The 72089-nt window shown below is 41.0% G+C and overlaps 2 protein-coding genes across 9 annotated transcripts; both read right to left on the reverse strand.

Moving 5' to 3' along the window:
• Positions 1 to 1335: 1335 nt before the first annotated feature.
• ATSUV3 (ATP-dependent RNA helicase) lies at positions 1336 to 40096 on the reverse strand. Of its 2 annotated transcripts, XR_003383014.4 has the most exons (17): positions 39894 to 40096; positions 34413 to 34533; positions 30878 to 30999; positions 30607 to 30797; positions 28607 to 28747; positions 24188 to 24310; positions 21149 to 21226; positions 14839 to 15007; positions 12734 to 12846; positions 10399 to 10479; positions 5906 to 5971; positions 3373 to 3437; positions 3183 to 3228; positions 2980 to 3096; positions 2484 to 2575; positions 1971 to 2393; positions 1336 to 1891 (listed from the first exon to the last, which is right to left on the reverse strand). XR_003383014.4 is itself a non-coding variant. In XM_008814843.5 (16 exons), the coding sequence occupies exons 1-16, from the start codon at positions 39955 to 39957 to the stop codon at positions 2267 to 2269; spliced, it is 1716 nt and encodes a 571-aa protein (XP_008813065.3). In that variant the 5' UTR covers positions 39958 to 40096; the 3' UTR covers positions 1926 to 2266. The 2 variants fall into 2 exon arrangements, 1 of the variants encoding a protein (XP_008813065.3); XM_008814843.5 differs by lacking the exon at positions 1336 to 1891 and having other exon boundaries at positions 1926 to 2393.
• A 5828-nt stretch (positions 40097 to 45924) lies between these two features.
• LOC103723803 (nucleobase-ascorbate transporter 6-like) lies at positions 45925 to 49031 on the reverse strand. 7 transcript variants are annotated; one of them, XM_088714292.2, is made up of 8 exons: positions 48488 to 49031; positions 48297 to 48384; positions 48181 to 48219; positions 47985 to 48100; positions 47722 to 47846; positions 47452 to 47569; positions 47144 to 47302; positions 46299 to 47057 (listed from the first exon to the last, which is right to left on the reverse strand). In XM_088714292.2, the coding sequence occupies exons 1-4, from the start codon at positions 48611 to 48613 to the stop codon at positions 48093 to 48095; spliced, it is 261 nt and encodes an 86-aa protein (XP_088570418.1). In that variant the 5' UTR covers positions 48614 to 49031; the 3' UTR covers positions 46299 to 47057; positions 47144 to 47302; positions 47452 to 47569; positions 47722 to 47846; positions 47985 to 48092. The 7 variants fall into 7 exon arrangements, 3 of the variants coding, with proteins under 3 accessions (XP_088570418.1, XP_088570417.1, XP_088570416.1); XM_088714291.2 differs by having other exon boundaries at positions 47722 to 47855; XM_088714290.2 differs by having other exon boundaries at positions 47722 to 48100.
• Positions 49032 to 72089: the final 23058 nt, after the last annotated feature.

Raw genomic sequence — 72089 nt, forward strand, 5'->3', positions numbered from 1 at the left:
GTCTGGTCTCCACTTCTGGTGGTTCTCATAACTGTCGCCAAACATTTTCCCACTATGCATGTACACAAGCACGATTACTTTATAATTTATGTACGCAAGCACAGTGACTCTATAATTATCAGTCTAATAATCATGCCTTATCAACATTTGACTTATTCTAACGTATCTTGTGTTGGCCATCTTTTCTCATTCAACCTACAATATAATTCTCTGTCCCTGGAAATCTAGGATTAGTATGATCATCTTAGTCTTCTATTGGCCATATTTCATGGTCAATACTTAACCTTTCAGCTTGCTTACAAGTTACAATAGTATGACCGAATTCTAGTTATTCAGCCTAGGTTTCCATCTAGTGTGATTTTATAGCTAAACTCTATGTAATCTTAGCAAGAGTCATGTGACTCTCTCCTGCTTTGATTCTATCAAACTTAATCCATATGACACTTGCTTCTAGCGACCAGCTAAGTTGTTGAGATGTGTAAACAATGCCCCCTATATTTCATTGGCCAAGGATCACTAGGCTACATCATTGCCTCCTTGATACTTGCATAATAAAAACCTGATGATTATGATTTTGATCTGCTGACCAAAGGCTACTCTTTTATCCAACTATTTGTCTTCAATAATTTGTTCATCTCTTTTAATTCCGCAGAGCCTCTCCCCTGGCATATCTGCTAATGTGGAATGCTTCTAGGTATGGAAATAGCCCGCGCACTGCGTGAAAGATCCTCCACATCTACAAAAATTCAGCATTATCTTTTGCATTGATAGAGATTTTGATTTATCTTCTAGTAAGACATACTTCTCTTTTGTAAATAGACCTAACATCTCCCTCTTTGGTACTCATTCTTCTTCTTCTTCCTTCCGACTATCGTCATACCTTCTCCCATTCTTCTTCCACTTATCATGATGAGCCTGACTATTGGTTAGTACAATCCATTCATCTTAACCAACCAACTTCGGACTAGTTTGCCGAATTAAAATACCATTAGAAATTAAAACATCATCACAAACGAACGAGCGATATTGCCGATTACTTTTCTTACTCCCGGCTCCACAACCCTGCTTGAGACGACGAGAAACAAGTTCACTGAAGAGCTAAGGATCCGTCTAGTACTGTTCCTATTTTTAAAAACCGAAGAAGAGATATTTTTTTTTAAATTTTTGGTAAATCAGAAATCTCAAATAACCCGAGTACGGAGACATCCATGAAAATAAAAGATAAGAACCCCACTTTAAGTCCTGGGAGAGTTGCGGAGGGGAGGTCCAACAATGGTCGCTGGAGTGGTCAACAAACACAGCTAGCCATCCAATCTGCATGATGAAAGCCTCTTATTGTCCAAAATTGCTTGCAAAATCTCCAGTGGCTTTGGAAGCAAACATCTGCTTCTGACAACAGGCGAAAATAAAAGTTCGTGCAAATGCTGTCTGCCACGTCCACCTCCATGTAGGATTTGATTAATTTGTAGAGAAATAAAAATGCAAAAACAGCAACAATACCAGACAGGCCCTAAGTTTACCTTACACCAAACTGCATACTCTCCAGGGGGCAGGGACACCTTTTTTCCCTTCTTCAAACCAATGTCTAGTATCTCACTGACAATTAGTATTATGGTTACGGTAATTTTGATCCAATGAAGTTGAGATGGAAACCAGATGACCAAGCTCCTGCCAGTGATGCTGGTACAGGGTGAATGAAGATTAATCATCCCTCATGATCTAGTTTAACTGCTTCAAAATAAATCTTATTGCGATCATGAAATAATGCATCACGATGCGATGGATTCGAATGCGTCTTCCCTCACTGTCCAATCATTGTACATGCCAATACCTTGATACATTGCTGTTTTTTTCTGCCATTATTCCGCAAGCCAGCTGAAAAAAGTGAAGGCTAAGAGCACAATATGTTCAGTGGTCAGCTGAGATGACATTAAATGAATCAATTGTATTAGAAATTGTAAATTACATACCTGTATACATTTAGAAAAATACCCCAAAAGTGAACATAGCTAATCTGTGGCTGCATTCAAATTTTACAAAACAATAAACTTAAGGATTTTGATGGCACAGCATGCTCAGCAGTTGAACCATATCCTTTACAGACTTCGATATCCATTGACATGAACCATGCTTCCGTTGACTGTTGATGGTGGAAAAAGAGAAGGGGCAGGAGTTGTGGGGGTCAGGAGTGATTGTAAATTCAGCTGCATTTCTAGCAACGGTGTGATCTTGGTCAAATGGCCCTTACAGAGATTCCATGTGGATTTCAGTAATGTAAAGGCCGTACAGTCAAGTGCATTGATATTTTTTGCTGCAGATAAAGGGGGCTGTGCCGATAGCTTCCTTTTCCTTGCCTCTGCCATCCGAGTCTCTCCAAAAACTCTTCAATCAATCTAAAAGTATTAGTCATTGTATGATCAGTATCAGTCAGTAACAATCAAGCAAAGGAAAAAAAACCTCACAAGGCTAGACAAACAACTTACAAGCTACAGATTGCCTTCTGAGAAGAAGCCAGTTCACGGTCTGGAAACGAATCTTCCATTCGGAAGCTCAGCCACACATAGAGATCAAGGACCTTCAGGTATGAGATCACAAGGCAGGTGATCAATTCTAATTACTGGTCATTAGAATTGCACTTGGAGCCATAATTTACTGAGGAATAATACAATTTTCTTTACTTTTTTTTTTGTTACTTTACCATTCCCACATAGCAGCTAATTTAGCATCTTCCGAACAAGGTAAAAAAATGGCTAAAAATATTCTTAATCAGAGATGAAGCGATTAACTCTCCACTGTTCACAAATAAACACAACAAAAATTTATGTTTGTATAACACATTTGAAGTATGCTCTAATTCTCAAGTATAACGCTTTTTGTTGCAGTAATTTCTTTAGTGTTTAATTTAAACCAATTGCTCAATTCAGGCAGTTTAAAACTCATTAATATTTGGGTCCCAAGGAAAACATGAGAAATACTAACCTTGTGAATGGATTCAAGCTCCTTGAGTGCATTCTGTGATTTAGGCACCTGAAGTGTTCCAGGTGTAAATATTTCTCTAAGTCTAACAAGGCCCTTCTTTGCATAGTTTTCTGCAAACTGATTCTCCCAACAATTTGGCCATGTCAGTATCAATTCCTCAAATTAACCAACTTTGTAAACTAATGGTATAAAATTATTTAGACCTGCGTCAAACCCTGGGCTGCAATATCATCGTTCATGTCAACTGGACTGCAAAACAAAGCATTGAAAGCTTGGTCATCAACTCTGAACATGATTGTCAAATTCAAGGTGTTGAAAGTAAAGCCATATATAACAAAAGAAATCAATCATTACTCCATTAAAACATGTTCCCATATACTGAAAAAGACTAACCTGAGGCAGAAAAGGTACTTATCATACAACCCAAGGGGGAACGTATCAACAACAGCGGCAACCTTCTGTTAAAAAAAAAAAGGCTAATTAATTAACTGAGTTGGCAGTTAATCTAGCCTTCTCTAAAGTTAAGCAAGCCCACAAACTGAAAAGGGGAGTTTACTTTTCCAATTTGGTTAATATAACCATGACAACAAGATTTAACCTATTAATTTTGGGTTTTGAGTAATGGTTATATTCCTGGGCATTCATTGTCATAAAGAGCTTCGCTAAGGAAATTTAGCAATCCTACTAAAATTTTCTGATTTTTTCTTCCCCATACCAATCTTAAGCCATAATATGATTTCACTCCATATCAAACAACCCTTATCCTTCACTGATTACAAGCACACCAGATCAATATGGTTCCTATCACCTTATCCTTTATTGATGTTACTATTCAACACCATACAACTATTCTCTCTAGTTTGCCAAATAAAATGTACAAAACAAACATATTCAGGAAATAGAGCAAGCAAGCTTTTAGATATTTCTAAGGAATACAGAAATATTATGGACCCCTAGTATACACAATTTTCAGTTTTCTATAACGAATGACATTATAAAGACAGGCATTAATGACCTGAACTTGTGAATGCAAAGTATGGGCCACATAACAATGGGGAAATAAAAAAAGGTAAAGAACATTTTTTGGATTGAAAGAGTTCGTGAAGCTCCTACACATGTGTACGCCATACCGTACCAAACCGGATAGTACGAGATGTATTGTACAATGTACCAGTACCGAATCAGTATGGTACGGTACATCAAATAGGCCTCGTACCGTACCGATAATGATAGCGTGGCACCAGTACAAGGCTTGGTACCTTGACGGCTTACCTTGCTCCTACCTATATTAAGGGGGATTTCATTTGAAACTTGGCCACAAGGGAGAGGGTTTCCAAATTAGATGATCCTTGGAACTGTCACAGTCCTCCAGTTACAGTATTTCCAGTCCCTTTGAACATCAAAATGTAAGCTTTGGCCAGTTTGACAAGCCTCTCCCTTGAGGCGACCAGCAAAGCATCTTGGAAATCCCTCTTAACACAAAGGATTGATGACCGAGTAAACTTTCTGTTGTGGCAGATTTGGAGAAAAATGAGTGAAAAGGTCCTTCAAAAGGTTGTGAAGTAACTCTTCGAGAAACTTTGATGATTTGTAGCTAGGATATAGTTGATTTTTAATGGAGGTTTATGGTATAAACACCAGTGTTACAGTTTCGATGTTAAGAAAAAAAGTGGAATTTTTCCTTCTGCTTCATATCCAAAATATGCATTGACCTTCCATTTGTAAATGCAGAAGTTCATAAATAGTCTGGAAGAAATTTCATAAACAAAATGCATATACCAAACTCTTAACTCTCAATAAAAATGAGAACTAGATGTGTCTAAACACCCAAAAATCTTGGCTTTGGAGAATCTACTTAGACAGGAGTTGCAGTCATCCCAATAGCACAATGGAATGTATGCAAGGGCAAGAACAACTTCATCATGCAGTTTTACAAAGCAAATCTTCATACATTGACAAAACAACTTCGTGCATATTTCCAAGGCCCATGCAAAAGTGAACCTGGGGACTGCAGAAATGCAAGTAAGCCCTTTCTTTAATAAATTGGCTCGAAGTGCAGTGTGATGGCTTATGATTCTGAACAATAGACAGCTGGTGGCCGGTGGAGCATATGAAATGGAAAAATCATCTACATGACTTGCAAGTGCACATCATTGCTGCCAACTTGCTTACAGCAGGAGCCATTGCTCAAATTGAAGGTATGGGTACCAAATACACAGCTTACTGATGATAAACCAGACTGTGAAGCTCTGATCAACAAATTGAATTTTAAAGATGAAGGATATGCTAGTGTTGGAAGCAGCATAGCTGACTGTAGAACCAACATATGTCTTTTTGATAATTTTTTTTAATCAAAGCAAGCAAACAAAAGAATGAAGCTAATGACTCAACTGCAATTTTTTCCTATGGAATTTTTTCCTATGAAGATAAAAGTTACCCAGGTTTTAAAAAATCATGGTCTGATGCAGGTTGGAATTAGATATGATCAGTTACACAGTATCAGAATCTAAGAGTTGAACTCTTGATTTCAAGGAACCACTGAATGATCATCTTCCTCAGCAACAACACAATTGCAAGGAATATTTACCCTACACCTATCATCCTCCAATGCTGTTCCTTTCTCATGGTCGGAGTATATTTTTATACTGTAAAAATCATAGAATTATAGAAATGATATAAATTTGTATGCAGGGCATAACAATGATCAGATAGCATGCTAATGGACTTCCTCACCACAACATGGTTTGCTGTTATAAATAAGATGATAGCAACTACTGCTAATCATATTACTTGTTTGATATGCCATTACTTAACACTGCACCCCCTTATAGTTTATAATGCAATTGACCTTTTGGTAACATTGCCCTGATTGACTAATTATGAACTTGACAAAAAGGTCAAAAGAAAGTACTCAAGGACTTTATACCAGCATGTGCTCACAGTCAGCAATGAAGTAATCTGGAGATAACTTGGCCTTCTCTAAGAATTGTTCCTGCACGAGAAAATGAGAGTTTAGAAATGAGAAGCATACAGCTGCATTCATATCGATAACCTGGTACCCTGAGTTATATAATATTAAATGATACATGTAAAATTAGAGGAAAATGAAAAATGCCATAAAAGCATTATTAATCCAAACTTTTTTTAGAAATTAACATAATATATATATGTATGCAACGTTAAACAAAAGAAGATTTAAACCAAGCTATACCACAGATTTAGTTTCAGCTGAATAATGTGTTCAAACATCTAATAGTGCATCAACTTCTAATTCACAGCAACAGCTACTTAATTTATGCCATGGAAAGTGATATCTAAGAGAATATGAAGGTAATTGCTCTTAATAGGTTGATGTGGGGGAAAATAAAACATCCAAGGAGGAAATTTGTGAAGCTTCAACAAGTGGCTAATATTGCAAGGGCCCCATGCCTGTTTTGGAATGGTATGGTACCAAGATGCTACTATCCCAACCAAGGTTCGCCGTACCGGTACCGAACCCCATACCGGTGCCGCACTAGTATAAATGTACCGAGTGTCGGTACGGTACGGTATGCGGGTGTACCGATACCGGTACCCATCGGTACAGGTACGGTACGCTCGGTATCGACCGGTACCGACCGATACAGCGAACCTTGATCCCAACCCTTAGGACAGTTTAGCATCCTAGTATCATATCAGAACGCCAGCTTTTTCTCCTTATTTATTTATTTTTTACTTCTATTTTTTTAACTTTTGCATCTTAAAATGAAATTTTATTGTATATTGATATGTTTGAGTTAATAATAGGATGTATGATAATAGTATTAGCAAGGTCTGCCGTACCGGTACCGCCCCAAACCGGTACCGGATCAGCATGGAATCCGGTACCAGGAGCTCATCGTTGGAGAACCGGTATGGGGCCGGTACGAGACCGGTACCGTACCGATCCGAGCTGCCACCGGTACGCCGGACCTTGAGTATTGGTATAGACCCCATGCTATGAATAAATTTTAAAATTACCAATAAATATAAGTAAAATATCAGTTATCACTTATCAATGTATTATGTAAAACATAATCATGAGTTTAAGGAAATCGGAGGGAGGGTAGGTTGGCTATGCACTCCTTTCTCCTCCCCATTCTTCTCTCTCTCTCTACCCATCTCTCTCTCTTTCTTGGTCTTTGGCTGCAGACCCTGTAACTAAATCTAAAAGCCCCCCCACTACTTTCATTCTCTTTTTCAATAAAAAAGAGGTGACCTATCAGGTTTTGGCATTTTGCCTAGTACCAGCCTAACTGGCCTTTATACTTACCATCGATTTTGGTTGGGACCATGGCACACCCCAACCATGGTCTGCCGAACCGCGCGGAACCGCTGGGTTTGGGCAGTTTCGAGCCGACCTGATGTGAAACCAGGTCGGTTTGCCTTGTTTATTCGGTTCCGCCCCCGAACCGGCCGGAATCGGTACCGAATCGGCCAGAATCGGTACCGAACCGGCCAGAATCGGGCCGAACTGATAAGAACTGATGCGAACCCGACCGAGATAGTCCGGAACCAGGTTGACTGTTTTGGGTGGTCTGATGCCCAATAATGGTTGTTGGAAAGACTACAACGTCGCTTGGTTAGAAGGATGGACTGATGTACCTCCTGACTATACTGATGATCCGGATATCTACGAGAGGCATCACCACTTGACCTTATTTTAGATATCGGAATGTATGTTGGATTTTAAATGTACGTAATTGATTGTAGTATTTTTTAATTTTTACGTCACTACTTGATTTGAGAATATTTTATCTTGTTCATTGTAGAATGCAACATCTCACTAATTATTTTATGATTTGTACCATTTTAAAGCACTAAAATGCATCATTTATGTTAAATCAAAATCATAAAAATATCAAAAAACATCAAAAAATATCAAAAAATATTAAAAAAAATCAAAAACATCAAGAAAATATCAAATTAGACCTAAAATCATTGAAAAAGTTTAAAAAGAGTGATAACCAATTAAATATTTTGAAAACTCTAAAAAAATTGGGATGCTGGTTCGTGAATTGGCATGCCCTATCCGTACCAGTTCGGCACAGTACCGAACCGTATCGTGCGCCGATCGATATGGATTTTGGTACCGGTTCGGCGGACTTTGATCCCAATCCATGAATAGACCAGTGTTGGTAGCTATCCTGAGTACTGGTTCCTTGTCATAATGGTATGGTAGTGATGGTACCAAACCATCCCACTAGTAACTAAAACCTTGATGATCTTTTTTATGAAAAAAGCCATGTAAAATGGAAATGATGATTGGACAGCGAAGGCCATATATATGACGATTCAATAGGGGAAACAGAAGAATAACAGTTTTTAGTGTCTTGATATGTAAATTGCAAAATACAGCATAAGATGTAGCCACAAGAGAATTACGACAAGCAACTGAGAAGTCTTGAAGCAGATCAAAAGACGATCATTGATTTGAGGAGATAAGATCCATGTTTCTTAGAGAATTGGTGATGAGGCTTGGGTTTATTTAATCCAATATATGATTTTGATGGTGATGGTTGGGAGCAAAGTCTGCGATACCGACCGTACCAATATACTGGTAGGCACCGGTACCGGTACAGTACCGGTATCGTACCGAACTGAGCCGGGTCAGTAGGGACACAGAGCGCGAGAGCGCGCTGGTTCAGGGACACTCGCGCGCGCTCTTGGGCACGGATTACTTCTTCTCGAGCCTTCTGGTGTCTTCTCCGCTCTCCTCCGCTCTTCTTCAGCGAGGAAGCCCTGACGAGGATGCTCTCTCCTCCGTTCTACTCTCGCGAGCAAGCCCCGACAAGGATCACCCCAACGAGGATGCTTTCTCCTTGGCTCTTCTCCTGTGAGCAAGCCCCGACGAGGATGCTCTGTCCTCCGCTCTTCTCCCGCGAGCAAGCCCCGACGAGGATGCTCTGTCCTCCGCTCTTCTCCCGCGAGCAAGCCCCGACGAGGCCTGGTACCTGTAAGTCTCCTCTTTCTCTTCTTCTCCTCTTCTTCTTCTTCTTCCTCCTCTCCTTTCTTCCTCTTTCTTCATTTTCTTTCCTGTTCTTCTTCCCCAATCGGTTCCCCGACCCCTTCTGGGTCGGAACCGATTTTATATGTCGTACCGTATCGGTGCCTGTCGGCACCAGTTCGGTACGGGTTGAACCGACCGGTTTCGGTCGGTTCAGCATACCATAGTTGGGAGATACTTCAGTTGAATTTCTTCCAGGAGGTGGTTGTTTGAATAAATCAGAAATATGCATGCAACCTGATTTTCATGATGAGTAATGAGAATAAAGTTTGAGAGTTACCTTTTGGCTTACTGACATAGTCCTTTTAAAAGAGGCTTAGGCTTCGTAAACCAAATTCTTGTAACTAAATTTGATATTGTGGAATATAATTTCTAAAAGGGATCTTTTTCTTGGAAGGGAGGAATAATTAACCATCTGATACAAAATGATAAATTTAATGAACTAAAAATAAGTAATAAAAATCATTTCGGGTTGGCATCACAAATTTGGCAAAGGTAGGGAAGAAGCTTTAGGACTGACCTCCTATACAAGTTCAATAGGGTAGGAAGATGTAGAAGGCTTCTTTATAATAAAACTCACTACCAGGTGAAATGTTGAAGAAAATCAAAGTACACAGGTAGTTTCAACTCTTGATATCTTATTTCTTTTCTTTCTCTTTTTCGAGGGGTATGACTCTCAATATCTTTAGTTTCAGATAAAGTCATTTTGAGATCTCATATCAGAATCACACTGGTCTGAAAAGGTAGGATGTAAAATAAGATTAGTACCAAAAGTAGCCTCTGATTTCAGAATCAAATATGAAAAATTGGCTATGGAGATTCCGCGCGGTCAGAGATTCATACAGACAGAAAGGGGCCCTTATTTCCAAGCAGGAAAGTCGTTTCGATCCAATCCATTCTTGGGGTCCGAAAAAGACAGATGAGCTACTGGATATGCGACTACTGATGCTGCTTCATTCGCTATCCCACGGTGCCGGATCGCATCAGTAGCTGGGAAATAAGAAAGACCTGCAGCATATCCATTAGCGGATCGAGATCGGGAAACGGAACCAAAAGGGCGGCTCAGACAAAGGTGCCACTTACAATCCTGCTGCTAAAGTAACTGCATGTCTAAATAAGCTGTTATACTGAACTTTCCACGGAGTTGTACTCTATATTTTAACTCTCTATTTCAGAAATACTACAGCCAACTGCAGGCATCTTAATTCAATTAAACCAATGAGTCTGAATGGTTAGAAAGAAATTTAGACAAATCTGTAATCAGGGAGTCTACATTTATCAACATATACTGTGATCAGTTGCTTGAAGATGAAATTATATCCTATACCTATGTATCACGCTATATAAAATCGAAGATATTGTGGAGATCTCAAGATGAATAAATTTTCACATACCAGTATGGGGTGGAAAGTAGTTGTTGAATGCAATCGTGAATACAGGGACAAAAGATCAAAAGTAGGAAACAGTCCAGCACGCTGCAAAATAAATAATATAAGCTTTGGTTAGGATCCTAGCAGAGATCAATGATTTGACTGCATAAGGGAAGGAAATTAATCTCTCAATGAGGTGAATACATGTGTCAAACTTCATAAATATTCCTTTATATAAACTAAATAATAAAAGAAGGAAAATATAAGAATAAACAACATAAAAGATATTTTTTGTGCTCAGATTTACCTTTCCAAAAGTTGATAAAAATCTAATGTTGCATTCCAGTTGAGCATAAGTCTAAAGCATACATATTAAAAAATGACCTATTTAGTTCAATCAGTATTATTATCAGACTATCAGTAAATCTCAACTTGCACGTTAATGTATCATAACACGTTGAGTTTGCATTTACACAGAACTTTGAGCATATATATGTACAGGACCATTCTTTCTCTTCCCTTAGAAGTGTAAATAATAAAAGCCTATTGCCCATGCTTGCCGTGTAAAGCATTACTAATCCCAAAATATTCATCTCACAAGTGCTTCCACGTCAAGTAAATCTCAAGCAATTGTTAAGAACCTTTCCTTGAGATTCAATAAAGGTTTCTTAAGGAAATAACTGTAAGCATATTATTAACCAACTACTGTAATAAGAAATATGACCATCAAACCTTATCCATTTCTACTTGAGGGGGCTTGTTTGATAGCTCCATGCCTCCATCACTGTTCCTCATGAGAACGAAATCTATATTTCTTCTAGTCTTCCAAATCAAGGTTTAACGTTCATGCTTGTAAACTATTAAAGCCATTGAATATTGTACAGTTGACACATTGTGCTGTTGTTTCATCAATTTAAACTGTATATTAACTTTGATCTCTTTGTACATAAATACAGTCATCAATATATCGCTTAACACGAACAAATACAACCAAGAAATAATTATTAAAAAAATTAGACGTGAGAACTCATTTTGATAGCAAGAAAACAATTCTAACAACAGGGTTGCAGATGGCAAATGATTGTCCTTGTAATAAAAATAAGAGCTATTGATTCATCCAAGAAAAGTTTGAAAAGGGTAAAACATAAAATTGCAATTGCCAAAGTTTATGAAAGACATAACAGGCACTGCTTAATAAGACATCCAATGGAACTACTAGGAGCATCTTTAAACTCAACTCAAACTAAACAGTTAAGGAGAAGATATATCTAGTTCCGATAACTGTCAGTTGGGACAAATGAAGTTTAAGACAACTAGTGGAGGGATGGTCACTTTTATACTGTAGTAGCTAAACTAAGTAATGTGGGAAAAAAGAAATGCAATATAGAATCCACTGCCTCCAAATTTTGGTGCCATTTGTTCCAAAGCTTTCTAACAATATTTAATGCATTCATCAGCGAGTCAATGCCAATGGAACAAGTGAATTTGGAGCTGGAATTATCTACATATTGACATTTAGTTTGTCAGCAAATATCAGAAAAATGACATTTGCTAAGCTGGGATCCATTTTAGAAAAAAAAACCTTCATAACTGGTTTTGACATTGTTTCAGATAATCAGGGTTTATTTTTTTGAATCAAATAAGCCAACAAGTATCAAATAATTTTATTTAAATAATTTTGTTGCTGAAATAAATTGAATTGCACAATGGAGATAAAAAAACATAAAAAGCTGCTGTAATCATACAAATCATAGCCATGAAGAAATAAAGGTTGAAGAAGTTAACTAATTCATATTTGACAACCATTTCCAACAGTAAATAACTTTGTTAAATACACACTTTTTTCATATTCCATTTGATAAAATATATCTTAATTCCCCAGATTTCTTACTGTTGTTGAGCCAAACTCTCCAATATATTTCAGATCCATAATAGTGCAATATTTTTAGCTGACTGAATCAAAAGTGAGGACATCATATAGCGATCACTTGGGTCGTGCCTTTCTTTCCAAACCTTGTAGTTGACTGTGTAGAAACTTTAAGTTCAATTTTGCAAACACAATTTATCAAAGATAATAATAGATAAAACTTCAGGTGCATTTTATTATAAAACATCCTGAATGCACATTTTCAAGTTGGGAGGAAGATGTGTTCTTCACTTAATATATAGCCAATAAAAGTTTATGTCAGCAATAATGATAATTTAAAGAATGCACAGTGGCATACATATTAACATCACAGCGACGTACATATTAACATCGCATATCTATGCATAAGTACATAAAGAAAGTTGACATTTGTGAATGTGCAGCTTAGTGGATGTATATTAAGTGGAAAAAGAACAAGGGCAAAGCAATCACCTCCAAAACAGGAGAGGGAGATTCCAGAGATGAATGAAGCAAAGGTAGATCTTCTGCATCTAAACAAGTCACTTCACCAATTGGAAATTTAGATCCATATCTCCCTGCCCTCCCTATAACAAGAAAACTTGGTAAGCGATCCATTGTATTGGGCATGTTTACGAAAAATATCAGGACTTACAATACATGTATGCATAAGTTCATTTAAACCTGTATCACACTAAGGCAAATAAACATTTCACCATGAGCAAGCTAATAACATGATATTGCATTTCCAGGCAGTAAGGCATATTAAACATGTAAATGTAACATGTTACTGGCTGTCTGTCTTCTTCTTTATGAGGACATTTCAATGCTCAATGGCAGCAGCAAGGCAGATTTGGTCATTTTCTTATGATTGCAGAATCCAACCTCATACCTCCATAATTCATGGTACCCTAATAAGTTTTGATTTCAGCATTCCTAGCATCTGCAGTCTCTATTGTTTCTTCCATCCTGTCACTCTTCAAGCCACGCTAAAATTCCTGGCCAACATGCAGCAGGAAATTGGATGCCTAGGCATTCCATCCTAGTAGGACATGCTGGGGCATCTAATCACCACCTGATAGGCACATTGACTGTAAGCAGGTTCAGCCCGAACCGACCTGTACCGGTCGGTTCAGCCCGAACCGGACCGGTACCGACTGGAACCGGTCCGGTTCCAGTGTGTAAAAACGGTTCCGACCCAATATGGGTCGGAACCGAATGTTTCGAGCACCATACCGGTGCGAACCGAGCCGGTTCGCACCGGTACATGCTCGAACCGGTGCGAACCGAGCCGGTTCGCACCGGTTCGGTGCTGGAAATGATGTGCCAGCGCTGTGGCACTATGATAGTGCCACAGCGCTGGCCAGAGGCACTTTCAGTTGTGGAGGACAGTATGGTACTAGTTATGAGACACAGCCGGAGGGAGATTTTCGATACACCGGTGAGTCTCAGTTTACACATGCTACACAAGATACGGACCACGGTAGGCCGTCTGATATAGGCCGGTCAGATACCATTGCATATCGAAGAAGAGCTCCTCGAGGTCGTTCAAGAGGCCAGAATGCAGCTGCAGATGACCTTCCATATGGAGTCGAATGCATTGATGTATCAAGTTCCGAGTCTTCCTATTATCCGCGGCCTCAGCCAGCCTATGGATATGGTGCATCGGAGTCATCTTCCGGTAGCTACTATCCTGCGAAGCCCGGAGGATCTTACGGATCGGATTTTAGTGCCGGCATATTCGGATGGGCCCCTTATCAAGACACCTCTCAGAGCCAGAGCTTCAGCGAGAGATCCGAGAGTTCTTATGATCCAACGCGCATTCCTCGAGGATTGAGCATACAAGACTACAATGCCGCTTGGTTAGAGGGATGGGTTGATCTGCCTCCATATTATGCTGATGATCCAGATATTGACGAGAAGCATCGCCATTCGACCCGATTTTAGATATTCGAGAGTGATTTAAACGTATGTAATTGATTGTATCTTAATTTGAAAATTTTTTATGTTCTTCATCTCATTATTTGAATCATTTGGAAGTAATAAGTTGCATCATCTAGTTTTAACCTTAAACCTAAACATAAAAACATCCAAAAAACTCCAAAAAAAAAAAAACGACGATGGGGTCGCTAAATGTACCCTATCGGTACGGTATCGGTTCGGCAACGGTACCGTACCGATACCGGAGCCGACCGGTACGTCGGTACGATCGGTACCGCGAACCTTGACTGTAAGGCTTTTACATTGTAACCTTATTGCATTCAAATATAGTGACCTTACAAATAAGGAAACAGCATTGCAAAATGTAGTCAAGAGGGGCTCCATAATGAAATATTGCTTTATTAATTTCAGGGGGGCATTTTAATTGGACATCCTATCCAACAAAATGTTTTAATCCTAATAGTTAAGACTTGATAGCAATAAGAAACCCAAATGATACGGTTAGCATCGAATGCAAGAAAATAAAAAATATGGATAACACTTTCTTAAAAGATTGAGTTATTGAGTGCCAAAGGAAAATAATTGAGCAGATTCCCAGAACTTACAGATTAACTGATGATTAGCAAAAAGTTCAATACCTGCAATCTGTTTGATTTCTGGTACTGTCAGTTCTCGGTTATAAACACCATCAAATTTTTTCAATGTTGAAAAGATGATTCTAGAAATATTCAGATTGAGACCCATGCCGATAGCGTCGCTGGCTACAAGAACATCAAACTCACTACTTTCATCATTAAACATTGTTGCCTGCAAGCTTAAAGAGCATATGCACTCAGCAGTGAACTTAACAGTAAAAGTAGTGTTGATAATTAAGCCAGCATACCATGCACAACATGATTATGTCATTGGATAAAGTATTGTGTATATAGTTATTACTTATTCCTGCTATCATACTTCAGTGAAGACTAACTTGGTCCAAAGTTTGAGCTTTTATGGTGAGATCCTTATAATTATTTTATTAGAGAAAAGGGAAGTTAGTATTATAAATTAACCAGTAGGTAACATCTTGTACTGTCTGATTATCAGCAACATCACCAGTGATATCATCAACAGTGATGTCAACATCACCATCCAAGTCTTTTCCCATTCATTATTTGGTCAAATATAGAGCAAAACTAACAATTTGTTTTTGCTTGTCTAAAATAACCATAAAACTTGATTTCCTGTAAAACCGGTTTTATGAGAAATAGGAAAAGATTTGTTTTACTCAGAACTTATTTTTCAAGTTTTATGACTTGCTAATATTGCAGACAAGGTTTTGCATAACATTATCGTATGCTGTAATTTATCCATCAGAATGGTAGAGTATCGATATAGTACATACAAAATTGACAGATTCTAAAAAATCAAAAAACAAAAAAAATCGGCACCGACTAGTACAGCCAGTACGCACTGGTATGGACTGGTGTAGACCAATATGGCTGATACATACCTGCACCACTATTTCAGCATCCTAGCACTTGTACCGATGCTAGAGTTGCATAGGAACGGTACAGTATTGATCATACCATCCTGTTTCAATGATTTTTAAAGCCATGATCAAACTAGTTTCATAGAAAGTAACTAAGAAGTTTTGTGAAACCCATCCATCCAGTGTTTTGAATAAAACATGTTTTACCAAAAGCTAACAACCGAACAACTCCTAGAGGTTGAAAAGGTCCCAAAACGATTTTGAGCATATTTATGACCAAAAAGGTTGTAACAAATAATTGCCTATATCAAGGTTTGTCAAACAGGTATTGAGACTTACACTGGCCAGTGATTAGTTCCGTACAGTACCGATACATATTGTACCAAGTAGGGGCATACTGAACCAAGGGAAAGAGAGGGAAAGGAAGAGAGGGAGGGAGAGGGTGGGGGAGGGAGAGGGTGGGGGAGAGAGGGAGGGAGGGAGGAAGGGGGGGACAAAGATAGGACTTACCTTGATGTTAGTCAGCATTGGTTGGCGCTGATTGGCATTGAAGAGGGGGAGAGAGTGCGAGGAGTGAAAGAGAGAGAAGAGAGCAAGGTTAGCCATATAGGTACTAGAACCTGTACCAATTGCTGGTGGTACAGTATAGTACGCCCTCATGTCATGCCGTTCCAGACTATATCAACAAAGCCAGAGCCGAAGAGGGAGGAGGGTGAGGAAAAGAAAGGGAGGGAGAGGCCAAGAGAGGGAGAGAGAGCTTGAAAGCCCTCATCTCGTCCTTTGTCCGCAGCACCCCCGTTATGAATAAAACAAGGGTCCCTAATTTTTTTTTTTTGCAAATTCACAAGTGAAGTCGGCAAAAAATTTATAAGCCTCTATTTCATTTGAAATAGGAGCGGCCCCCTGCACATGGCGGACGGAGGATGAGATGAGAGCTTTTGATCCCTCTCTCGGCCTCTCTCTCTCCCCATCACTGTCTCTCTCGCTCCTTTCCTCCCTCTCCCTCTTCCTTCCTCTCTCTCTTTTCCTCTCTCCTCCCTCTCCCTCTCCCTCACTGGAGTTTTCGAACCATGCCGATTCCAACCCAGTACGATTCGGTGTGCCTCGAATCGGGCGGTTTGAGACGATACCACCTTTCTTGGAAGAGAGAGCGAGCATTCTCTCAAAGCTTCGGCCGAATGTGAGGGGAGGGCATGGTTTATAAACTGAACCAATCCACAAAATCGTTCCAATTTGGTGTTGGTTTGGTTCAGTAAGGAACAAACGACCCGATTCGGGTTAGATCGGCAAACGGTGTTTCAGATGCCTAGGCCATCCTATGCACTCGAGCAACCCCAATATCTAGGCATCTGGTGCTTTTAGGTGGGGCAATTGCCGAGTGCATAGGGTGGCACCTAGGCAGGCACCTAGCCACTTTTTGGCTGCTTTTTTGCAAGATGAGTGCCTATTTCCGATACTATTTATCCCTTTAAATTCCATCCATGTTTCTTCGAAGATACTATAGAAAAATTATCTACCAAAGTATTTCAAAGACTACACTTTTGCATAATAGCCATCTATATTAGTTGTTCTTGAAGATTTTGATTGATGTTAGATCATATAGTGAATAGCCTAAGTAGTTAACAACCTATCATTTATGAATACAATGCTTTATCATGTTTTTTCTATGAGCCAAATATATGTAATGATTCAATTATACCCAGCTACAATATAAGTTGTATCAATTTTTGGGGATTTTTTAAACTCTAGGTGCACAGCCGGCTGTCTAGGCATTTCAATCGGCCACTGCCTAGACCATCTAGGCATTTTGACAATCTTGATGATCAAGTATCAGTATGACCTCAACCCTCTAGAAACTCATGCAAAATTCCTAGCCAAACAAATTTGCACAAGTGAGGTATTTGCTGTTAAACCTATATAAGCCAGCTGGCAGTAAATGGCCTTTCTTACTATTTGCAAATTAAATTCATTTAACTAATGAATTAACCCTTCTAAACTCCCCAATATTTGGAACAATTGGTGCTTTGTAAGAGGAATGTATGATTGCCAAAGAAAATGCAACGAATTGAGGTAGGGGTGGGTACAGTAGCTATAATGTTCTTCAACTGATTTTATTGAGGCTGACTTCAAACCTAGATATTTTTCCTTTATTCACATTTTATTGGACAAAGTTTCTATTTTCTCCAGATAGCAAGGTTTGAAATATTGAGAATCGATAGTGTACTGAGTACTAACAAAGGGCAGATATGGCACACACCTTATCAAAGATCATACCAAGAAAGGGTATCAATGGGTGTTCATAAATACACTTTGAACACCCTTGGCATGGGCTTTTTGGGCCTCTAAACTCTAGTTTTGAGTTTCGTATCATGTTTTCTTGCCTAAGTACTATCATATTGCAAAAATAAAGATAGGAGCATTGAGTTAAATACCATATTCAGATTTCTATATGTTTCGAAGCATTAACATGCATAAATATCATGTAACATCTCAAAACTTATGACCTCAAATACATTTGAAAGATGCATGTAATAAATTAGCAATGAAAATGCAAATAAACAAAGAAAGAATATACTTAAAGCATCATTTAATAAAAGTAGCATCTGCAACCCAAAATCATTAAATGATCACTACTATCATCAACTATCATGTACATGGCACGAGCTTACTTATCCATATTATTCTATTCAATTTTAATTTTTCAAAATTCATAGTGCACCCCGAAGTGCAGGTTCATGCCGTGCACTTTTTTAGAGCATTCACCTAATATCTTATGGTCCATCAATTATCTTATTTTCTTAATGATTTAACGATATTTTTAATATTAATTAATTAAAAACAGATAATCAATTAGAAATTTATGATAATATTGGGCCTTGGCATGGGTTGAGACTGAACAAGCACTGATCACACGAATTGTTGACCAAATTTTAGTATTTGCATCACTAGTGAAAAAATAGTTGTAGATTGGTTAATCTAGTTTAAAAACTCTTGTACTAGACCGCCACTTTTTTCTTCCTATTGTTTCCACCTTCAAATGGAAGAAAACAAAACAAAAGCTCTTAATAACCAATTTACCCAAAAGCTTAAGTTGATAAGGAAAGGGTCAAGTCAATAATCTACATCAGGCTCAAGACCTCCCTCACGTGCAGCTCAGACCATGCACATGGAGGGATCACCGAGTCAAGAGAAACTTAATAACAAATAACCAAGAGTAATTACAAAAATAACTAGACTGGAGGGGATTCGAACTCATACCTCCAGCAAACCTAAGTTCTGATGCCATGTTGACTAACCGAATTATCCAAAAGCTTAAACTGATAGGGAAAGGATCATCCATATATATCACACTTAACAGAAACATCCTTTGACGACTTTTCAAGCAATTCTAGATATACTACTTAGCTTGCAAGTAGTCCAAGGTTGAATTGGGAAGAATCGACTTTGATCCACACCTAAATCGCTTAATCCATCCTTGATTCAGGCTGTTTGGATGATCCATCTGAATCAAGTCTACTTGTTCCATATGAAACCTCCTTGTATCGATGAAGTCTCTATATAATACGTTTGAACTAAGGTACACTGTCTCGATACCGGGCTCCATATCCGTGCCACACTATCACTATGTCGGTATGATATGGTACGAGTCCAGTTCAGAGTATCGAGTGTTTGTACGCCCCCGTACTGTACTGATACCGAATTGGTACGGGATGGTACGCCTCATACCGTTCGATTCAGTACAATACGACAAACCTTGGTTTGAATCCTACATGCTGAATTGCTCAGTATTTCAAACCATGCCAGATAGCAATGCTTGTCATTGTGTTACAATATATAAAAAGGTTTCTTATATTATCAAAAAATTTGAGTGGTAGGCCTTCATCGAACAAGCCATCACATCCTTATGACGATCGTTCAAATTGGATTAGCTCATCCACATTGTGGAAGCGAACCTTATCCACATTGTGGAAGCGAACCTCACAAAATTCTGAAATAGTTGGTTAATTTTATTTTTTCTTCATATTTCTATTTATTATTTTATTTTATTTTCAAGCTCTTTATATTAATAAGTTGTAATCATCTAAATTCCTATTTTGTTTATCAAGTTTTTCCTTTAATGTGCAAATGCACAGAAACCGTTTGCTAATATATAGATATAATAGACCTTTAAGTAATTGTCTTTATAATATTACAATGTCAGTTATTTTAAATTTCATTATTTATCCTAATAAAGTATTTTAAATTTAAATGTTAATTAGATCATCCAATTTTATTTTATATTATAAATTTCACTAATTGATTCTACCAAAATATCATGTATTCCAATCTAATATCAGAAATGTTGCTAATCAGTTTATACCAAGAAGAGCATTCATTCCCATTTCTTTGGGAATGACCAATCCTCCAACTTACAATGGAATAAAAATTCCTTTATTTGAGCAATTGAAATCTGATTCTGTTACCTTGAACATTGGAACGGAGCCAAAGCAAGAATTTCATTCCATTCAAGATTTTCATCTTAGCCAAGATATCACCTTTTTATCAATAGTAGGCACCCGTAGGTATGATATAATCAATATCTCAACCCTTATTATCTTGGATGATATAAACTGTTATGTTCCAATATATTGGTATTTCCTAGTTAATATTTTACCAACTTAAATTAATTTTCTATTATTAAATATAAATTAATCTCTATTATTAAATATTCAAATCCATCGCTTAAGGTGGAAATTGATCTCAAATTTACTTGTTGACTGAGATTTCAATTTCTCAATTCCTATGATGTGGCAGATATCTTGGAATATCTCAGTCTTTCCCTATATATCCCAACTTTTTTCCAAGATCTCAGCCAATCTTAGCATTGGCCACCCAATGAGATGGCCAAGATTGATGATAGAACAACTACTTTTGCAATAAAAGCATACATATGATTTTGGTTGCCAAGTGCCTTCAAGATTGTTTCTTAAAAGACGCTTAACCTATTTTCTTTTCTTTTAGTCTGGCTGGGTTAATCTTTAATATATTTACTGTGGATAATTAAAAGTTAAACATCATAGAACGTGTCACTATTTAAAGATAATGTTTTCCAACATAAATAGGCCATGTATGTGATGTGTGCAAGAAATTTGACTCTTGAAAGCACATAAACTAGCAAAACAAAAAATATAGCTGCATTTTGGAAAAGAAAACAAAAAGAAAAAAGATTTATGATCCCTAGGAAGCAAAAGAAAGCCTAAAAAATTAAGAAAAAAAAGTAAAGTCCAAAAATTTTCAAGGAATATAACATAGCGAGATTCTGCTTTTGACAAATATATACATACAAGAGAATGGGTCAAAGAACAATTCTCAACATGCTTTCTGAAGATGGAAAAGGTCTAATATACATTATATTGACCGTGAAGCATTTTGTACAGAAAGATCTATTGGTGACACATACAACAGAAATTTCCATTAAAAGGAACAAAAAAAATTACCTGCTTTGTTCGAGTCTCTGGTGGTAATGAGCCATAGACTACAGAACAAAGATGTTTTCCTCCATTTTCAATTTTTTTCTGCACAAAAAAAAAGAAAAGAAAAGATGGAATTTGTGAGATGAGATGGCATTTAGAACAACAGATATGGAGAAAACTTTATGGTCTTGTAACCAGTTTGCATAGATATGTATTATATTGGAAACAGAGCAATTAGAGCTGATTTGCCTGATAAAGATTAGCAACTCAGCATTGGCATTAACTAAGGAAAACCTAGAGATTATCAGCTTCTTACAATTAAGGAAAGCCTGAAGCTGGAAACAGGTCTGTTTTGTAATTATTATATTTGTCATATGTTTTGCTTGGATTTGGCTTGCCTAAGTTTTGTTCCAAAATAAACTACTGTCCACCTAGAATATAAATCTCCATTGGATAATAGGCTTTTAAAATGATAGAATCAACCACCTCATCAACAAAATAGCATTCTCACTTTCCATTTCTTTCAAAGCATTTAGAAGTCGCTCAAAAGTTAACATTTTTTTAAAATCACTTTCCTAAAATTCTCAAGCATTACCATGAAAAGAAAGCTTTCGCAGTAAAGTAGTTCCCATTGTGATTTTCCAGTTCTCACCTAACTTCTCGATAAATCACAATGTTCCCTGTGCACTGACACAAAAAATGGGGTATAACCTTGATTTTACCAATAGCCATCAAACCGTTAGTTAAATTATGAGGGCATTATTTCAACCAAAAACTCCTTAATTGGTTGGCCTTCATCCCATCCATTTTGGAACCTTAACCCCTGCCATCCTTGAGTGTATGCTGTACCGGTCGGTACCAGTCGGTACCGAGCATACCGTACCCGTACCGATGGGTACCGGTATCGGTACGCCAATGTCGGTACATCAGGCGTACCGCATACCGTACCGTACCGACACTCGGTACGCCTATCCTAGTTCGGCACCGGTACGGGGTTCGGTACCGGTACGGCAAACCTTGCTTGAGTCTCATGATCAACAACTTGTCCTTCTCAAAGCAAAGAACTATTGAAAAAAGGAAAAATAATACTGCACCAAAATTTGTAGGATCACAAGTTAACCTTTCTGAGAGAGCGCAGTGCTCTTCTGAAATTCACCCCGTACAAGTGGTCTTTTAATGTAATTGTTCAATCTTGACTCGTAATTAGTAATGGAACTCATGATTTACTATGCTTTTAAAGAGAGGAATCTTGAACCATCGGAAAACAAGACCAACTGCACAAATTTTTGCAAAATAAAGCAACAGAAACTCAAATGATTTAAACTATTAAATGGATTTCAAAATGGATACCTAAATTTACATTCACTAAAAACCATGAAAGATACAAGATATTTTGGTTTAGAACAGGGTTTGCTGAACCGGTTGGAACCGACCGGCTCAGGCTGTACCGTATTGGTACCGGTATTGGCCAACACCGATATGGTACAGCTATAAAATTCGGTGCTCCTTGTCCGTACCGGTGCGATTGGCACCGGTACAACCTAGTACCGATGCGAACCGGTACAAGCCCAATACTGGCACTAGGGAAGAAGAAGAGGAAGAAGAAGAGGAAGAAGAGGAGGAAGAAGAGGAAAGAAGAGGAAGAAGAAGAGGAAGAAGAGGAAGAAGAAGAGAAAGAGGAGAAGAAAAGAAGCCTACTTGTCGCACCGGGCCTCGGGCCGACCTCCTCCTTCGGGCCGACGAGGATCACCCATCTTGCTCATGGTTCGGGCCCCTTCTTTGCTCGTGGGAGAAGGGGAGAAAGAGAGGAGAAGAGAGGAGAGAGGGCAAGAAAGGAGAGGAAGAGAGTTCGGGAAGGAGGAAGAAGAAGAGAAGGAAAAAAAAAAAGAAAAGATTAAAAAAAAGGGAGTCCGTGCGCGGTACCGGTCCCCACTGGTATATCGGTTCGGTCGGTTCCGCATACCTTGGTTTAGAGGGCTCTAGCTTAAAAGCATAGATTAGGTGCATATAATCAGCTGATAGAAGGGTCTAAGATCCAAGCATGTCTAATGGTGAGACTGAATCATTGATATTTATATCTCCAAACAGAAAACAAGGCCCTTGTAGTCTGTCTCAGCATTGAAATGTAAGTATTGGCACTTAGGAGTCATTTGTCCAAACAGACCATTGGTGGTCCTACACATACGATGACTCCTGATCAGTGAGAGACAATAATAACTTGTTCTACTTTGATGATATAATTATTTATAAAAGATATTTATTTGCTATACAAACTTCACACCCTATGAATTCAAGATTGTTTAGGTAGGTTGGGGTGCCTTGCCTTAATATTCTCATAATAAAAAAAATTGAAATGCGATTTATTTTCATTTTTTTTTTAAAAAAAGAAAGGATTAAATGCAGTTCACTTTTATCTTTTTGGTGGTTTCAAACTTTTAGTACTTAAAATTAGAGAATTTATCAATAAATTCAGCATTTTTTCTTTTAAAATACCAATTGACAACATCTTTGGCTAGAGAATCAGCCAGTCAGAATCCACTATCGAAAATGTAATTCAGCTGTTCCCTTAAGGATCCAAAGCAAGACAGAATATTACAAGGTGGACACAGCATCAGGTACAGTAATCTTGTTGAGCTAAGTGAATTTTACATGTCAAACAATTCTTAAGGTAATGGAAATAGAAAAAAAAAAGTCACCATGATAAATTATTTCTCTTCCTGGGATTGATTGATTGCTACAAGACGAATTTTCATTTGACAAAAGCCACATAGTGCTAATGTGTTCACAGAAAAGTCAGGTTTTATTACATCCAGCATTCAATAACTTACAAGTTTTCAGCATTACGCAAACCAAATCATTAAGCTAAGCAAGATATCTCAAGGCACATACATTACGACAAAATCTATCACAATATGAATCTTGCTTGTAAATGGACATAAATGAAAAGTACATATTATATACTTTAAAATTATGCTTATAATAATAATATAAGCATAATAACAATTTATTATTTTAATGTATCAAATGATGATTAAAAATCAAAAAAAAAATGTTAAGGCTGACCTTCAACTTGTATATCTCGCGTCTTGAGAAAGTTACAATACAGTCCCCTGTATTGATGTTGGAGAAAGATCCAAGTGGATATTTCAAAGGAATCAGAGGCAAGAGTCTGTCATAATATTGAACCTGAGTAAAAAAACACATGAGGAAAAAAAATGTAAGATGGACCTCATAAAATAAACTACAGAATCATAATTATCCCGGTATATTAGCAAGCTAGCATATTATTATATCCAGCAAACTTGACTTTCTTGCATGATCATTAAAGAAATATAACTGCAAGAAGAAAAATAATTTGAGCAGATTCTAGAAGATTTGCCATGGTTATTGGAGCATTAAGACATTAAAATGTACAATATAAAACAAAATTACCTTCCATGCTGGCTAAGATGGCAGTTTGTAAATGCCATAAATGAATATGACAACAGTCTGGGCGTTAAAGATCATCAAACTGATGACTTGAAATAATAGAATGCATACTCACTCATAAGCAGAACTAAACTTCACTAGAAATAAATTGCTTAAGGATCTAAGGACTTGATTTTTCAAGATAATGCAAAGCTCCACCAGCCAACTTCATGGTTAAGATGCAGCCTCACAAGATGGGGGTCTCCCATAAACAATTTAACAAATATTAGCTTATATTGAGTTATATCAAAAAGAAAAAAAGAAAAGAAAAGAAATATGAGGCTTCCCTCCCTTAAAGTGGGAGGCAAAAACACAAGAAACTATTATATCAGTATGCAGGTAAACACATAAGAGGTACAGATGCCTCCAACAATAAGGAAACAAGAAAGTGACTGAATATTTATATAAGAAAAACATACAAGACTCTATGCTATACTATTTGGCAATCGAATATTTAAGTTTGTGGTAAATCAAGATATGACATAAACAGTATATAACTAAAAGCACACTGAGTGAAGCTATTATCTCTTAAGAGTAGATAAGTTAGACAATTAGGTAATGTTCACTTGAGAATATAAGAAATGATGTAAAAGACTATAAATTACACCATGGGAAATTCTAAGCACACAAGATAGCTAGTAGTTACATTGGGTACACCAAGAGTCAAAACAAATAATTGATAGCCGAGGGCCTCAAAAAGAGGTGGTGGAATTTAATTTTAGAAAGTGAGATTTTTTTAGATGAGCTATTGAAAGAGTAGGCTATTGTCATATGGGATTTCATAAAAACAAATTGCAAAAAAAAATTCTCAAAAGTCTAACAAGGTTTGCCATACCGATTGGTACTGATGTGTACCGACTAATCGGTACTAGTGCATACCGACCATATCGAACCAGTATGTTGTATAGGGGTTGTACCGACTAGACCTGACCACGGTTCCAGTTCCACAAAAACCTAGAACCTTAATCGGAACCGAAAATAGTCGGTTCGATTCCGGTTCTAGAACCGCCGGTTCCGGTTCCGGTTCTAGACGGTCCGGTTCCGGTTCCGATTCTAGACGGTTCCGGTTCCGGTTCCGGTTCTAGACGGTTCCGGTTCTATCCGGTTCCAGTTCCGGTTTCGGTTCTAGACGGTTCCGGTTTCAGTTATAAAATTTTGAAAAAAATAGATTGTGTAATTAATTTGGAAAAAAATTTTAAATACAAATAGATTGTGTAATTAATAAAAAATGATAATTTGTACCTCATTTTATTATTTACTCATCAATAGAGGGGGGGTCGGTAATTTGGATCCCAAGAATTTGGGTTTGGAATATATATTTCCTTGCCTTTATTTGAGCGGGGGAAGACATTTTTGATAATTGGATTGGGAAAAATAAAAATATAGGAAGATTATGAAATGTGTAGAGAATTGGAATAGATTAAATAATTGAGAGAGTGAAAAATTGAGAGAGAGAGATTGGAAGATTGAGTGATGTGGTGAAAAAATTGATTTGGAGAGGTATATATAGTGTTGGGAATAATTTTTGTTTTCCAAAATGCCCCTCAAACTAGCCATTTTTTAGTTGTTAGGAGGGGTAAAATAGTCGTTTTATTCGGTTCGAACCGGAACCGAACCGCCGGTTCCAGTTCGGTTCCGGTTCGGTTCGGGTTCCGATTCCATCAAACCTGGAACCTTAACCGAACCGTATGCCTCAAGATTCCGGTTCGGTTAAGAACCGTGAGACACGGTTCTGGTTCCGGTCCGGTTCCCTGGTTAGAACCGAACCGTGGTCAGGTCTAGTACCGACACTTGGTACGCCAAACTGAGTACAGTATCAAGTGCACCGACAGTATAATAGGATGGTACCAGTACGGGATCCGGTACCAAGATGACAAACCTTAAAGCAATAATATGCATAAATAAAGGTTTAGAAATGTCATAATCATTAAGGTGATTAGTTGAAAAGATAAATCTTGCATTATAAACTGAAAGGAAAATAAGGCACAACACTAAACATTAAGAAGAATAATACAAACTCAATAAGACCAGCCCTTTCCAACTGCTGAAGAAATTTATAGGACCGAAAAACAAAAAAATGAAATGACATAGCATGTTAAGTATCAAAATGATTTCAAATTACAAGATCAAGGTAAAGTTCTACTTTGCATAAAACTTTGAATGGAGATGGCTCATGACCAATTGCATGTACAAGTCAAATGCACAAACTATGTATAACATTTTAACCTCACCTGGGGGAGGGGGTAGATTTTATTAGGATTTTCTAACAAATAATGGAAAGGAAAAAAGAAAGATTACTTAGAGCCAAGGTTTTAAACATTGGTGAGATGGTGAGGTGAGGCATCCCACTGTTCCGAGTGTCGGGACAGGGCACTATTCCAAATGTTAGGATGAGTCAAGAAATGGACCGAGATGAGATGGGGGGACATCCACTGTCCCTAGTGTGGGAACTTGGGGTGTCGGATTCCATGGAAAAACCAAGATAGTCCAACCACATGATATTTAAAATCTTGCTTAGAGCAGCATAGAGGACCGGTTATATCATCAATTGCAACACTACTGTAAATGCCATATTATGATGTTTGAACCAAGGCTTGAAATACGAACGGTGGATACCCTATCAACAAAGGTGGGTACTGCAAGCCATATGGCGAATCATGCTGACAAAGGGTATTAATAGGTATGGATGGATAAACCCCAAATTGGAATGACCTTTTTGGCCTCCAAACTCTGGGTTCGGATTTTTTTTTAATCATGTACTCCTAAATGCTATTTATTTGCAAGAAACAATATTAAGACTTAAGAGCATCAAGTTAAGTGCCCTTGTCAAAGTTTCCTACATGTGTTTAAGTCATTAACATGCATAAATATCATATAACATCACATCACTTGCAATATAAAATACATTTAAAAGATATAAATGTTAAAATTAGCAATTGAAATGCAAGTAAAAAGAAGAAAGAATATATTTATAATAGTATTAAACGATAGAAGCATTTACAACTCAAAATCATTTAAATGACCACTTATTATCATTCATGATAACATGCTAGGCACTAGCTTATCCATTTTGCACCAATTTCTAACTTTTCAAAATTTTTATAGCATGGTTCAAAGTGCAAATTCATTCCATGCACGGCCTTAGAGCATTTACGTCATCTCTTTCAGTGCATCAATTTATCTTCACTTTTCTAGTGATATAAACAAAATTAAACATATAATAAATTTTAATAAATTAAAGTTATATAAAATAAAAACCATTCCGTTGGTTGTAGAAAGACCCATTCTCTACAACATCTTCAAAAATCATCGCAAATTTTGATGCAGGTTTCCGAGATCAACCCAAAACCCTAAATTCATTAATTTTGATCTTGGATTCTTGGTCTAGGGCATAAAACCAATAACCAAATAAGGTTAGATCTCAATTTAAAAGAGTTTCCTCCCAATTTTGTCGATTAGTCACAAATTAGTTGTTGGATTATTGGTCATTTTCTTTTGAAAAAGTGTATCAAAAAGGAATTTTCCTAGCTAGAACAAATTTCTAGCTCAAAAATGGTTGTAGATTGGTTGATTGGCACCAAAACTCCTACAGCAACTTCTCCCTCTTCCTTCTGTTTCCATCTTCAAATGATGAAAACAAGAGACATTCGTCCTTCAACCCATTTCTCAAGAGGTACTCAAGCATGCTGATCGGTTCATGATTGTCTGAGGCCAGTTCAGGACAAATTGACCTCAATCTGCCTTCGAACCACTTGTTCTGCCCTTGATTTGAGCAGTTTCGAGGGTGATTCAGGTGGTTCTCATCCGAACCAAGTTCCCTGTACCGAGAAGGTCGTGGTACGGTACGCATTAAGCAGTTTGCCTTGAACAGCTCGGTATTTCAATCCTTCATCTGAGCATTATGTAGATCACATAACAAATCAACATTAATAAGAAAATGCATGATTCAACCACAACAATATAAATTGGTGAGGTCATAATTATCTGCCATTATCAAAAAAATTTAAAAGTAACCTTGATCACATCTCCTGTCACTTCAAGTATTCTCTGAATAAGAGGAACAGCTGCTGGATCTCCACAAAGATGAAGTTCATCTGAAGAAATCCCTAATAATGCACGTGTGAATGAAAACCCCCTTGTTCTACACCCCACCATCTACAAAAAGAAAATAAAAGTAAGAAAAGAAGACAATAATATATACAAGGGCATAAAATTTATTGGGGTTATTTCTCTAGGAGCATTAGATAAAAGATCGTTGTTTATGAAATCATGATCACAAGCAATGCTGTTGTTTCTTGAAAAGATCTAACATTCTGACAAACAATAAAGCACTACACATTGTAGAGTAGATCAAAAATGGAATTGATCACAATTTAGTGGACGATACCCTCTAGAGATGAAAGGAATGCTGGATACAGCTATATCATATGTTCTGTTTGTAATTGCAGAACACTACAAAAATTGAAACTTATCCTTGGAGACCTTGGTAAAGTGAAGGACCTAGACTGTATGCAACTTTTAGAGAAAGAAGACAGCCTATGAAAACCTGGAAACAGTGAGAAAGGAAGAGCTTGTAATGAAAGATATTGTAGTTTGATGAGAATAAATTGCAAAGGCAGATCATAAGCAGAACCCAAATGAACAAATCTTATTGGATTTGGCTATGGCTTATAATGAATCTTATCAAGCAAGGTATATATAAAATCCATCATAATTTATAACATATTTCACCAGCCGGGGTTACATAGAGGTAAGAATGAATGCCAATTTTAATCAAGGATAGCTGCTTGTTCCCTATTTGAACGAAACAATTTATAATTCTCAAGTACAACCCAAAGCAAGCGATATAGCCAATTACAAGTTTATTGCTTTGAAGATTCAAAGCAAGGATTTTGGGCTAAGCAATGATAAAATCTGCATTTCCATGTAAGCCTTTTTACCATGCCAAAACTAAAAAACTAACTCTTGTAAATGATAGAGTCATTCTTGTATTAGTTACTTAAAGGCTTGCAGATAAACAATTACGTAATGACGAACAATTACTTGATTACGTAAAGCCCTCCTAAGCATGGTCGGCGGAACCGTCCCGAACCGGGCGGTCCCACCCGTTTCAAGCCGTACCGCTGGCTCACCTAGTATGGTTCGGGTTGTAAAAACGGCACGCTACTGGAGCCGGAGAAGGAGAAGAGAAAGAGAGAGAGAGCAGGGAAGGGAGGAAGAAGAAGAGGCGGCGGACGCTGGTGGAGGGCTGCAGAGGGCCAACGGAAATTTTTTAGCTAGACTTCACTTAAAAATTTTGAAATTTTTAAATCGCGGCCGGACTCTTATTTCGTTAGACACAAGAGAACCGGTCGCGACCTCGGCTACTACGGCCTCCGCCGCCCCCACCCCCCTCCCCCGTGGCCTCCGCCCCCGCCCCCCCCCCCCCCCCAACCCTCCACCGGCGTCTGTCGCTTCTCCTTCTCCCCCCTGCCCCGCTCGCACTCTCTTTCTCTTCTCCTTCTCCGACTCCGGCAGTGCACGGCCCATACCGAGTCGTCCCATTGGGGAACCAATATGGTGCCCGGTATCGCTTCCTCCGACCTTGCTCCTAAATGATGAATGCAGGGATCCTGCATCTGTAAGTAGGTTTCAGATAAACAAATTATTAATGATGAACCAATGGGAATCCATTAGAGTGTCTTGTCATAGCATACAAATAGATGAGGATATTTCATTAGAACTGTTAATCCATTCTAAATACTAACTACCTCCATGAAAGGCCAACCAGAGCATTCTTATTTCATATGAATTAATTATAAAGAAGAACAACATTTAGTTTCAAACCAATAATTAGTTGCAGCTGAAGAAAACATATGACAAAATTCATAGTATGAAACTATCATAGTTATGAACAATTCTAAGGAATCCATCAATTTTCCTGTATATTTTTCCCCTTCTTTTGGGTTATCATTCATCCACATTTTCTTATGTTCTAGATAATGCAAAAGGGTACATGATATTCCGCCACACACCTGGATTTCATCAATAACAGCACACTGGTATTCGCTGGTCACATCAGCCATTTCAACTGTTACTGAGCTGTGCTTTGCACCATCAATTTCCTCTCTTTCTTGTCCAGTAATCAAATTACAAGAAACTTTAGCTTTATTTAATCTCTGTGCCACCTCCCATGCCAGTAATCTTAGAGGCCCACAATATACTCCTTCAGCCAATTATGATCATAATTAATTTTGTCCCAGTACATATACAAACATGCAATCTTATGGGGATGGAATACAATACCAGAGGAGCTGGACTCTAACCGCTTTAGAGCATTATATGTTTTTCCACTGTTTGTAGGACCAACATGCAAAAATACATTGCGCTTCTTTCTCCGAGCATTTGGATACCATGTATGTGGTTGACTGCAGTTAAAGATAGCTTAGCTAACAGAAACTCAAATAATAGTGTCTGATTGACATATGAAAAGAAGGGAAAGAAACAGCAGTTTAAACTTTTGTAAAATCACTTGCACGTTACACTAATAGCAAAAGTGTTCAATGATCTGGGGCAAAGGCAAATTAGTCCTGGAACTTTTTAAGTCAAACACAAAGAACAACTTTAAGTACCTGCATACTATCACAAACATTTTCTGAAGAACAAGGGTAGTCAAGCAGTTGAACATGGTTCAACAAGAACTAAGATGTTTCACGACTTGCTAAAGAGTACTCAATGCTTTGGGGCAAAGGCAAATTAGTCATGGAATTTTTTAAGTCAAAACACCGTGAACAACTTAAGTACTTGTATATTGTCAAACATTTTTTGACGAACACAATTGGTCATGCTCGAACTAGTTCAACAAGAACTAAAATGTCGCACGACTTCGTTTTGCATCACAAATTCATGATAGTATTACCTACACAGGCACGAGTTCCAAGTGGCTTAAAACATCTGACACTTCAACCTCTGAAAGAATTCCAACATTTGGAACTTCTATGAAATGTAAGAAATAAACATACACCTACATATGGTAGTTTATATCAAGGATGCCTGTGGCAGTACTGAGGCTCATACTGATTGCCCAGTGACATGGTTTGGTATGCCCTTGTGCCATTTTGTGTTGGGCCCGTACCGACACAACAAAGAGGGCGGGGAAGAGGGAAAATAGGAAAGAGAAAAAGAGAGAGAAAGGGGGAAGGGAGGTAGAGGGAGAGGAAGAGAGGGATAGAGAGGGAGGGTGGTGGACGATTAGCGGAGGCTGACGGAGGCCAGCCTCTGGTTGGAACTGGAGGGTGGAGCCCTTCCTCCGCCCCTCCGTGCCCCTCCTCAACCCTCTACCGGCCCTCCACTCCGCCAATGCTATTATTATTTAAACATTTTTCATGTTATATTTTATCAAAGAAAAAGATGGAAAGTTAGGACACTACTACACTCTATTTGAAGCTTCCAGGCACTTCAACCTTATTTGTTTCGAATCGAAATTATGATAATGTCTATGAATATATAAAAGATATTGGTTTTACTGATTTTATGCTTGAAATAAAATTGATTATGTCTTTATACTGATTCATTGTAATTTGTATTTATATTTGATGTTATTACATAAATTATCTAGTTAGGTTTTCGTTACTTACAAGGCCGTCGAGCTCATTATCCCTTCTTTTCTTCACTGATGCATACAGTTCTGGATGCCAGTCCTACTATGGGAGTGAGACTAGAAGCGAGATTTCACAATATCTACATAATTTAGATTTAGTATTATTATAATATCTTTATTGGGTTATTTTTTGGGGTTTAATTGATGTAAGACATTTAAATATTATTTGTCAGTTTGATTTGGTAGTTAATTAAATTATGGCTTATAGTTATTTAAATCTATTCCACTGCTTATTTATGATATCATGATGAGATGTCTTGCATGCTTGTAGGAAGAGTTTTCATGAGTATGTGGCGGTTACCGCTACCCTTGACTCATGAACTCGAACCGGGGGCATGAAACAAATAGACTGAAGAAATACTTAAAAAAATTCTAGATTGTGCAGACAGCATGGTTCCAAAACTTGGAACTTTGAACAGGGTTGGATATCATAAAGAGAGAGAGAGAGAGAGAAACCTAGGAAGTTGATTTAGAAACTTGGATGAGTTTTACCTAGCCTAGCTCAAACATGTGAATATAGAAAAAATATTACAACCATCGCTTTTCCTTTTCTAATATAATAATTAATAAAGTATTATGTTGCTACCTAATCACAACATATGCTCAATTGCCAAAGATAATACCAACTACACCATGTAATGGCACTGCTTTGTGCAATTTAGTCTGCACAGATCATGAACGTGACTTCATATATGTTAAAGGGAGAAAAACAATGAGAGAGCATACATGAGATAACTATTTATGTAGTATGCTTGTGGGAGGGGGGAGAGAAATGAAATAATAATGTTGGACATATTTATCATATATCCCAGGTTAGCATCAAGGGACACTGTGATGTTAAATTTTACTAATATTTTGTACTAATACTAGATGAGCAAAGAGGTATATGTAATGCTTAATATGCCTCGATCTTTTATATGTTGAAAGGAACATGATTTGCAGATTGAGAAGAACTAAGAGATCTTAAGGCACCTCCACTCGATTTGTTTATGGATTGTATGTAAATTATAAATAGTAGGGGAGCTATGTGTAATAAAGTAACATAGGAATTCTAATTATTATAAGCAGAAACTTAAAAATGGGCACTAAAGCAAGGTTTCACAAACTGGTAGAATGAGATGATACCACTAATACCATCCTGTTACGATGGTAAAACAGTACAGGGATGGACCCCGGGATGCCGAAACTGGTTGAACCAGTATGAACCGACCATACTGGTCCAATGCTGGTTAGTACCAACAATCTATATTGATTGCAGAGGTTACATATGAGTTCCTTTTCATTCTTATTAATTCAAATTCTCTCGGACCAGACTGCAAAGGTGGTGTACCAATCTGGGGCAAAACTGATATGGGCTTCACTATTAGCATTTAAAGTTTAAACCCTTGCACTAATGTTACACGTTCAACATAAGGAAAAAGTGGATTTTAGTAGTGAAACAGAACAAGCACACAGAAAAAAGAGGAGACAAAGGGGGTGGAATATAATTTGTTTTAGGCACTTTTTGTTTGGAGGAAAGAAACTAACTTAAGAGCATAGATCAGCTCGACCTCTATTGCATGCCAACAGGAAATAAGTTATGAACATGAAAAATGAATAAAACATGTGAATACCAAAATCAATCATGGGCCATGCAAAGATTTGAAGGTATCATTAATTTTATAAACTTGACCAATATGCTGAGCTACCAAAAAATAGACCAATTTAGTCCTATATGTGGGTAATGCATGACTTATCGGGTCCATACCAGTTATCATACAAGTTTTGGACAACCAATGAATTCTTGAATAGGATAAATGCTAAGGGTCTAAAAACCAATAGAACAAAAGATTAGAAACTAGAAACAAATATAAATATTACGCCATGATTAAAATATACAATCAAGATATACCATAGTGCCATCAGTTGCTTTATGCTGGCTTTATTGTACAACATAATGTAGAGATATAGGTGCAGACACATCTGATAGAATTAGAGCTGGGTATAATTAATTAGGAGGAGCTTCTATGGTGTTATTTCAGCAGCACATTCCTTCTTTCCTAATAGAAAATTTTTATTAAGTGACAAAAAAGCCCACAATGTTTCATGATTTAGTTTGCAGATATATTTATCAAAAAACATATGCATCTACAGCTATTGCTTATACGCATCTCTGCAATGATGTGCTATGTAAGTTCTTACGTCAAGTCAGTCAAGTCGAACTTCCCAGAGATGTGATAACTGCTCAAACATCTGAAGCTGCACCAAGCGTGTAACCGGGTATTAAAATCCAACTCCAATAAAATTGAGCGAATCATGGTATCTGCAAAGAATATACCATAACAACTGGAAATCATCAACCATAAAGAGTAAAGACAAAAACAATAAAGAGAAAGAAACACTTTCCTAAGGATTCTCAAATTCAAAAAATAAACTTGTCAACATGCATAAGTAAATAAATAAATAAGAGTACAAGGTGAGTATATAATTACTAAGGATGCATTTGGCAAGCTCTGCCAAGTACTGCTTTCAAGCCCATTACTAATAAACCAGTTGATTTCCTAATCCAATTACCCTATTTAAACTAAAATTTTGACTTAGAAATTTCTGAGGCATCTCTAACTTCCCATTAAGCAAGTTCACATCTTAGGCATAAAATTATAATAAAATTTTGAACAACATTTAAGAACTGAAAGAACTGTTCATAATTAGACTTTCATGACAAACCAACTAAAATAAACAAGAACAATTCAATGAGCAGCATATGGATCACGTGTTCGGTTATAGAAAGTAGGCAGACAAACCTAATAGATAGAAGACCCATAAGTCAGACAAGCTGAAGCCTAATATACACTTTCCTTGTATTGGCTTATCCCCACCCATGATTCTAGGAGTATCGATAAAATTTTTAAGAATCAAGGCTTCCATGTATAACCTCTGTAAGCTCTCAGCTCTTACAAGGTAGATTATGTAAACTGTTGGGGTGAATGGTCCGAGGAAAAAGGTCAAGATATTCAGATCACAAGTTTTTATAGTCCTCATGGATTTTAGGATTTTGCAATATATGTATATATATATATATATGTGTGTGTGTGTGCGCGCGCGTGTAGAGAGAGAGAGAGATTGAGTGGACCTAAAAGTAAAAAAGCCAAGCTTTCATTAACTCAATTCATTCTCTTGGGGATGGCCTCACATATATGTATATAGGCTACTATTTTAAGCCCCAAAAAACATAAAATTAAAATAAACTATTGGTTCAACTGAACTAGTATTATCCATTAAACCCAAGGATCGCCAAACCGATACCGGTAGGTGTACCCGTCGGCTACCGAACTGGTTCGGGATCGGTTCGAACCGGTATCGAACTGGTACCATTGGTTCGGCCTGGTTCACACATCCAAAAGTCCAAAAAATTTTATCCTAGCCGATACGGGCTGGTACGGACCGGTACCATTTTTTAACGCCGAACCGGACCGATCAGAGACCAGACAAGTTTGGTACGGGCTGAACCGGCCGGTACGGGCCGGTTCAGCATTCCTTAAATTTAAACCAAACTTATGTTAATGAAATAAACATCATGGCATTATTAAATTTCTATTCCATCACTACATCTTCAAGCCACAATAACTTGGTCAAATTTGACTCGTTAGTGCATGTAACACATCCATAATGTATGTCAGTGAGGCTCATCCACATCAAATTCTAAGATTATTTTCATGAAATGAATTCTTGAATCTTAGTGTTATGGCCCTAGAAAATTATGGCTGCAATTATACCTAGAAATCAAGAAAAATGTTCTAAACTAAAGACTTACGAAACCCTAAGGCCTACCTACAGACTAAGTCATGTTTCATATAGATCTCATTTTCAGAATATTCTCGATGTTGTCTATAACTCATGATCCTCCATTTAATATTCTTGTTCTAACGATGGAGAAGAACAAAGGACTTCTTTGTGAATGAACCCTCAAATGGCTGATGTAGCATCTCTGTCCATTAATTGTGAACCACTTGATCTATCACAAGACCGACTAGACAACAACACCAAAAGGATCTCGAAATAGATTAGAAAGTTAGTCATCAACTTTTGATGCTTGAAGAAATGCTGTGTAAAACTCACTAAGTTCTCGAGATGCAATTGCTTTGACACAATAATCATTGCTGGAATAAGGTTCAAAATCTAGGTTTTGAATTCAACTAGGCCGATGAGTTTCGATTTGAACAATTTTGGTGATCTCAGTGCCCTTGGCTTCAACTTCAGAACACATGATTGAAAATTAAATTTAAAATATTAACTAAAATTATGAAAAATTCAGAAATTGGAAGTAAAAATAAACTAAGTGAAAAGGAAAATAATTTTGAAGTATATCATTGTTATTTTGGACCATTAAAAGCATCACTGTGCAGGTTTCCCACTAAAACAATCAATTAATTATTTAAAATATAAAACAAATAATATTTAGGTTATAATACAAGGTATGCCATATCGGTACCAGGCTCTGTACCAATGCTACGCTGTCACTGTGTCGGTACGCCCGTATGGGGGCTAGTTCGACCTACCAAGTATCGGTACACCCCCCGTACCATATACCAGTACCGAACTGGTACAGTACGTATGCCCATACCACCCGGCTCGGTGTAATGGCAATCTAACATAACTTTCCAATCAGTTTTGAGCAACACTAAGGCCTTTTGATTCAAATTTTACAGTTTCTGGTAAAACTTCAGACAATACCTTAAATTGATCCACCAATTTCTTCATTCAATTCTGATTTGTTTTTCTGCATATGTCACTTGATAGTATGACCTAATTAAACTTCTCTTCATGTTGTTGGAACTTCTTGACACACTCTGCATACTTCAATGTTATGGAGATGTTGCCCAGTCATCAATCCCATTGCTAGATCTTAACACTCTGATGCCAAGTTTATGCGAGTCGATGAAGCTGTTCATCATAAAAAGGTTCGAGTCTGAAATTTATAACATGCAATTTTGCCTATAGTCTGAATTTTTCAGATATTATCCACAGAAAAATTCTTCACATGATCGCACGCACATTCTCGGAAATGTTATAGTGCTAAAAGGTGACTTTTCTGATATCAGATATAGTCGAAAGGGTTGAGGAAGATGAAGACAGAAGAAACACAAACTATAAAGATTGATGGTTAGAAAATTTAATGTTTAGGGTATTACTTTTGCTGAATTTGTAATAGGTCCAAGTGATCAGTTTGTGTTTGTTCTCTGTTTAGCAGGGACCTTAATATTTAAATGTCTTTTGATCTGACAGTTTTGATTAGAGACAGAGTCGTCACTTTTAGTAACGGTGGTCCACAATTTTAAATAATGGGTCACTAACTTATCCCCACCATCCAAATCTGCGGAAGCAATGAATTAGGCTAATGAAGATAAGTTATACAACCGGTTCTTAAAATCTTGGACAACCAATATAAATAGAGCATATTTCTCTCTAATCTCAACAATTGAACCACAATATTTTTACATCTTATAAGAAATCCTTTTTAAATTAAATATAGAAACAAAGAGACCGCTATGAGTCATAACAATACCTCTAAGCAATGTTTAAGTTCCTGCCAAAACAAAACGATACCATTAGTACTATAACATTCTAACAGGATACTAGTAGTGGGTTGGGGCATGGGACACTGATCTTTGCCCAAAATGGGATGTCCCATGCATCCCAACCAAAACTAGCCAAGACAGGTGATAACATAGCTAGATCTCCACTACCATGGCCGTATTGGCAAATATTAAACCCAACCCGATTGGGTTGGCTTGTTTGAAAAATAAAATGAGAGAGAGGATGCAGGGGCTTCTATCACGGAGGGAGTGCCAGGAACCTGGGGCTTTGGACTGAGAGAAAGAGAGAAGGGAAGGGAAGGGAAGGAGGTAAGATCCAGTACTTCCTCACACTTTCCAACCTACTTGATGCTGGAATCATCGCATAGATCCACTAAGTGAAAATCCCCCCTTTTTTGGCCACTAATTGGTTAAAAAAAAATAGGGACATTCATATTGTTTAAGTTGAAATTTGAATATGTTGTAGGTTGGACATCAACCCAAAAAAACACTTCAAATTCATTTAAGATAACAAAAAGTTAAAACAATTGAAAAACAAAAATATAAAAGCATAAAATTATAAAAATATAAAAAGAATGCCAATGGATGCAACACCGTCCCCAGTGTCATGATGGTATCATTCTAGCCTTGTGGAAAATTAGTAGCACTATTGGTACCAGTATTTTAGCAAGATATTGAATTTCAATGGGATGGAGGCGCATTCCACCATTCTTAGTGCCAGGACATGGCGAGTTGGGAAATGGACCAGGATGGGATAGGACATCCTCTGGGTATCGGTAAGCAGAGTATCTCATTCCATGAGAAAATTAGGACAACTCTGTTCAATGGTATTTAAATACAACAATATAGAGGAAATAATAGTTTGCATTAAATTATTTGACCCCCATCCCTTCTGGTCCTAAACTATATATATCATGCTCATTCCTTCATGTGATGTAATAAAATTAATTTACATCCTTACGTTTTTTCATAGTAAAAGGTGTCGTGTTTTGATACCTTCAAATTATGGTCTGAATAATGGAATATGCCACTTTGATTGGATACAGAATATAACATGCAGCATATTAGCATCATGTGACATCAAAAACCTTCAACATTAGTATCCATCAGATTGCTTCAAATCATAGAAGGGTAAGAAGCATTTCCCTAATTGCAACCTTGCAACAGGCGAGAGACTACTTCTCTTCAGTTTAAACTTATCAACCAATTCTTGTAATACCATGTTTCCCTCACAATCCCCAGTAGTATATATGTTACAAATATCTACAATTAAGGCCCAGTGTTTTGCAACGACTTCAAAAGTTGAACTCCTAAAATTTTTAGGTCCATCAATTGTTATCTTTCAGTCTTGAACCAAAGAATAGGTCGCAGACCTATTTCATGCTTTAATTGCATCATTTGGGACTACCTTAAGAAGACAGCATTTGGCAGAACTAAACAAGCACGTTAGAGAATACACTGAGAAATGTTATGTTCTCAAACGACCTAAAAGATGGGTCTTTTCAACATCCTGTGGATTCAGTATTCATTACAGAAGGTAAATTCTCACAGATTCCATACCTCATGTCATGCATAAAGACAAATGGATGCGGCAATTCTCCTCTACCAAGAGCTAGCTCGTACTATTGCATGGATTTAAATTATAAAATGCAAAACTTTTTCTAAACAACAATTACTACAACAAAAAATCATGAAGAAAACGGATGGGCTAAGCATGTTCGTCGTGCAACCGAATCGGCATTACAAAACCTAATTAATTAGACAAATCTATGGTTCACTTCACCACAGTAAGTACTATAAGCAGCAATACAGGAGCATAGATTTACATGACTCCAGCAGTATCATTAGAAATTCAATACAAGTACAAAAACCGAAGCCCCAATCCCACATCCATATTCGTTTCCCAATCAAAGCAAGATAGCAAGCGCAGGTTTCAGTTCAGTGCCCAATACCATCAGGGTAAAACCCAAACGAGAGAGGGAAATCAACAGAAAGAAGCACTAAAAATCCCCAAAAAATCATTGCAAACGACACATAAAGAGCGGACTGCGATCCAACAAGCACCAGAGAGAGAACAAGAACAAACCGTGGAGATTGGGTGGGAGAGGAGTGGAGGAGGAGAGCTTCTTCCGAGGGAGGAAACGAGCCATTAGACTCGGTATGGAGGCCGCAAGCTTCTTCGCGGCGGTCTCCGCGGGGGACGCGTCAAGACACAGAGGGGCCGGAGAATCGGAGAAGAGCGGGTCGGAAGGCTCCAACCGTACCTTCCGAATCCCTCTTTCACGCTGGAGAAGAGTCCATCCAGACCGTCCATCTGATAAATAACGGTACGATCTCTAAGTGACCGGATTTTGAATAGGCTTTTCTTTTTCGGCTAGATTGAACCCAATAAGTTTGCTGGTAATCTTTTCCAAGTTTTTTGTTATTTCATGCCAGTCATATATTTGCAAGTTGGTATGAACTGGATTGATTGATATCATGTTTGAGATGGCATTTACCTTTGCTTCAACTTATGAAAAAAAAAAGTACTTTATAAGAAGAACACATTTATAGAAGTACCTTTGTAAAGTGAACTCCTTCCATAAAATATGTGTAGTAAAATCTAGTTACAACAATATTTTTTTTTGAAAAAATTAAAAGAAAATATGTGTTTAGTAATACCATTTTGGACTCATAGTCGTTGTAACATTTCTCATGAAATTAGTTAGATTATTTTTTTAGATGATATGGAGTCAATATGTAATATCCAACCCTTTGAGATCTAATATTGACTGGGCCAAGTCCATTTGACTAGCTTAGAAAGTTTGCATCAACTTCAACTAGCCAGGGCTGAATCAACCTAAGCAACCTACTTGGCCCAAAATCAAAAGTTTGAAATAAAAAAGGGGATTTCAAGAGCACGTGCTCGGGGTGGATTTAATGGATTCTTAATGAGAGTGGTTCAATCGGTTAAATCCTAATGGATTCACGATGAAATCCAAATTCTCAATAGGTGTACAAGGCAATGACAGGAGAAAGAAGGGTGCCGGTGAAGTGGAGGCACCAATTCCTCATCTCTAGATGTGATGCAATTGCATCTAGATGCGACCATTTTTTTTTCCTTTTTGGTGATGGCAATCGTGGGGATGGAGCTTTATAGAGGTGGAGGCTGGGGTTTACTAGTCTCGGAGCCCTTCTAGATCTTCGACTCCTACTAGGGTCAGAGAGGAAAACAAGAAAAAAGAAGACTTCCATCCTTCCGAGGCATGTGTTGCATGACCTAGGGTCGATCTAGGCCCCTTTTCTAGCTGATCCAAAAAAAAGTCAGGTTATTTCATTCTCTAGTACACGCCCATATGGGTCCTCACATACTCCCTTTATTTAAGCTCTAGCGTGCCAAGAATCGAAATCCATTCAAATCCAATCACAAGCCCCATAACCAGCTTGTGGTCAGCCCCAATTGATCCATACTGCAGTATTCTCTAGTTTACATAGACCACGAACTGGGTCTGCTCTAATACCAGATGAACAGTTGAATTTTATAATCAACTAAACTTTACTATTTCATAATGATGGATTATTTAGTTGGATTATTGTTGAACTTTATAATTGATTATTCTAGTGTAATTGGATTCATCTTATAAGCCTTACATTATCTTTAAGGCATTGCTCTAGAGTTCATACATTCATATCACATGGCCGACCTGGGCGATAGGTTTGGATTTGAGGGATGTGTCCCAATAATGGACTGAATAGGCCAAATGCGTTGCCTACCTTGGTTTCTAATCATAGATAAGGCTCAAATCATAACCTTGTAATGAAATCATCATGTGCTTGTTGAATGCAAGTCTATGTTGTCCCACTTAGATCCCGTTAAGGACTTGTAGAGACCTCATAAGCAAAGGAAATTTGTGGAAGAAGGATCTCTTATCACCCATCCCATAAATGCATTTGAGGGTAGGACCTATACCTCCTCGCCCTAGTCTCTGCCAATGTGATATCAACCTTTACCGTTCTATGCTTCGCCCTTTTTTTTTTCCAAACCAAGGATTTGTAAGACCCCAACACTTGATAAGTCTAAACATTTTTTCCCCTTGCCAAATACATGCAAAAAGCCTACCATGCATACACTACGTTGTTTGAGATTTGATTAGATTGGCTGATCGACAAATCGATGTGGCTAGTGCCTGCTTTCTGAAAATCAAATGCAATGGTGGTTTAAATCTATTGTGTTTCTAATTGAGCTGCCAATTATACATGAAAGATTTTGGCTTCCAGATATGCTCCCTGGCAGATCCTTCATATGAAGTAGTATATTGAAGCCCATATCTCGAAGATCATCCAAATCTCAAAGTCTATTGTGCATGATAGATAGACGAGAAAACTTGGCCTCTAATTCGTGGTGGACCTAAACTGCACTCATGATAGAGAATGGCCAATTGCCACACAATTGTGTACCCATTTCTTCAACACTTAATTGGATAGTACTTAGGAACTTAATTAATTCATTCTTGATGTTATTGAGAGTTCAATATAAACAAACAAACAAACAACAAACAAATAAATAAAGGATCTTCAATTTTTAAGGAAGGTTGTCTTGGGGCATATTGTTCATGAGAGAGATAGGCTTCATGACTAGACATGGAGGGTCTCTCTGTTAGTTATTTGATGCATTATTTGGTTTTCTACCATAGTTTTGTGTGAACTAGAGTGTGCTGCAGGGTTTTGAACACAATAACCCATGGAGGTCAAGTCTTTAGGAAGCATGGCAGTTGGGCAGCCCGAGCTAAGGGTACCAATTTGTCATTTGATAGGGCAAGTAGAATATCATAAATTTTATGGATATAAAAACATGATTCAGTTCACATAGCCTTCTTCTCAGTGTCAGTCTTCTTCTCCACCACCTTATTCTCCTCTATGTTTTTTGGAGGCTGGCTCTTCTACGTCGAAGGGACCGGCCCTCTAGTAGCCTAGATCATACCTCCTTCCTGGAAGCCCCACGGTCGCCACGGGAAAGCTCTGCCTTCTTCTTCGGTGTTTTTTTATTCACTAAAAAAAACTTGTCTTTTCCGGCGCATTTCAGAGCCTATATCGACGTTTATTAGCGTTGTTAATTCTGACTCCGACGCTTTCAAAAGCGTCGCCAAAGTGTCGGCTAGGTGAGAGTGGAAACAAGGCAGGTGTTCTCTTCTTTGTCTCTTAGTTAACGAGGCAAGCATGCATACATGGGGTCATGCGTATGGGAAAGCTCCTATTATTCACATGTAGATCTGACCATGATATGCGTATGCACAAATCTCAGCATGACATGCATATACATAGATCTCAACACACGCGCTCACATCAACATGATATCAACTGCCATGTCAGCATCAGAAGTCTGCCTCTGCCTAATTTCAACACATTGATTCCCTTTTTGGCGTCCTTTCAACAAATTATGTTTATATATTTATAATAAGCTTCTCTATTGCTCCTCTAGGTTTCTATTTTTGCTACAATTATGTCTACTAGTGAGACTCATTCTAAGATTTCTAGACCCTTTGATATAGTCTTGAATGGGCTCAATTATGTTCCATGATCTCAAGTTATGTGTAGCTTTCTCAAAGACAAAAAGTTGTGGCGACTTGTTATTGGGGATGTCAAACAGCCTGCCAAGTTGAACAATGAGGATGATGCTATAAATTTTGATCGACTTAAAGATTGGGACTGTAAAAATCATCAAATAATCACATAGTTTAGAAATAGCTCCCATCTATTTATGAAGAATTTGGTTAATATGAGATTGCTAAAGAGATTTCGGATATATTGTAGAGGCATATATTATTGTTGATCTTGCTCATAAATATTAGCTTCGAGGTGATCATTATCATATACATCAACAAGCCTGCTTAGTCTATTTGAGATTTTTATGCTCAAATGCACTCTTTTTGAGATTAGTTAGCTCTTTTTGAACTAGAACAGGATACTGCTGCTGATGCATACAAATTTCATGCTTCTTTGAATGAGTATCAACAGTTTCTGATGGCTCTTAGAGATAAGTTTGAGCATGTTCCATTACCTATACTTGATTAGGCTGTTGCTTAATTTGTTTATGAGGAAACTCATCTTGGCTCTCTCAGGTCCCAATGTACGAATGTTGCTATGGCTATTTCTTCAGTATCCTCCTCTATGGCTATTGCTTCTAATCCCACCATTATTGTTGTTGTAGCTTCTGGTTCTTCAAAATCTCCTCGCTCTTCTACAAAGCAAGAATGTCGCTATTGCGAACTACCTAGACATCAAATGTTAGAGTGTCGTAAATTGGCTTGTAAGAACACTCAAGCTCGGTCTCATATCCGTCGAAGAATACTCCTAAGACTTCTATACCATTACCACTGCTACTGACACTGAGGAATCTTCGCCTACCAAACACCCTTCCTTTTTAAGTGATCTACAAGCCTTTTTGACTTAGTGTGCGTCCAATGCTGGTAAACATTCCACTTCTACCATGTTTGTCACTCCAGGTACTACTACTTGGTTTTTTAACACCACCTACTATAACCATATGAACACTGATCCAACTATATTTTCTTGCAAAATCTCTATATCACACTTGCTTAATATTCATACTGTTGATGGATCTATTATGGCTATTAGTCACGTAGGTCATGTTTCAACTTCAAACATATCTCTTCCTCATATGTACCTTTTTCCTAAAGTTACTCTAAATTTTTTATCTATTAGTTAGCTATGTGATATGGGTCTTCAATTACATTTTTCTCATAATGGTTGTATTGTGCAGGATCCACAAACAATGCAGATTATTAGGATAGGGCACAAAGTTGGATGCTTGTTCGAGCTTACTTCACTTCAGGTTCCTCCTTTTCCTCACATTGGAGCTGCTCTAACCTCATCCTATTCCTTCCTAGGTCTTTGACATTCCCGTTTATGTCGTGTCTATTGATCCATTGCATTCTTTAGTTTCTAGTGGCAAATTAGGCATTATCCAGGATGAGCATATTAATTGTCAGTCTTGTCAACTTGCAAAGCAAACCTCACTATCTTTTTCTAATAGTGATTCCATCTCTTATGAACTATTTGATTTAGTGCATTCTAATATTTGGGATCCATCTCCTGTTGGTACTATAGGTGGTTTATGCTATTTTGTTACTTTTGTAGATGATTTCTCTCGTTTTACTTGGATATATCTTATAAACTACATATTCGAATTACCAGATATTTACTTAAAGTTTGCCAAAATGGTTCAAACTCAATATCACGAAACATTAAAATTCTTTGCATTGATAATGCCAACGAGCAAATCCATCTCGCTTTTCTAGAACAAAATGGTTCTATTCTTAAGCATTCTTATCCAAGCATATCTCAACAACATGAAAGGGCAGAACGTAAGAACAAGCATATATTAGGAACACTACGTGTCTTACTTATTTTTTCCTCGTCCTAAAGAGGCTTTTCTCATTGTAGTCTATACTATTAATTGCATTCCTACTCCAGTCACTGGTAATCATTCTCCCTATGAGCATCTTTTTGGCATTATAATTTGCTCAAGGTTTTTGGATGTGCTTATTTCGTCCAATTGCAATCTCATAAGCATACCAAATTGGGACCCCGGTCTCGTTTGTCTTGCTTGCTTTATGGAATTGAGCATAAGGGTTATATGTGTTGGGGCTTTCTTTCCAAATGACTCTGCATTTCTCATCATCTTCTAGGAACAAAAAATGCCTTCTTCTATGTTCACTACAAAAGAAAGGATATCTCCCGGCGGTTTTTTTGGTCTCTACCGACGCTTTTAAGCGTCGGCGAGTTTCCAGCCCACGCACCCCAAAGCGTGGGTCAGACGTCGGGCAGGTGGGCGTGGGTCCGATTTTTGCCGACGCTAAGAGAAAGCGTCGGCAGAAACAGGGTTTTCCCGACGCTAATAGAAACGTCGGGCAGAATACATTTGCCGACGCTTTAAAGTGTCAGGAAAGCCCAAAGCATTCCCAGTTTTGGATTTTCGCCGATGCTTTAAAGCGTCGGCAAATGTATTCTGGCCGACGCTTTAAAGCGTCGGCGTAGGCGTGCCACAACTTTTTTTACTAACGCTTTAAAGCGTCAGGATTGCTATTTTTTTAAAAAAAATAAAAATACGAATGTAAATTAAAGCCATATCAACCTGTGCTCGGATTATGAGGATGTATGCATTCCTAGTGGCACCATTTAACACTGAATCTGCATCGTCATGCCTTAGGAGCTTAAGAGCCTCCTCCTCTTGCAATGCAAAGACCTTAAGAGCATAACACAAGAAAAAATGTATAGACTTAAATTATCTCTACCCAACCACAGTTAATACTCTTCTTATGAAGATATGAAACAAAATGACACAGGAAATCTTTTAGACAGCGTTCAACTGACGTTCCTCACTGTAAGTTCTACTCAAATCTTGATTGCAGTTAGATTTTCAAATGGAACTTGATTGCATCTCAACAGGGCAACGATATGCGGTGTGGCAAAAACATATAACATAGTAATATTAAGTAAAAACTAACATTTTAAAATAATGAATCAATTTGGACAAGGAAATAGATAAGGAAGGTTGGGCATATATACTTTTAGGCAAAGATAATACATGAAACAAGATAAGGTATAATTTCTGCCACCATGTAAACTGAAAGGTTATTGTAATGTAAGACCTGTGGTGCAGAATCGGCACCAGCAGAGACAGCAGCCTGTGATTCCTTTAACACAGTGAGCCAATCCTTTTGCTTACGTGCTTCATTACGCTTGGCCAAATGGGTCTGGAGAGCATGCACTTGTGAGAAGTCATTAGAGCTGGTTTCCTTTCGTGATAGCTTGTAATGGTGAATTGCCTTCTCAGCTTCTCCCAGTCTGTGAAATATGTGCAGAAATATCAAGTTTTGTTTAAATAAGGCTATGGAAGAAGTAAATTATAAGGAAAGATGCCACCCTTCCTTTGAGTTTAGTACTCCACATGGAAGAAGATCACCAGCAATCTTTAGCTTTAGGCTCTCCTTCATAGGCCGAAGTAATCCTACAAAGATAGATGCAAGATGTAAAGATCATCAAGCATCGAAGGTTCATCGAACTGAGAGAGAGATCTCGATCAATAATCAAGCACTAGCAGTACCACCTGGCGGCAGAATGTTTGAGGATAGACTAAAAATTCTTAATCACATGAAACGATGCATTTCTATGCACTGATTTATGCTACACAAGAAAATAGCAATAGCTTTTCTCAGTTTTAGCCTCTCCTTCAGAAGCCAAAGTAATCCTGCAAAGAATGATGCCAGATGCAGGGAATCATTAAGCAGCAAAAATTTGCTGAACTGAGAAATCAAACAGTAGTAGCAGTACCACCTGGGGGCAAATGTTAATTTCACAAATGACAAGACCACCATCCAAAGGCTGCCACTTCGCACAGCAAATTCTGTTTGGTCGATGGGCAAACTCACCCAGCCTCCATACCCCAAACAAATTCAGCTCCTCGTATATTTGGAAAATGCTTTCCATTTAATCCTGCATGTCCATGAGAAGGGAATTCAGACCAGCCTTTTGCAGCCATCAATCTATATTTTTAGTCATTAATCTACGATAAAGTTACAAATGTGAATAGAACCATTACTACCTTTACAATCTAGCTCTATACCGTTGTACTTCACCCTTACCTTGCAACCAATCAAGTTGTTTTTTAGAATTGGGATCTGCCCCAGCAGTCAACCTTCCGCTTAGCAACCAGAAGTTCTCGATTCGATTATCAGATGGTGCATCCCCAAAAAATTGATCCTGGATAATTAGTGTGAGTGGATGAAGGAGGTTGACTGAGAACAACAAGCACAAACCATATTCTAGCAGCTGCTCAAGTTTAATCCTTCTTTATTAATCTCAATTTAGCAAAAAGAGAAGATCAAAACTTGATAGTTGATAACTATGCATACCTTGCTACTAGATCCGTTGGCAGATTATTTATCATAAACAATACTCAAATATTTGTTTCCTCCAAGACGCTGCAAAATATTTTTCATGACATGGCATATACAGATCTTCTGCGTCCATGACAACCCTGCAGTCTCTGGGACTCATAAGAGGTACATCCGTATTTCAACCATAATCCATGAATTTGAGCTGCAAAAACAATCCTAAAAGCAACCACTGACATGAATAAATCTCTGCAACTAGGATTTCCATAACTAAGAGATACCTGCTTCAGAAGCACATGCAAGAAAATCAAACAAAACCCCAAATCCTTCACAGAGACTTGACAGTCCAGACCCGTCTCTCCTATTATACTGCTTCAACCTACTTAAAATTAAAAACCTGACAGAGCATAATTACATTCCAATTACAACAGATATCATACTTCAAACACAAAGAAAGGCAGGAAGCTTTGGAAGAACCTAAAGAGAAGAAACTTGTCCCAATGTACACTAGAAGGCCTGTTCATGAAATCTCATTAGTATTTTCAAGTGTTTTGTTCAGAAACCAAGATAGTCAATTGGTTTAGAAAATTGACCTGGTAAACGAGTTCCAAACAAGGTCTGTAACAGAGTGTTTAAGCCGGCCACAAACAGTAATGTCTGGATCACCTGAGCTTTCTCATCCTAAAGCAATAAAAGTGGTTTCACGTACAATTTTTTTTGAAAACAAAAGCTAAACGAACCATCAACCTCATGGATCATGCATATTTGTGTAATTAAGTCATACATTTCCTCCACCCATCTGAGGAACAAGAGCAGTAGGAATGATAACAGTGGTGCCAAGCATAACCAGGTAGTGCTGGAAACCGAGAAGGATAACAGTGGTGCCGGGGGACTCGATCATGGGGAACATGAGTCCCTGGGGGCCGAGATCAAGGGCCTTCTTGGCCCAGGCGGCGGAGAGCTCCGGAAGGCGGAGGATGGCCGGGGTGCGGGCGGCGGCGAGGGTCGGGGATCTCGGCGAGGGTCGGGGAGGAGCGCAGGAGGAAGAGGTCGTAGAGGGTCTCGCCGGCGATGAGGCGGGACTTGAGGATCCGTGGTTCGAGGGAGAGGGGGGCGAAGTCGGGATCCAAGGAAGCGGCGAAGAGGCGGGCGAAGATATCAACGCCGGAGCCGTTCTGCTTCTTGAATCTAGAGGGGGTTAGGGAGGGGGGGGTGATGATGATGAGAGAGAGAGAGAGAAGACGAGGAATGGGGATGATGATCCCCTCTTAAAAAACTCTGGAATGGGTTGAGGGTGGAGGGCGGTGGCCGGGAGAACGGAAAGAGAGAGAGGGCTCGTTTCCGACGACGCTTTTTAGCGTCGTCTTATCCGGCAACTACACCGACGTTTTTTAGCGTCGGTAAATTTTGACGCTAGACCAAATATTCCAAGCGTCGGCAAAAAAACGTCGGTAAAATCGACTTTTTCTGTAGTGGTTACAATTTTTTATTTATTGTCCTTCCTCATTCTTTACCGATCCTTCAATTGAATTGTTTCTTGAAGATTCTGATGCAAAGCCCTCAAGTGAGCTCACACCCTAGCCACTTTTAATGCACCCCTCTTCTGATAAAACTGCTCCAGTTGTTGATCCTATTCTTCCATCTTTATCTGAAATTGGTTCTTTACATCGTTCTACCAAAATGATGAAAGAGCACTTCCTTTTCATCTTTGTGACCATCATTGTTCTCTGCTATTAATTCTCTTCATGAACCTTGTACTTTTTGCAAGGCAAATTTTGATCCTCTTTGTCAGCAAGCAATGGTGAAAGAACTACAGGTCTTGGAGAAAATTCGTAATTGGGATCTTGTTGATTTACCTCCAAACAAATCTTTGGTGGATGCAAATGAGTTTATAAAATTAAAACATGGTTAGATAGTTCAATAGAGTGCTATAAAGCTTATCTTGTTGCCAATGATTTTACACAAGAGTATGACATTAATTGTGAGGAAACAATTACTCCACTTATTTGACTAACCTCAGTTAGGAGACTTACTGTTGTTGCTGTTGCTAGGAAATGGCCACTTTTTCAGATGGATATCTAGAGTGCCTTCCTTAATAGTGATCTTTCAAAAAGAATGTACATGCAACAACCACCAGGTTATCCTCATCCACCTAATAAGGTGTACTAGCTTCATCGTGCTTTATATGGTCTTAAGCAAGCTCTTCATGCTTGCTTTTCAAAATCCAATGTCACTTTCGATTTGGTTTCACTCATGGTTCTTATGATTCGGCTCTTTTCATCTGCAAAACTACTATAGGAATCACCTTGTTATTACTCTATGTAAGTGATATGATTATAGCCGAGAATGATCATACTGGCATTCATGATCTGAAACAGTATCTTAATCAAGAATTTGAGATGAAAAACTTGGGAGCACTGAGTTACTTCTTAGGACCTAAGGTTACATCTAGCTTTGATGACTCTTATTTATCATAGGTCAAATATGCATTTGATCTCATTTCTAAGGCAGGCTTAACTTATAGCAAGATTACTTCTATACCTTTTAAGTCTCATGCCAAATTAACACGCACTGATGGAACTCCTCTTTTTGATGCTACTCGTTATCGACAATTAGCTAGTAGTCTTATATATTTCATGATTACATGCCCTGACATAGCTTATGCAATTTGTATCGTCAGTCAATTTATGACAACTCCTTGATCCATTCATTATGCTGTTATTTTTCATATTCTGCGCTATGTCAAGGGTACTTTGTTTCATAGCTTCTAGTTTACTATCGATTCCTGCTCGCACTAGAGTACTTACTCTGATACTAATTGGGCTGGTGATCCTATTGATAGATGCTCTACTACAAGCTATTATTTTCTTCTAGGTGACTTTTCTATCTCTTGGTACAGTAATAAGCGGGCTATTGTCTCCAGGTTTAGCACTGAGGCTAAATACAGGATTGTTGTTGATGCTACTGATGAACTTCTCTAACTCAGATGATTGTTAGAGGATATGAGAGTTACTCATCATGGTGATACCACTCTTTACTATGATAATCAAAGTATATCAGATTGCTCATAGGGATATTTTTTATGAGCATATTAAACATATTGAAACTAATTGTCACTTCATTTACCAACATATTTGCTACGGTATCATATAGCTTTGCTATATTTCTCCACTGACTAGATTATAGATATCTTCACTAAGGCCCACCATCCTGATTTTTTCAAGATTTAATTTCCAAACTCACACTGGCTTCTGCCATACCATCTTAAGTTTGAGGAGGGGAAGGGGCTATTACTATCGTAGTCAAAATATGATTGATATTTCCTCATTAGTCATGATACACTTTCCTTATTGGCTACATTGTTAGGTTATATATTGATGTACATATTGTTGTAATAGTGAATACAATATACAGAGATTTTATCTTCTTGCTGTACATATTGTTGCAATAGTGAATGCAATATGTAGAGATTTTATGTTCTTCCCTTATTTTAACAAATCTATCAAAATCAATTGGCTTTTACTTGCAGTAATAAAAAACAACAGGGGGACAAAATCAAAAGAATGAAACTTGTGCCTCAAAATTTTGTGTTAGTTTAGAGCTATATATGTGTCACTTATATCACTATAATGACAATGATAAATTGAGGACCCCCATCTCGAAGAAGGGATCACCATCGTCTTGCCAATTATAGTTTTCCTTGTACCTTGGTTATTAGGTTCATTTGCTTCTTAAACTCTCAAAAATCTTGAACATATTGGTGGGCACATGCATCACACATGTCATAGTCTAGTTAAAACAAGTGATAGCTATGAAAACTCTCTACATTGGCTAGTAATAACAAGCAACCTTAAAAACAGTGACTTGCTTAATAATATGATCCCACTCTGGAGCAAAAAAAATTATAGCATCAACTGGTTAAATGGCTCTATTGGACTCAAAGTTAATAAACTAATACTTTTAAAGTCGATCAAGTTTTAAATCTCGAGATATCGATTATCTTGTTGAATGACCAAGACCCATTGATACGACATATGGGGAAATTTCAAGAAAGTTGAGATTTTCTAAGATCTCAGCCAACATTCTAGAGTTGAGATAATATCTCATGTGATATAGCAAATCTGAGATTAGCAACTATTTTAAGTATTAATTTTAATATTTATCAGCTAAGAAACATATTTAAAGAAGTAAAAATAATTAAAATTATTGATAGATATGAATATATCATATCGCCAATATCCTCGATTTTATTAATTTAAATCAGCCGAGATAATAGGGCCATAGTTTTCATGTATACCATCTCGAGAGGTGCTTGATAGTTATACATACTGAAATCTCAACTGAGAGAAAAACCAAATCTCTCCTAGGATAGCCAAATACAATGTAGAACTCAAACAAAACCAATGAAGCGAAATATCTCTAGAATTGAAAGCAAACCTCAAAGTAACACGTGAAGCTCCATCTGTAGGCATGGCATGTGGCAAGCAAATCCTAGTTTACTTAAAAGCCAACTAAAGATCATATTGCCTTTGAAACTTTCTCAAACAGCCTAACTTTTCAACCCTCAAATCTAAGAAAAATAGAATACTATGACATGTTCATACAACTCAAAATTTTTCAAAATATTGTTACATAAATATAATGACTGCTAGACTAACATAGTTAATCCACCAGGGATGTAAATAGGTTGGCAAGCCAAGCCTAGCTCAAGCTTGGCTTAATTATTTGACTCATTTTATAATCAAACCGAGCTTAAGCCAAAGTATTTAATTCCAAATCAACCTTCAAGTATTCATGAATAGCCCAATTAAGAAATCTAGGGAGAGCTTGGGATCTTCCAAAGCTTTATCAATGTGCAACTAAAGGATCAAGTCATCACCTTCCACATGCTTGTGCTATGCTTGGATGAACCCGAGGATCTATCGTACTTTGGGAGTGCCAATGCCATTTATCTTGCATTAGAAGGACAATGACACTTTTCGGGTAGTGCCTATTACACCTTCGATCCAAGCTCTCCTTTTTTTTATCTTGATTTTCTAAATCAATTTAAGAGATTTTTCAAAATCTTTTTTACAAGATTTTAGAAAAGTTATTTGTCATATTATTTTCTAATTAGTTTATGACTTATTGTGAATTACCTCCAAAGTCTAAGAGCACTATTTGGCTTAATTTGTGAAATAATTTTTGCAGGCTTTTGAAATTCATGTTAGTACTTTATATGCATTCATGGGTTTTGATTTATGTATGCAGAATTTTAGACCTCTCTATGCATGCCAATAAATTTTATGATTCTGGTACGTACTGGCTGGTTGAGGAGGGATTTCCTTTACCTATTTTGAAGGATTGTAAAGAAAACCCCAAAAGATGAAAACAAGATAAAATACTCTGATTACTTCGAGGGAACCAGAACCTCCAATGAAAACACCAAAGTGCTGGGAAAAGATAAGCGTGTTTGTTGTTATTCTCTTCCCTTTTAAATAGGCCACAATACAACTGAAGTTCCCAACAAAATAGGAATAATCTTAACAGCTAGTTGACTAATTCAACTCAACTACAAATCAGAAAATAGTTAACATGAATATCTAGAAATCAGAAAGATTTAAACAGGAAATAACAGAAATTATTTAGAGTCCTAATGACTAGGAATTCTTGAATGTAACAGCTCCTCCCTCCTTAAATTTTGCCCTTGTCCTCAAGGGTAATGTTTGGAAATTGTTTTTTGATGAAATCCCGATCTTCCCAGGTTGCATCAGTAGGAGATAAACCTTTCCAATGAATCAGAACTTCATGCTTCTTGTTTGAGACTCGTCGATCAAGAACTGCTTGCGGTTTTGGAATAATCTTTTCTTCCTCCATGTTTACCAAAGGTAATTGAGATTGCATAGAAACTTTTTCTCCAATTTTCTTCTTGAGAAGAGAGACATGGAATACTGGGTGGATACGTCAACCTGCTGGCAAATCCAGTTTATAAGCCACTGCTCCTATTCTTTGTAAAATCTTAAATGGCCCATAATACTTAGCAGACAACTTGAAGTTCCTTCTCATGGACACAGAGAGCTGCCTATATGGTTGTAATTTCAAATACACCATATCTCCAACTGAAAATTCTCTTTCTCTATGTTTAGAGTCATAGATTTGCTTCATTCTAGACTGTGCCTTTTTTATTTTCTCTCTAAGTTCCTTGATGACGACATCTCTGTCTTTCAACTCTTTATCTACAGCTGCAACCTTGGCTGTTCCTGGAACATAACTTAATAGAGTGGGAGGGGGTCGTCCATAAACCACTTCAAAAGGTGTTTTGCCAATTGTTGAGTGCCAACTTGTATTATAACAGAACTCTGCCTAGGTTAACCACTTGGTCCAATTCTTAGGCTGAGAACTCGTAAAACATCTCAAGTACATCTCCAATGTGCGATTAACCACCTCACTTTGGCCATCCGTTTGGGGGTGGCAGGAAGAGCTGAAGTTGAAAGATGTACCATTTAGTTGGAATAACTCTTTCCAAAATGCACATGAGAAAGCTGGATCCCTGTCACACACAATTGAACAAGGCATTCCATGTAAACGGAAAATGTGATCAAAGAAAATTCGAGCTATCCCAACAGCAGTGTATGGATGAACAATAGGGATGAAGTGAGCATATTTTGATAATCTATCAACAACAACCAATATGGTAGATTTACCATTAGAGAGAGGCAAACCATCAATAAAATCCATAGCTATATCTTCCCATACTTGGTTTGGTACTGGAAGGGGCTGTAGGAGGCCGGCTGGTGTGAGATGCTCCACCTTGTGTTGCTGACACACATCACAAGTTTTAATGAACTCCCTGATGCTCTTCCTCATTCCTTTCCAACAGAAGTTGGACCGAATTCGATGAAGAGTTTTAATGAACCCCTCATGTGTACTTCCATGGAATTGCCCAACTATGTCTACAATAAGATAAGAGTCCTCTGCAAGATAAATTTTTCCTTTGAAAAATAAGATTCCATCTTGGAACCTCCAAGTTCCCATAGCTTCACCTTCCTTAACAAGTTGCACAAGCTTCTTGAGAGCAGGATTTGATTGGGTTTCTTCTTTGATTGCCTCAATCCAATTGGGTAATGGCTAAGAAATTGCATGCAAGTCCCCACAATTACTTTCTTTTTCTTCTCTCCTTGATAAAGCATCAGCAGCAATATTTTCCTTTCCTCTCTTGTACTCAATAATAAAATCATAACCCATTAACTTGTAGAGCCACCTTTGTTGAGCCTCTGTTGTAATCCTTTGCCCCCATAAATGCTTTAGACTTTGGTGATCAGTCCGCACAATAAATTGTCTACCCAGTAAATATGGTCTCCACTTTTGTACTGCCAAAATAAGGGCCAAGATTTCCTTCTCATAGGTTGACAAAAAGAAATGCCTCCCTTGAAGTGCGTGGCTATAAAAAGCTATAGGCCGATCTTGCATCAAAATTGCACCAACTCCAGATCCAGAAGCGTCGCACTCTACAATAATTTTTTTTGAAAAATCTGGTAAAGCTAAAACCGGTGCTCGGACCATTGCTGCCTTGAGTTTTTCAAATGCCTCCTCTGCTTGTGGACTCCACTTGAAAGAATCCTTCTTCAACATCTTCGTCAGGGGACCGGCAATCTTCCCATAATTTTGAATGAATTTATGGTAATAGCCAGTTAACCCAAGGAACCCACGTAGAGCTTTAGGAGATTGGGGTTTTGGCCAAGTCAACATTACTTCAATTTTGTATGGATCCACACCCACCTCTGCACTTGAAATTACATGGCCTAGGTATTTCACTTCCCTTTGGCCAAACTGACATTTTTCTAGCTTCACATACAACTGATTAGACTTTAAAATGGAAAATACAATCTCTAAATGCCTCAAATGTTCAGCACATGATTTGCTATAAATTAAAATATCATCAAAGAAAACTAAAATAAAATTTCTCAAATAATCTTTGAATACCTCATTCATGAGAGCCTGAAAGGAGGAAGGTGCATTGGTGAGGCCAAAAGGCATCACCAAAAAATTCATAATGGCCTTGATGAGTCCGGAAAGCAGTTTTCTCTATATCATCTGGATGTACCCGTATTTGATGATAACCAGAACGTAGATCCAATTTGGAGAAGTACTGTGCACCATATAATTCATCTAAAAGCTCATCAATCACCGGAATTGGATATTCATCTCTAATTGTTATTCGATTCAAGGCTCTGTAGTCTACACACATTCGCCACGAACCGTCTTATTTTTTCACTAGGATGACTGGAGAAGAATAAGGACTGTTGCTTGGCCGAATAAGTCCAGTAGAAAGCATGTCAGCTACCAACTTCTCTATCTCAGCTTTCTGATAATGAGGATATCGATATGGTTTGACTGAAACAGGCCCTTGACCAACTTGTAGAGGGATCCTATGATCTTGTGCTCTCCTGGGAGGAAGACCCTTTGGTTTTGATAGTACTTCCTTATATTTATCCAAGAGTTGCTGCACGTTAGTGGGAAGTAGAAGTTGAAAGTATTGTGCCTGTGGGCCCCTCATGGCATATAGTTGCAACAGGACTCCTTTTCTTTTTCTAGCTACACGTTCCAATTGGAAGTTGTTGACCACCTTATTTTCTGGGATTGACAAGCCATGTAAGACCACTTCTTTCCCTCCCATATCAAATTTCATCTGCAACTTAGAGAAATCCCACACAATGGGTCCCAGTGTGCTCAACCACTAAGCCCCTAAAACAACATCATAGCCTTCAAGTGGTAATAAATAGAAATCAATGAATATTGTAACTCCTTGTAATTTTATCGGGACATGAGCACATTTACCTGGACTAGCTATCCTTTCTCCAGAAGCTACCATTACTGCAAGTTGGCCGCTGGAATTAGGCTGCAAACCCACTGCCTTTGCAACCCTTTCACTCACAAAATTATGAGTGCTTCCTGAATCCACAAGCATAATAACTGCCCTATGTCTGAGGCTGCCTTTAACTCGCATTGTCTCATGTGCCCGTGTTCCAGCAATGGCATGTGTTGCTGAAAATTGGACCCGGGGGCTGCCGCAAACCGAGAAGGGAGGAGCTCCGGTGGGAGAATCGGCGGACGGTGGTGTGCCGGTTGGTGGCGTCCTCCTTGGAGAGAGAGAGAGTCCTGCAAAAAGAAAAAGCCGGTGGCCGGGCTTTCCGGCGCCGGCCCTCCGATGCTTAAGTCAGAGAGGGCTAATATGTGGGTGGGGGAAAAAGAGGAGAATGTTTGTTCTTTATGTATGTATTTGTATTCGTGTTTGTCCCCCTCCTCCTTCCCCCCAGGTTCCCTTTTATAGAAGGGTATTTTGTTACCTGGGAGGTGACAGGAGATTTGTCCTTTTTCGTGATAATTGAGCACGATTTGGCTCATTAATGGCGTAGTGGAGAATAAGGCCGAATCAGACCGGAGTCAGGGAGTTGTCGCGATTGATCAGACCCGTTGGAGTGGTTGAACCGTCGGCCGTGGTGGGCATGGAGTTCGTAGATGGTAAGTGCATTAATTACCGAGTGAACCGGCGGTCAGGGAGAGCCATACGCTTTGATGGTTCAGTGATCCGGAGATCATCTTGAGCCGTGTTCATTTAATGACTGAGTGCATCGGAGACCTGAGGGGGTCTCATGCATTAATGACAGGTCATGCTGAGTTCCTGTGGAGATCCCGTGCCTTGATGACTTAAAGGATGGCGGCAGATTGTAGTGGAGTCACGTACTTGGTTGTCAGACCTGTTGGAGGATTAAGCGGAGATTGGATATTCGGCTAAGGCATGGGCTCAGCAGAGGTGCCGAGCCGAATAGGTCGCTTAGCGGAGTGTCCTGTGGCGGGGTTGCTCCTGGTCGGCGCTTTCTAATCGAGCGCCTCCCTGGTTGGCGCTCTTCGGTCGAGCGCCTCTCTGGTCGGCGCTCTTCGGTCGAGCGCCTCTCTGGTCGGCGCTCTTCGGTCGAGCGCCTCTCTGGTCGGCGCTCTTCGGTCGAGCGCCTCTGAGGTGTCATGACTTGGGTAATTCCCCAACACTACCCCCCGACTTCCTAGTTCTAGCTGGCTACCAGCTTGAGCGCGGGAAGTAGTTTTGGTTGGGTTATTATGGATTTAGAAATTTTAAAATTATTGCGCGTTTTTGAATTACCGGGCGCTTCGAGATGCCTTTAATAGGCGGCGTTTCTCCTTTTCCGAAAAGGCCTCATTATTGGGACGCCTTCTCCGAAGCGTCCTCGCGTCGTGAGCTCATGATGGGGCCGTATGATTCGATAAGGCGCTTCTGTGTTCGAAGCGTCAGCCCGGAATAAATGTGACGCTTTACCTTTTGGGTTGACACGCGTCGTAATCCGAATAGGGAGCAGCATTTTTTCTCGCTGATCTGGGCCGTTGGGGGGATTTATATAAACCCTCACCTGGCTTTCTCCTCCTCTCTTATCGTCTTCTTCCTTCAGCTTTTTTCAGTCCGAAGTTTTTTGTTCCCGGCGTTTCACAGGTCCCTTCCCCCCTTCTTCTTTTCCTTCCAGAATCCCTTTTCCTTCTTCCTAATGGGTTTCGGTCCAAATGAAGTCGAGTCCACCATGAGCGTACTGGAGGTGGAAATGACCGAGGAGTGGTTTTTTCCTCTCCAAGGGTTCCGGTTGGAACCCACCAAGCAGGGGGATCGGGTGACCGACCCTCCGGTAGGCCGGGTTGGAGTGTATTTAGAATCACTCTGGGCCGGCCTACGTTTCCCTCTTCACGGCTTCGTGAATGAGTTGCTGACGGAATACCAGTTGGTTCTGGCGCAACTTGCTCCGAACGCCTGGAGAACAGTGATCGGTTTCCTGTCGCTGTGCTTACTGCATGGGATTCCGACCTCTGTTAACGTCTTCCGGCGACTTTTTGTGCTAAAGTCGAATCCGAGAGACGGAGAGTGGCTCTATATCGCCCTTCGGACGGGTCGGCCACTCTTCCATGGTGCCCCCTCGTCCATCCACGACTGGAAGAAGAAGTTCTTCTTCCTGGGGTCTGAGCGGTCGTGGGGGTTTGACCCTAGGTGGGGGCCAACCCATCTCAAATCTGTCAACAAAGTCCCCAGGCTTTCTTCGCGCGAGCAGGGGGTCCTCGACGCCATCCGCAGCCTCGGGGGCGGCATCTTACTGAACGGCCTCATCAGTGAGGACGCTCTAGTAAATGTTGGGCTGAGCTCGGCGCATCCCCATGGTAAGAGTAGCCTTAAGGTGTTTTTTCTATTTTATTACAGTTTCTAAGTTTTAATCCTGCTCGTCCTCGCAGATATCGCAAAGATGGTGACCAAGAGCGAGGTCCTATACGCCCGGTTCCAAAAGAGAGCGGCCGAGCTCTCGGGAGAACCGACCGAGCCGAGGAAGAAAGCAAAGACCTCGGCGACCACCTCAGTTGAGGCGCGCGCTCCTCGCCCCGCGCGCTCTGAGGCTGATCGGGGAGAGGGCGCAGGCTCTGGCGGAGCCACGATTGCACTTCCATGCCCGGTGCCCATTTCGCAAGTCCCTGGTCGGCAGGAAACTCCAAATTCCGACCAGGGAGGGAGGACTTCGACAGATTTGGCGCTTGCGCGCCCCTCTTCTACCATGCGGCGGTCAGGTCGGCCGCCAAACCGACCCCAACTCTCCGGTTCCGAGCCGGGGAATAGCCAGGAAGCGACGGGGTCGGTTGCACCCAGGCCGGCCGAGGCCGGCCTGGCGGGTTCATCGGGCCCCCAGGAGCGGGTGCCATACGCTCCTGGATGGGCCGTCTTTGAGGGCGACTCGGCCCTCGACAGCATACAAGTGGCGCGCGAAGTTCTTCGGGTCGCACTGCTCCCGGCCGACCAGGTCAAGATCCGATCCATGAACTATGGCGAGTTCATGGATTCCACTATTTGCTCCTCCATCCGAGTAAGTCAGCTTTTATTTCTGTGCAAATTTGTGTTTCGGCTTAAAACTATTTCTTACGTGTCCCTCTTGCAGCGCCTCCACGAAACCGAAACGATGATTCACATCATCCAAGACTATCGGGACCGGGCCCGAAGGCATCAAAGGGGGCGTGAGGAGGCCGAAGCAAAGTTCCTCGCGTCCGAGGCCGAGCAGAAAGTGCTTCAAGCGAAGCTAGGGGCGGCCGAGGACGAGGTTCGGGCTCTGGTTGCTGAACTTAAAGAGGAGAAGGGCACGCACACTTTGACCAGGTCTGAAGTGCGCGCCGCGGAGGCCCGCCGGACGGAGGCCGAATCGTCGCTCGCTATACGCGAGCAGGAGGTGGGGGAGGCTCGAATAAAGGTCCAAGATCTCGAGGTCCGTCTAATTGACGTGCAATCTCTGCTCGCGGACCGCGAAAGAGAAATAAAGACTTTGGAGCGGAAGGCCGCCTACCATGAGGCTCGGGAGAAGGAGGCCCGGGAGCAGGCCCAGGACGCCGTCAAGCTCTTTCGTGAATCGGAAGAGTTTCGCGACTTGATGGAAGAGGAAGGCGTCAACGGGCTCATCCAGGGCTTCAAGGACTTCCGCAACCAGTTGCGGCGACTTCTCCCAGACTTCGACCTCAGCCTGCTTCAACCAGGCGCTGGGGTCGAAGATCCAGAAGCGGAGGCGGAGGCAGAGGTTCCAACCTCTGGCAGGGCCGACCAGGAGGGTCAAGCTGAAGAAGGCGAGATCGCTCCCGAGGTCATCGAGGCGGCTCCCGAAGCTACCGTGGAGGCCTCGATCGCAGAGGAGCCAACCGCTCCTGAAGTCGCCGGGCCTGAGCCCTTGGTGTAGTCTTCCCCTTTTTTCTCTCTCTCTTCTTTTTTTTTGTAAGCCGGAGCGGCCTCTATACTTGTTAAGGCCGAGTCCGAGCTCTGTACTTAGCCTACGGGCCTTTTTTGAAATGAATATACACGTATTTTCCTTATATTTGCGATGCCTTATCTTTGATAGGCTTAGGTTCCTCTGCCTGGATCCTCTTTAGGCTCCAAAGGCATGGGCTCTATGGCCCCAACTTCGTCCGCCACAGGACTTGCATTTAAGCTCGGCTTGTCGAGCTCCATTGCTCGGTCCTTCGACCAGCAATATAGTGATGCTTACGCTTAGGGTGTTTGGGCTCGGGAAGTCTTTCCGAGCCTAGCCCAGAATTCAGCCGAGCCCTAGGACGGTCGCTAGGACTTGAATTTTTTAGCTAGTGAACCTTGAGTCCGAGCCTCGAGTTGCCGGAGTGGACCGGATTCTTTTCCGACGAACGGGTTGAATGCTCGTCAGCTCGCGACGGGGATTCACCGAGCCTAGTATAAACTAAGCTTGCTGTTAATCGGTGTACGTAGGAAGGGCGAGGCCGGGCGATGATTGGCCCGACCAGGTACCTTGACGTCAGTCGGGGGTTTATTCAGATAATTAATCAGGGATGAAAGTAAATTGAGAACGTAGACATTGAGTGGGTACCTGGTACCGTGAGCGTTCTTACGCCGAGGCGACTGAAGACGCTCCTCTGCTCGGAGTCTGTTCTTTGGGGACGTCGGTAGAGAGAAAAAATCCAGGAATAGATAAGATAATGTAAAAACATTAAATAAATGGGTACCTGGTACCGCGAGCGTTCTTACGCCGAGGCGACTGAAGACGCTTCTCTGCTCGAAGTCCGTTCTTTGAGGACGTCGGCAGAGAGAAAAAATCCAGAAATAGATAAGATAATGTAAAAACATTAAATAAATGGGTACCTGGTACCGCGAGCGTTCTTACGCCGAGGCAACTGAAGACGCTTCTCTGCTCGGAGTCCGTTCTTTGAGGACGTCGGCAGAGAGAAAAAATCCAGAAATAGATAAGATAATGTAAAAATATTAAATAAATGGGTATCTGGTACCGCGAGCGTTCTTACGCCGAGGCGACTGAAGACGCTCCTCTGCTCGCAGTCCGTTCTTTGAGGACGTCGGCAAAGAGAAAAAATCCAGGAATAGATAAGATAATGTAAAAACATTAAATAAATGGGTACCTGGTACCGCGAGCGTTCTTACGCCGAGGCGACTGAAGACGCTCCTCTGCTCGGAGTCCGTTCTTTGAGGACGTCGGCAGAGAGAAAAAATTCAGGAATAGATAAGATAATGTAAAAACATTAAATAAATGGGTACTTGGTACCGCGAGCGTTCTTACGCCGAGGCGACTGAAGACGCTCCTCTGCTCGAAGTCCGTTCTTTGAGGACGTCGGCAGAGATAGGAGAATTCAGCTTATTGCCAACCACGGACTTCCCGCTGATCATGAACAGGAGAACGAGCCGAGCTCGTTGGTCGGTGGAGAACGCATCCCGACGTATCGGGGCATCCCGACCGTGGTCGAGGTAGGAGAACGAGCCGAGCTCGTTGGCTGAAGTCGATGGAGAACGAGCCGAGCTCGTTGGCCGGTGAAGACCGCATCCCAACGTATCGGGGCATCCCGACGTATCGGGGCATCTCGACGTCTCGAGGCATTCCGGCCGTGGTCGGGGTAGGTGAACGAGCCGAGCTCGTTGGCCGATGGAGAACGAGCCGAGCTCGTTGGTTGAAGTCGATGGAGAACGAGCCGAGCTCGTTGGCCGGTGAAGACCGCATCTCGACGTCTCGAGGCATCCAAACGTATCGGGGCATCCCGACGTCTCGGGGCATCCCGACGTCTCGGGGCATTCCGACCGTGGTCAGGGTAGGAGAACGAGCCGAGCTTGTTGGCCGATGGAGAACGAGCCGAGCTCGTTGGTCGATGGAGAACGAGCCAAGCTCGTTGGTCGATGGAGATCGAGCCGAGCTCGTTGGTCGGTGGAGAACGCATCCCGACGTCTCGGGGCATCCTGACGTATCGGGGCATCCCGACGTATCGGGGCATCCCGAAATATCGGGGCATCCCGACGTCTCGGGGTAGGAGAACGAGCCGAGCTCGTTGGCCGATGGAGAACGAGCCGAGCTCGTTGGCCGATGGAGAACGAGCCGAGCTCGTTGGTCGATGGAGAACGAGCCGAGCTCGTTGGTCGGTGGAGAACGGGTTGCGGACTCACGAACATCTTCAGGGAGTCCACGTAGGTACTTCGTCCCAAAATATGGAGGCATCCCGACCGTGGTCAGGGTAGAATAATGAGCCTGGCATCATAAGATAGGAGAATTGATGAGCTCGAACAAGTGCACAAACCAGTACAAATTATCATAAAATGATACTTATGGTTGAATACTGAGGACCCCCTGGGGTTCTACTGGTAGTACATGCGGAGGTTTTCAGAACTCCAGCTTCGTGGAATGGGAGTCCCATCTAGGGACTCTAGCTTGTAAGTTCCGGGTCGGCAGATGCGCGTGACTCGGTAGGGTCCTTCCCAATTCGGAGCTAATTTTCCTTGCTCAGCTGGTCGGGAGGCCTCGGCTCTTCTGAGGACAAGGTCCCCTGCTTTGAAGGATTTGACCTTGACCCTGGCGTTGTAATACTGAGCTGTCTTCTGCTGGTACCTCGCCATACGAATTCGAGCGGTCTCCCTTGTTTCCTCGACCAAGTCAAGGTTACTTCTGAGCCGCAAGGAGTTGGAGCTGGCGTCGTGATGCTCGACTCTTGGAGAAGGAAGCCCGATCTCCAGCGGGATGACAGCTTCCGTCCCATATGTCAGGTTGAAGAGAGTCTCGCCAGTGGGAACACGGAACGTGGTCCGGTAAGCCCACAGGACATTGTATAGGTCTTCGACCCATTGTCCTTTAGATTTGTCGAGCCTGGCTTTGAGCCCCTGCAAAATAGTACGGTTTGTTACCTCGGTCTCTCCGTTCGTCTGAGGGTGTGCGACCGAGGTGAAGCGGTGGTCAATGCCAAGCTCGGAGCAGAATTCTCTAAAGTGAATGTTGTCGAACTGGCGACCGTTGTCGGATATGAGGATGCGGGGGAGCCCGAATCTGCAGATTATGGACTTCCAGACAAAATCCCGCATTTTCTGCTCGGTGATCCGGGCAAGAGGCTCGGCCTCCACCCATTTTGTAAAATAGTCGATGGAGACGACCAGGAATTTTCTTTGCCCGGTAGCCAGAGGGAATGGCCCTAGAATGTCAATTCCCCACTGGGCAAAAAGCCAAGGGGAGCTGATAGAAGTTAAGGGAGCCGAGGGTCGGCGTTGGACATTGGCGTTTCTCTGGCATCGGTCGCATCTCCGGACGAAGTCCATGGTATCCTTCTGAAGTGTCGGCCAATAATATCCCTGGCGCAAAATTTTATGGGCCAATGCTCGTCCCCCCAGGTGACTTCCGCAAATCCCTTCATGGACTTCGCTCATTGCATAATCAGCCTCCGTCGGGCGGAGGCATCTGAGGAGGGGAGAGGTGAAAGATCTCCGATAAAGCTTTCCCTCGTGCAATATGTACCGGGTGGCGGAGCGCTTCACTCGGCGAGCCTCCCGTTCATCATCGGGGAGGACTTCATCTTGCAGGTAGCTGATGAGCTCGTCCATCCAGCTTGACTCGAACTCAACACAAAGGGCCTGCTCGGGCTTCTCCGTACTGGGTTCTTGAAGGTACTCCAGTGCCGTTGTTTTGGAGAGCTCGCTCATGCGGGAGGACGCCAGCTTTGACAGCTGGTCGGCCCTGAGATTCTCCGACCTGGCAACATGTTGGATGTGAAAAGAATCCAAGGTCGAGGCGAGATCTCGTACCTTCTGAAGATACTTTTGCATTGTGGGGTCTCTGGCTTCGAAGTCGCCCAGGATTTGGTTGACGACGAGTTGAGAATCACTGAAGGCCTTCAAGTCCTTCACACCTAGCTCCTTGGCTAGCTTGAGCCCGACGACTAGTGCTTCGTATTCCGCCATGTTGTTGGAAGCCGGAAACTCGAGGCGTAGGGCCTGCTCAGCGACCACCCCCTCCGGGCTGGTGAGGATGAGACCTGCTCCGCTACCCCCCGAGTTTGAAGAGCCATCGACATGTAGGGCCCATGCCAGACTAGGGGTCTGCTTTGTTGGTGTAGGCTCGGGTTCAGGCTCGACCTCGTCCGGTACGGTGCACTCGACTATGAAATCGGCAAGTGCTTGAGCTTTGATCACCGGTCTGGGTCGGTACTCGAGGTCGAATTCTCCGAGCTCGATGGCCCATTTAGTAATCCGGCCTGCACGGTCTGATCTTTGCAGGATCTGCTTGACTGGCTGGTCGGTCAGCACAGCCATTGTGTGGGCTTGGAAGTAGGGCCGGAGTCTCCGAGCTGAGATGACCAGAGCATAGACAGTCTTCTCCAGCTTCGAGTATCGGGTCTCAGCATCCCTCAAGACCCGGCTGGTGTAGTATACTGGCTTTTGGAGTTTGCCCTCCTCTCGGACCAGGACCGAGCTTACTGCTACAGGGGAAACGGCTAAATATAGGTAAAGAAGTTCACCCTGTTAAGGCTTTGTGAGCAGGGGAGGGGAAGCCAGAAGGTGCTTGAGCTCTTCAAAAGACCGCTGGCACTCGTCCGACCATAAGAAGTCTTTTGGCTTCTTGAGAGCTGCAAAGAATGGGAGGCAGCGCTCGGCCGAGCGGGAGATGAATCTCTCGAGGGCTGCAACTCGGCCCGTGAGTCGTTGTACCTCCTTGACCGTCCTGGGAGGCGTCATTTCTTGGAGGGCTCGGATCTTTTCAGGATTCGCCTCGATTTTCCGCTGTGTAATGATGAAGCCGAGGAATTTGCCAGAGGTGACTCCGAATGCACATTTGGCTGGATTGAGTTTCATTTGGTATCTTCGGAGTGTGGAGAATGCTTCATCGAGGTCGGCCACATGATCTTGCGCTACCTTGCTTTTTACCAGCATGTCGTCTACATAGACCTCCATGTTCCGGCCTATTTGATCTTTGAAGATCCGGCTGACCAACCTTTGATAAGTTGCCCCGGCATTCTTTAAGCCGAATGGCATCACTTTGTAGCAGTAGGTTCCCCCGTCGGTGATGAAGGCCGTTTTTTCTTCATCTTCTGGCGCCATGCGGATCTGGTTGTATCCGGAAAAGGCGTCCATGAAGGCTAGGAGCTCGTGACCCGAGGTGGAGTCCACGAGCTGGTCGATGCTGGGGAGTGGGAAGCTGTCCTTTGGGCAGACTTTATTCAGGTCGGTGTAGTCCACGCACATGCGCCATTTTCCGCTGGCTTTTTTGACGAGGACCACATTGGCGAGCCACTCCGGGTAGGATATCTCCCGGATAAAGCCAGCTTCAAGGAGCTTATCGACCTCCTCGGCTGCTGCTCGTTGTCGCTCAGAGGCGGCGCCTCGCTTCTTTTGTCGCACGGGCTTGCAGGTTGGCTTTACTTGAAGCCGGTGGACCATGATCTCTGGATCTATTCCCGGCATATCCGTTGGCGACCATGCGAAGACATCCATGTTGTCTCGCAAGAAGTTGACGAGGCGATCCCTCTCGTACTCATTGAGGCCAGAGCCGACCTGCATAGTTAGCTCGGAAAAGTTCTTGCGTAAAGGAACTGGGATTAATAACTCACCAGGCTCTACCCGCTTTTTCTGAGGATTGACCCGTGCCTCCAAAGTCTTAGTTGGGGGTTGGTCGGTTGCTGGGATGGGCACCTCGGCTGGTCGTTTTGCCTCGTGGGTCACCAGGTAGCATCGCCTTGCTACCATTTGGTCTCCTCGAACTTTGCCAACTCCTTGGCTGGTGGGGAATCGCATGAGCAGGTGGCGTGTCGAGACCACTGCTCGGAGGGCGTTGAGACCTGGCCTTCCGAGGATGGCATTGTAGACCGAGGGCAGACGTATCACGAGGAAGCTTGTCCCCACGGTACTTTCACGGGGGGCGAGCCCGGCTGTGACCAGGAGGTCGATTTCGCCCTCTACTGGGACCGAATCCCCAGTAAATCCAACTAACGGAGCATTCATCCTCCGTAGCTGCTCTTTTGTCATCCCCATTTTACAGTAGGCATCAAAATACAAAACATTCGCCGAGCTTCCATTATCGATCAAGATGCGTTTTACATCGAATTTATTTATGATCATGGAGATGACCACGGCATCATCGTGGGGAGTTTCAACTTCCTCTAAATCATCATCTGAGAAGGAGATGGCTTCCGAGGCGCGCAGGCGCTTCGAGGAGGTTCCTTCCCCTGGAGCTTCTCCAGCCGAGGCCCCGCCTCGGATGGTGTTGATGGTGCCAACGATGGGCCTGTTGGCATTTGGACCCTCAGGCTGAGCGGCTCCTTCGGCTGGCTTCTTCTCTTCACGCCGGCCTCGCACGAATCGATCAAACACCCCTCGGCGGATGAGTGCTTCGATTTCGTTTCGGAGCTGATAGCAGTCCTCAGTATCATGGCCGTGATCCCGATGATAACGGCAATACTTCCGGAGATCACGCCGGGTTCTGAAATCTTGTTTCGGAGGTGGGAGCCGGATGCAATCCCGACCCTCAATCTCCATGAGGATTTCAGCCCGAGGAGCAGTGAGGGGAGTATAGTTTTCATACCTCCCTTCGGATGCACGAGCCCGTGGTGGGAACCTCGGGCGAAGCAGTGACCTTTGCTGAGGCGGTCCCCGTAACTGGGGTGGACTCTTCAAGCGGGGCAGATTTTTAGCTCGACGCGGGGACGGGCTTCTGGGTTGGCCACGTTCCTCACGGCATCTCTTCTGTTTCTTGGGGTTCTGCTCAGCCCCGCTCCGCCTAACAGCCACGGCTTCTTCAGCCTTGGCGTACTTCCGTGCCCGAACAAGCATCTCGGTGAGGTCCGCAGGGAAATTCTTCTCGATAGAGAAGAGGAACCTGTAAGACCGGGCTCCAGTTTTTAGTGCTGACATGGCAATTGACTGGTCAAGCTCCCGGACTTTCCATGTTGCGGCAGTGAAACGGTCCAAATACTCCTTAAAGGATTCTCCCTCCTTTTGTTTGATATCAAGGAGGGAGTCCGATGTCCGCCGCTGGGGCTGGCTGGCGGCAAAATTGCCAGCGAATTGTCTGCCGAGCTGCTCAAAAGAGGAGACTGTACTCGGCTTTAGCCCGGTAAACCAAAGCCGGGCCGGTCCTCGGAGTGTTGCTGGGAAGGCCTTACATATCATGGCCTCCGAGGCTCCTTGTAGGGCCATTAAGACCCGATAGCTTTTCAGGTGGTCGAGGGGGTCAGCCCTGCCGTTGTAAGGCTCCACCTGGGGCATTTTGAACCGCAGTGGGACTGGTTCGTCCTCGATCTCCGGGGAGAAGGGGGACTTTGTGGTGAACTCGAAGTCACCATCACGTCCTGATTTCCTTCCGTGGAGTGCCTGGATCTGGCGCTCCAACTTCTCGACCTTCTTGTCGAGTTCATCATTCTGGAGGACCGCTGTGGCGGTTCGTTCGGGTGCAAGTTGCCCTGGAACCGACTCAGCCTCTGAGGGTTGTGGCCAGCCTCCAGGGCCTCTGACTGGGTGTTCTCTCCAGAGGGAGGCCTGGACTTGAGAGTCCTGGCCTTGAAGGGAGAGCCCGCTTGTAGGGGGCTCCGGTTGAACTGGAGCCAGAGGAAGTGGTGCCGTCGGGATGCCCCTAGGTTGCAAGCCTTGGACAGCGGTAGCCAAGGCTTGCACCTGTTGCACCAGGGCATCAAACTGCTCCGGCCGAACTTGAGGAGTTGTCTCGGCCGGAGGCGGCGAGTTTCGGACAGAATGTTCAGGACTAGGTGGAGGACGTCGAGAGGTGTTGGAAGCCCCTTTACTCCTTAGCTTCATGGCAGCGACTCGGGCCCTTCCTCTAGCGCCAACTGTTGCTGGAAATTGGACCCGGGGGCTGCCGCAAACCGAGAAGGGAGGAGCTCCGGTGGGAGAATCGGCGGACGGCGGTGTGCCGGTTGGTGGCGTCCTCCTTGGAGAGAGAGAGAGTCCTGCAAAAAGAAAAAGCCGGTGGTCGGGCTTTCCGGCGCCGGCCCTCCGATGCTTAAGTCAGAGGGGGCTAATATGTGGGTGGGGGAAAAAGAGGAGAATGTTTGTTCTTTATGTATGTATTTGTGTTCGTGTTTGTCCCCCTCCTCCTTCCCCCCAGGTTCTCTTTTATAGAAGGGTATTTTGTTACCTGGGAGGTGACAGGGGATTTGTCCTTTTTCGTGATAATTGAGCACGATTTGGCTCATTAATGGCGTAGTGGAGAATAAGGCCGAATCAGACCGGAGTCAGGGAGTTGTCGCGATTGATCAAACCCGTTGGAGTGGTTGAACCGTCGGCCGTGGTGGGCCTGGAGTTCGTAGATGGTAAGTACATTAATTACCGAGTGAACCGGCTGTCAGGGAGAGCCATACGCTTTGATAGTTCGGTGATCCGGAGATCATCTTGAGCCATGTTCATTTAATGACTGAGTGCATCGGAGACCTGAGGGGGTCTCATGCATTAATGACAGGTCATGCCGAGTTCCTGTGGAGATCCCGTGCCTTGATGACTTAAAGGATGGCGGCAGATTGTAGCGGAGTCACGTACTTGGTTGTCAGACCTGTTGGAGGATTAAGCGGAGATTGGATATTCGGCTAAGGCATGGGCTCAGCAGAGGTGCCGAGCCGAATAGGTCGCTTAGCGGAGTGTCCTGTGGCGGGGTTGCTCCTGGTCGGCGCTTTCTAATCGAGCGCCTCCCTGGTCGGCGCTCTTCGGTCGAGCGCCTCTCTGGTCGGCGCTCTTCGGTCGAGCGCCTCTCTGGTCGGCGCTCTTCGGTCGAGCGCCTCTGAGGTGTCATGACTTGGGTAATTCCCCAACAGCATGCAAGGAAATTTCTGGTGTTTCAACTGGGTGCTCATCACAGCTATCAGTTTCCATTTCTACATCTTCATCACTATCTTCCAAACATGCTTGAATCAGGAACAACTTCTTGCAGCGATGCCCGGGGCCAAACTTTTCATTGCATCTGAAACAAAGCCCTTTTCTCCTTCGCTCATTTAACTCTTCAGTAGTCATCTTCTTCATGGGAATTGAGGATGAAGGTGCCGCAACTATATTGCGAGAAAGAGAACCACCCTTCGGAACAAGTGAAGTGGCCTTTCGGCGGGAGAGATCTCTTGCTTCATATAAATGATGAGAGTACAAAAGTATAATTTTCATATTATCTTAATTAGTATTATAGTTAATTTTTATTAATAAAATTAATTAATTAATGTTTTATTTGTGTTTGAGTGAAATTAATCCAAGAACTCTGGATTTGAGCCCAATGCCTGGCAGCCTGAAGCCATCTTTTTCTTCAAGCTGTTAGCTAGACTTCGATCAGCGTTGGATGCTATTATCCCTCTGATTTTACTTTTTAGGAACTAAAGGTGTGCACTAGAATTTATGCACGTAGGGAAGCAGGCACCTAACATGAATCATATCTCGCAGTTGGCCGAAGAAAAGGTCCTTCCGTATTCATCTCTGACATTGACAAAGCTGAACTTACTTGGATGACTGTTCTCCATTGTTTGGGAATGATTCCAACGTTTCGTGGTTTTCATTGGTTCCAGAGGTTATAGATTTTATGCATCTCCTCAAGAAATGAAGATGAGCTACTGCATGCTGCAGCTCAAAAGGCTCATCCAAGCATGGGCGTGCAACGGAAAGGGAGGAGGCCAGCAGCCATCGGAGGAGAAGAGTCCCAAGCCGAGTCTTCTTAACTTCCCAACGTCAACATCTGGAGCTTCCCAAACGTCTGCAACGTCCCAGCATCTTTCAACCGTCCGTGGCTCCCAACGGCAGCGAGGGAAATCCAAAAGCCAAACCGGCTTTCATCCGTGAAACAACTCCCCAAGCTCTTTTGGATTACAAGCAACAGAGAACCGTCCGTGAGCAGCTTCCAAACGTTCGTCATCTCCGAGCGTTTCTTCCCAGCTCATCCGCATTGCCCCCACGTATTCCATGCGTTTCAGCTGCGTTCCAAGCTTCTCATCCAAGCATCATGGCATCCCATCCGCCAAGAAACGAAACCAAACCGTCCGCAAGCCATCTGCCTGTGTCGCTTCCATGTTCAACGCTCCCCACCCATTCGGGTCGTCCCAGCAGCGTTCCAGCTTCCCCATCCAGTGAAGGTGTCTATAAAAGGAACCCAAGAGAGAGGAGCAAGAGAATCATCCGGTGGAGGAGAGGGGAGGTCACAGAGCGGTCCGAGAGAAGGCAGCCGCGACAGATCCATCCAGTCGGGCCACGGAGGGAGAAGGCATCATCGGGAGAGCCATCCGGAGGATCTTCTCTTCCAATCTAGGCCGCCGACGGGAGAGAGGAGAAGAGGACAGCTAGAGGCCAAGGGAACCAGGAAGCTCCCTCTTCCGATCTTTCCTCTTAGCCGTGCGACGAAGGAGGAGAGGCCACGGGAGAAACAGAGCACTCTGTTTTCCTAATAGAAGAAAGATAAAAAAAGGGGTTTATGTTATTTTATTTATTCTATGCTAATCCCTTTTATAAAATGTTCCCATTTCATATGAGTAGCTAAATCTTCTCTAGCTAAGGCTAGGGAAAAGCCTAGCATTTTCTTCATGTATTCCATTTAATCATCAATGGGATTTTAATGTTTATTTTATGGTGCAGGAAATTTATAGAAATTATTTCAAACTTATATATTTTCTTTGATTTGTTATTTCCCCCGGGTATAACAGATGCTTAGAAATCCCTGTAGTTTAAAATAGAATTACTGTAATGCTGCCCATAAAACTAAATCTATTTAACTAAGATAATAGATGATTTTAGAAAAAACATGATGAAGTGCTAGGTTGAATCCTGATGCCTTAGTTATATTTTGTCAATCCGAATATTATTTAGCCTTTAGTTTTTGTTCACTGTCAAATTCCTGTGGATTCGATCTCGGACTCACCGAGAATATTACTTTGCTACACCCTATACTTGGGGTATCCTACGTTTAATTTCTCTTTTTAAAAGAGCAAGATTAAAATCGTAGCAAGTTTTTGGCGCCGTTGCCGGGGATTTGCAACGTGCGAACGAGAACAAGGCTAAAAATTTCAAATATTTAATTTCTAGTTCTTCAATTTTTCTTTATTTTTAACATAGCTGAAATTTCAAATCTTTTCAGATTCAAGGGCGACACAAAGCAGGACCAGTAACGAGGAAGATCAAGATCACATTTTTTTGGATTCCCGGAGTGAACGAACTCCGGTTGTGAGTATTTAAATTAATTTTCCTATTTTGCTCATACTAGTCCTATTTTTCCTAGATTAGAATTTTACTCTTGTTTTAAAAAAATTAAAAAAATTATTATTAATTAAAATAATAAAATAATAAAAATAATAAATAAATAAAAAGAAAAAAAAAATTAGCTAGTTTGCTTGATCAACTATTCAACTGCAATTTAATGACATGACATAAAATGATAAAAATCTTCTTGATTGTTGCATATAGTATAAAGCATTTGCATAAAATAATCTAAGGGCTGAACCCATTAACAAGATAAGGTCGGGATTTCATCACTCGTCCTTAGCCCAAAAATCATCCAAGTGCATAAATATCCTAAGCCTAATTAAAATCAACTAGACGTTGGCCCCTAAGGATAATCGAGCTCAATAGGACG

The sequence above is a fragment of the Phoenix dactylifera genome, chromosome 18 (assembly GCF_051530095.1).
Source record: "Phoenix dactylifera cultivar Ajwa chromosome 18, Ajwa_hap1_PhDact_Kaust_v1.1, whole genome shotgun sequence".
Lineage (NCBI taxonomy): Eukaryota > Viridiplantae > Streptophyta > Magnoliopsida > Arecales > Arecaceae > Phoenix > Phoenix dactylifera.

Excerpts from the sequence above, each read along its gene's own strand:
- ATSUV3 (XM_008814843.5), bottom strand. The coding sequence starts at position 39,957 with ATGGCTCGTTTCCTCCCTCGGAAGAAGCTCTCCTCCTCCACTCCTCTC. Across the intron at positions 31,000-34,412 it reads TTCGACTTGACTGACTTGAC|TCAACCACATACATGGTATC; the intron begins GTAAGAACTTAC and ends CTTTAACTGCAG. Across the intron at positions 3,438-5,905 it reads CTGACTGTGAGCACATGCTG|AAGGTTGCCGCTGTTGTTGA; the intron begins GTATAAAGTCCT and ends TTTTTTTAACAG.
- LOC103723803 (XM_088714292.2), bottom strand. The coding sequence starts at position 48,613 with ATGTTCCCCATGATCGAGTCCCCCGGCACCACTGTTATCCTTCTCGGT. Across the intron at positions 48,385-48,487 it reads CTCAGATGGGTGGAGGAAAT|GATGAGAAAGCTCAGGTGAT; the intron begins GTATGACTTAAT and ends TTATTGCTTTAG. Across the intron at positions 48,220-48,296 it reads GTTTGGAACTCGTTTACCAG|GCCTTCTAGTGTACATTGGG; the intron begins GTCAATTTTCTA and ends TTTCATGAACAG.